This window comes from Peromyscus eremicus, chromosome X, assembly GCF_949786415.1.
Source record: "Peromyscus eremicus chromosome X, PerEre_H2_v1, whole genome shotgun sequence".
Lineage (NCBI taxonomy): Eukaryota > Metazoa > Chordata > Mammalia > Rodentia > Cricetidae > Peromyscus > Peromyscus eremicus.
The window spans coordinates 86,522,143-86,583,090 of NC_081439.1; the positions used below are offsets into that span (position 1 = coordinate 86,522,143).

The following is a 60,948-nucleotide window of genomic DNA, read 5'->3' on the forward strand; positions in this document are numbered from 1 at the left end:
ACTACATTTACCTGTGTGTATGTGGATAAATATTTTAGAATGTAGTTAGAAATTATGCTGATTGTAGATTCTCCTCCACGATCCATGACCTCACTAGTCCTGAGTAGTTGGCTAGATTTCTAGTAGAAATCATTATTGTTGTAGTTCATAGACATCATAGCTAGGTAGGATTATTGATTTTGTCCCTCCAGAGGAAGTCTACATGGCAGCTTCTGGCATTGTGAAGGCTAGTCCTCGGGTATCAAGCTTTCAGGTCAGAACCAGATTGGATTCTCTGGGTCCTGTGTCCAAAGTACATGATGTCTTCAAAAATAGGGACTTTCTTTTAACTTGTGGGAGGCAACTGAGGGCAACATCAATAGTGTATAATGTTTTGTCAGTCTCTTGTATTCCGCTGACCAACAACCCATAAGGAGACTTCTCATGCTTGATATTGTTTTTTTGTTTTTGTTTCGTTTTGTTTTAAGATAGTCTATGGTTCTTATGGGGATCACTGCCAGCCCAGATGGAGAAATTTAAAATATGTGTGTATGCATAGTCTTATATGTATTATATGTAATTTTAAATAATTACATAATATGGTCCCCTATGACTTTTTCAGACATCTTTACAGTTAATTACTTTCCTCCTTCCTTCTATATTGATTTCCCTCCTTCCTCCATAATTAAAGCCTCCACCGCCTGTATTTCCCATTTCCTCCTAAGGTAACTTGTACCCTGCTGTTTCTCCTCACTATTATTCCCTTGTCCCCAATGGTCCCTTTTTACATTCCTAGTTTCTCTTCTTACTCCATGTAATATACTCAGATCTAAAGATTTGGAGCTAAGATTGTCAGATGGGAGAGAATATGTGACATTTGTCTTTCTGTCTCTGGGTCACCTCAGTCAGTATAATCTATTCTAGTTCTACCCATTGACCTACAAATTTATGATTTCATTTCTCTTTAAAATTGAATAGTACTTCATAGTGTATATGTGTCATATTTTCATTATCTATCCATCAGTTGAAGGACATTTAGTTTGCCGTTTTGTTTTTTCCATTTCCTACATATTGTGAATAGAGTGGCAATGAAGATGGCTGAGTATCTGTGGAGTAGGATGTCGAGTCCTTTGGGAATTTGCCGAGGAGTAGTCTATCTACGTCATATGGATGATTTACTTTTAGTTTCCTGAGGATTCCCCACATTGATTTCCAGAGTTGTTGAACCAGGTTGCAATCCCACCAACAGTGAACGAGAGCTTCCTTTCCCCAACATCCTCTCCAGAATTTGTTGCTGGTTGTTTTATTGATCTTTGCCAATCTGACTGAGGTAAGATGAAATCTCAAAGTTGTTTTGATTTTCATTTTCCTAATTGCTAAGGATCATGAATACTTTTTTAGACATTTCTTAGATAATGGAAGATAATTTCTTACACATTTTTAATTCTCTATTCAGAAACCAAGACCATTTTTGGTATGGGTCATATTTGGTTTTGTTATTACTGTTTTCTTTTGTTTTGGGTTTGACTATTTGTTCTTGATATAGTCTGGATATTAATCCTCTGTCAGATATATAGCTGGCAAAGATTCTCTCACATTCTGTAGGCTTTCTCTTGACTCAATTGTTTTTTTGTTTGTTTTTTCTTTCCTTTTGGTTTTTGTTTTGTTTTGTTTTCTACTCAGAAGCTTTTCAGACTTATGAAGTGCCAGTTGTCAATAGTTGGCCTTAATTTTGGAACAAATGGAGACTTTTCAAAAAAAATCTATTCATACCCCAATATCACACAGGGTACTGCCTCTGATTTCTTCTAGTAGTTTCAGTGTTTCAAGTTTCACATTGAGGTCTTTGATCCATTTTGTAGTTGATTTTTGTGGAAGACAATATAGATAAACAGTTTTAATTTCCTTCTTAACATATGTGTACATCCAGTTTTTCTTTGTTGAAGATGCTGTTTTTTTTTCTCCAGTGCATGTTTTTGGTATCTTTCTCAATATTAGAAGACTTTAGTTTGTATGCTCATGCTTGAATCTTCTGTTTTGTTACAGTGGTCTATGTGTCTGTTTTGTGCCAGTACCATATTGTTTTCATTACCATGGCTCTATAATGTATATTAAGATGGAATGGTGATCCTCCAGCATTGTTTTTTTGGCTCTGGCTTGTTTTAGCTATCCAGAGTCTTTGGTTCCATATGAAATTTAGAATAGTTTTCTTTTTTCCTATTTCTGTAAAGAATGCACTGGAAATTTTGATTGGGATTACATTGAATCAGTAAACGGCTTTGCTGTGTGACAAGACCATTTCTAGGAAGATGCAACATACATGCCTACTCACCCCAGATAGGGATCCTACAAAAGACCAAAGTATGGATTCCACCAAAGCCCAACTTGGTGAACTATGAATTGTATTGGAGTTACTTACAGGAATATAGACGAAGGGCTGCTTATAGGAGCAGAAACGGCAACACCAGCTGCATCACCAAAGCCCACCCAGCAAGGATGACTGCACAAAAGCTATAAACCTACAGCACTATCAGAACCCTGCCAGGAGCTCAGCAGGTTGGAGAGTGTCCCTTCCAAGTGACTTAGTTGCTCTAAACCTCTTGCAGGCAGCTTGGCTTGTGTCTGCTTCTTCCAGGCAGCCTGCCTGGTCTCAGCATCTTCTTTGCAGCTCTGCTTTCTAAGACTTACAAACTCAGCAGCTTGTTTAGTCTTGGGAAGGGCGGGGCCTAGAGAATCTGGTAGGTATTTGGGAATCTCTTATGAACAATACCATATCATCTGAAAATGGGTATAGTTTGACTTCTTTGTCTATTTGTATTCCTTTCATTTCCCATTACTCACTGTAGAACTATTTGAGAGAAGAAAGCTCAAGGTGAGAAGAAACTGTAAAAAGCCAAAATGTGTGTTCAAGTTTTTGAATCTGCCTATAGATGTTTAGTGAGTGATTCACATATTGTCCACGGCATAATAGCTCAAATGAGAAACATAAATTCAGTATATCAGAATCTCTCCCAACGTTTGTTAATCTGAATTTATAGTTTGTTGCTTTAGGAGTGCTTTATTTAAATTCGCTGACAACCCTTAGGTGGTCCAAAGACACATAGGTTAAGCATGTATTAGCAGAGATAACACGCTCTCAGAGTTGTACACATTTCAGCACAGGAGCAACTTGACATAAGAAAAAAAGCAGAGATGAAGTGGAATTCTTTGAAACCTTGTCTTTTGTCAGATGAGCCTTTGAAAAGGGTGGTTTGAATTTTTGAGGTGCACATACATCTTTTTCTCACTGAAATGCCACAAGCAGGTACAATTTGAAAGAAGTTGACAGGGAGTGAGAAGTAGGGAGAGCTGCCTAAAGCATTAATGAGTTGGAAGAAGGTCAACAACCTATTTCGAGCTCATTAAATCTATTATCTGGGTTCAGAGTGGTCCCAGATGGAACTTGTGCTGACATACCCAGAATTTTCTCTCTAGTCCAGAGGAATGGGAAAAAAGAAGGTGGTGGTATCAAAACCATCCCTTCCTGCTAAACAGAATGAGGGGAGATTTCCGATTCCCTGGGTGGGTGGAATAGTTTAACTACGTACATAATCAATATAAATTGTGCTTAAGAGGCGAAAGTTTTATTTGGTTAAAAAAAAGTACACACAGGGGTTGGAGAGCTGTCTCAGCAGTTAAGAGGACTTGTTGCTCTTACAAAAGATCCAGATTCCTGTCCCAGCATCCACATGGCAGCTTAAAACCCATTGTATCTGATATGTCCTCTTCTGGCATCCAGAGGCGCTAAGCATGTGCATGATACACATACATACATGAAGATAAAACACTCATACTCATAAAACAAATACTGTAAAAAAAACACACAAATTGAAAAGTATTCCTATCTAGTCATTTCAAATCAACTGTGAGAGCCTGTGGAAATGGTTCAACAAGTAAAGGCACTTTGAGCCAAGCCTGATAACCGGAGTACCTGAGTTCAATATCCAGGGCCCACATCGTAGAAAGACAGAACTAAGTAGTCTCTGACCTTTATGGTGAGTGCATGCCCACTCCAAAATAAATACATGTTAAAAATCCAATGCATCTGTCTCCTCAAAATTCTGTGTGCATCAGACATTCTTGAAGAAATTATATTGGCTTCAGTGTGCCTTCACATACCAGATGATCTGAGTTTTGGCCCAGGGATCTTCAGGACTAGTGCCACAAAAACAGAGAGTAGTTGTAGATGAAATTCTAAACGGTCTTATTAAATAGGAAACACAGAGCCAAATGCAGAGTTAAAAGCCCAGAGATCAGAGCAGTAGCCAAGAGCTAAAACCGCCTTATCTTACCACTCAACTGCCATCCTTCCCCTGAGAGAGAGACCTACTTCCTGTGTCCTGTCTTTTTATTGCCTTTCTGTTCTGCTTTCTCATTGGTTCTAAACCCAACCACATGACTTCCATGTCACTGCCTGTCTATACAGACCCCCAGGTCTCTCTGGTTAGTACTGGTATTAAAGGCATGTGTCACCATGCTGGCTGTGTCCTTGAACACACAGAGACTTTGCCTGCCATGTGATTGGATTAAGGGCATGGGCTACCACTACCAGACTTCTGCTTAATGGCTTGCTCTTAGCTCTGATCCCCAGGCAACTTTATTTATTAACATACAAATAAAATATCACATTTCATCACAAATAAAATATTACCATAAGTAGTGATAATAGAGAAACTACTTTTTAAGTCATCAAAGATGTTTCATATTTATTTACTAATGTTTTTAGTAGGAGCTAATTTAAGAACAATATGGTCTTATATTTTAAAGAACTTTTGATAAGACCTGACATGACTAGGGTGGAGCCCTTGTCTATCATGTGAAGTCATGGATTTCCTCCCCAAAATATTAAAAACAAACATCAAAAACCCCAGATAAACCTCTGACTGAATCTTAGACCAAACTGACATTATTTTTGCTTTCTTTAAAACAAAACTCACCATCACATCATTCATTGAAGTATATAATTAAAGACTTAAGATAGTGAATTGTTTTCCTCATTATCAATAAGCACTCTTTATTTCACATATATAATTATTTTATAAGTTAAATATAAAAGTTTCTCCAAAGTTAAAATGAGTAGAATAAGTGCCACAATGACCAATGAACTAGAAAAAGCAAGAATATATGGTTTCTGAATGCCAATGCTGCATTTTGCCAGGCAGTGCTGTTTTTAAAATGCATGGAAGACTTTAGCAATTGATATATGAGCCACAGATACGGAAATGTTTGTTTCCTTCCCCTGCTCTGGCAATTTTTACCTCATTACCCTTGGATCCTACCACATCTCTCCTACATTCAATCTGAAGTCCCCTCCCATCCATTGATACTTTGTTTTGTTACTTGAAATCTTTGGGAAGTCAGAACATTGTTCTTTAATGATATGAAGCTGTGCTGATCCCCACTTGAAATCAGATCTCTCCCTGAGTCTTGATGAAAACGGTTTTATCACATCATTTTGTTGCCAGTGTGTGAATTGTCCCAAAGGTGTATGCTGAGAATGCATCCCAGAATACTATTCAATAATTAAAGATTCCAGTTGATTTCACAAAGTCAGCCCTCCTCAGTCATTTTACATATGTCACATCTAGGAATGGCACCCCAGGTGCTGAAGTCATTGAGTAGAGCATCTCATTGAAAGTATACTTTCTCTGTTCAGACAGCCACATGTCAACAGAATTCCTTTAATTTGAGGAGTTTGCATCTGAAGATGGAAGGGATGGGGTGAGGTAGAGATAGGAGGAAATATTCTACATGCTTTGTGTGTATTTTGCTCTTTTTGAAAAGAGTTCTGCAGGCTTTCCTGCATTGGTGCTATGTTGTACTGGGCTTGTACTCATTTCAAACAAGAAAACACTTGGCTTGATTACTGTAACTCAACAGAGAGATTAATTCACAAACCTTTTATAAAATAGTGTGCGTCATGACAGTCATGTGGATATAAAATGAACAAATGATAAATATTTTAATTAAATCACTGCTGAGAAAGCTTATACTGTATTACAACCAGTTAAAGGGAGAACTCCAAAACAAGAAATATTAGAAATGCATGTAAAAACAGAGCTAAAACTGATCTTGGATGTTGAAAGGGAGACTGAGCATTTATGTTGAAAATATTTTGCATAGCTCTGTTTTCTGCAGTTTGCAGAGTTGTTAAATGACTGAAAGGCTGGAATCAGCCAGTTTCAGATAAGCTAGAATGGTATGCTCTCAACAGCTTATAGTTTTCCACTAACAAAGAATTCTCCTCTAAGTTGACTTTGTGAAAAGTAGCCCAGGCTTTGGCAAGAGTTACCAGTGGGCTAGAAGCCATAAGCTCCCTGCTGCCAGGTCTTCTTGATCCTTATATGCTTCAACTGGCCAACATACCAAAACATGTCTTGAACCTCGTTTTAGGATGCCTTCAGTCTGCTTTTGGACTCATTTTTCCTCTTTGTTCCTTCAAAATGGTCCCATTTAATCATGTGACAATTAGAATGTTATGACAAGGAAATAGGAGACTAGCTCCTTTACAGAAAAAAAAAAATCACAAACTAAAAGGTCAACAGGATCCCATTCAATTTCCACTGCAGATTTCCTTCACCTAAAGGTAAAGAAGAATTCCATGTGTTACTCTCACCTGTAACATCAAGCCCACAAACCCAGGCTGCCATATCAGCTTGCTTTTGTCGTGGTGAGTTTGTTTTCATTCTTTTTTGTCACAGTTTCTACTTTTGTTTTTTTACATTTAATTCACTGAGAATATGTGAAAGGGACCTACTACACACACACACACACACACACACACATCCTACATGTAGTATATTTCTGGACTATGTTTTTTAGTGGTTAAAATCAGAATACCTGGGGATGGAGAGACATCTAGGTGGCTAAGAGAACAGACTGATGATTCCCAGCACCCACGCAGCAGCTCACAACCGTCAGTGACTCCAGTTCTAGGAAAACCAGCACCCTGTTCTGGCCTCCTCAGGAACCAGGCATGTGTGTGGTGTACAGACATACATGCAGACCATACACCCAAACACATAAACAAATAAAAATTAATAAATAGATAAAATCAGATTGAGTTATATGAGTAAACATTGGATTTTTTAAGTACTGAAAAGGAACTTAAATATTCAAGAAGTATGGTCCTACCACTGATGATTTTTGGCCAAGATGTAGTCCTTTTACCCTAGAAAATGAATGAATTTACACAAGTGATCCCTGCAGTGTGTTTCAGTTCCACAGTTTCAGAATACTCTAGGTAGTGACATTCAGCCAATAACAAAACAAAAGGCAATCTTAATTAAGATATCAAATTACTTTGCTTCTTTTCTGTGACCTCCATTTTGATAAGTACACCACTCTCAATTTCAAGTATTTATTCACACCTTCATTCAGTAATATGAATGGCCCCATTGCATTTGAATGTGTATTAATACAGGCACCATATTATTACAATTATCAGAAACCTATCCATTATATACTGTTAATCCCATTTTATGCATGTAGGAATGAGGCTCCAATATGACAAATTACTTACTGAAGGACACATACTTCTTAAGTGTTAGTGCTAAAAGGAAACCCAAGTTTGTCTTGCTTTGCATTCAGATCTCTTTTTCACTAAAATACATTTTTTTCTCATATACTTGTCAGCATTATATACAAACTGTGAAAGACACTATGGAGAACAAAATGTTATATAAGACTCAACTATTGCACTTTAAGGTTTTAACAAAAATGGAAAACTTATTGTTCATTTGGGTTTCAGCAAAAAGTGAAAACCACGCAGAAAGTGAACACTGAGAGAATTACATATCAATAAATTGAGAAATAAAATTCAGAAGAATAATTTTCAGAGTTAGGAAAAAATAGACACTAAATCTAAAGCATCTAATGATCCTTTTGCCCCCACCCCCCAACCTGTGTTCTGGTCAGACATCCCAATTCAGCAATAAATTTGCATCTGAATTTGGACAACACCTCTCTTTTCCTCTCTGAATATTAGGGTTTTTTTTATTTGTTAAATGATGAGAATAGCTAAAATATTTCTCAACCCATCCCTGGGATTCTGTGATTATATGATAACTTAGAGTTTTTTGCTTAGAACGTCAGGAATTTAAGAGTGGAGACTGAAACGGATGATTTCCTGACAAGGAATTTATCCACGTGTGCAGTAGGAATTATTTAAAGAAATTGTGTATCTCTGACAAAGTAGCCATAGAAACACTACCAAAAATCTGACTATAGAAAAACTGGTGCATACCGTGAATATATTTTGAAATATGTCCATAGCATCTTTTAAAATGGAACGTATTTGTATGTTAGGTAAAGTGCTCAGGAAAAATGGAGATGCCAAAGAAGTGAAGATAGATTTAGTCAGTGCATCTGCTACATCTGGTTGAAATGAATAGCCCAGCCAAAGGGTTAAAGCTGAATAGCCCTGATTGCCGAGAATTCAGATTAGACATATTCAATAGTTTTATAAACAACACCAACCATCCATCATTCTGTCTGATTCTGCTTTGCAACAAATGGAGAGGGATGATGAGGGCATGATGCCCTGACATGGGCTCTAATTTCCTGAGAACATAGCCTCTCTCCTCCATGTAGTATCCGGAATCCAATTTTAGAAATGAATAAACAAACAAACTCAGGCTTGTTTCTGCAAGGGACAGTATAGTAGTCCAGTCACCTTTTGACTGGAAAAATATAGCCTTTCTGGAAGAGGGAAGATGGCTGAGTACAAGTCAAGCCTTGATGTTTTATAAAATAAGAAGTCACACTTCGCCGGGCGGTGGTGGCTCGCGCCTTTAATCCCAGCACTCGGGAGGCAGAGCCAGGTGAATCTCTGTGAGTTCGAGGCCAGCCTGGACTACCAAGTGAGTTCCAGGAAAGGCGCAAAACTACACAGAGAAACCCTGTCTCGAAAAAATAAATAAATAAATAAATAAATAAAAAGAAGAAGTCACACTTCACTCTCAGTGCAAGGTTTGGGACTTCCAAGGCCTGGATGCTGTGATTGATAGGCAGGTAAATGAATTAAAGCATAAAAACACCTTACTTTGAGAATTCTTTCAACTGCCTTCAGCTTGAAACCACAGTAAAACCAACTGTGGATCCTGGCTCCTGCTTTGAATAATCCAACAATTTCTAAGTCAGGGTGGACACTGATTAAATAGGGAAAACAGCATGAAGTTGAGTCCCACAAAGTGGTCATCTTTCTCTGTAACTAATGTTCCCTCGCCCCTTTTACTCCTGTATTGCTATTGTTACATAAGTTTTTCATTGCCTTTTCCTACTCTTTCCTTGCTTTTCATTTTCTGTCTTGGCCTTAAGCCTTTCTAGACTCACTCTGGCTTAACTCTGCTGTTAGCTACACAGAATTAAAGAAGTTACTCTTAACCATTAGCTTTTTCAGATGTGTGTTCATTAACTGACTTAGAATGATACCTTATACTTTTGTATTCCCCGCTGGATCTAAGGCTGGACCAGTGTGAATTATCAATCCCCCATTTTAGTTCAATATAATGGGTGAAGTGTTCCTGCAGGTCTCCATGTTACTGCAAATAAGACACTTGAGCTTTCAACAGATGATGGACTTTGAAATTGACACAAGGGCTCAAATTTTGGCCTGCTTGAAGGACCATGGTTTGTTAATGTTCCCACTCTGTCAGTATTGAGTGTGACTTGTTAACAGCCTCAGAGGAGAGTCAAAGTTGTCAGTTTCTATTGAAGGGACAAGGAATTGGATGGACTTCTTTGTAGCAGTTCTTGGCAGCAACCACTCTTCTGTTCTGCCTCCAAAAAGACATCCAACTTTTAGGAAATGATTCCAAATCTTAAGGAAGATAATGTAACATATCAGAATTCTTAGATTTCCAAGTTGGGGAAAGCCCTAGCCCCAGACTAATCTCATCATGCCAGCTTTCACCACAGAAAGTTTTCAGCATACCCAATAGTGCAAGTTGTACACAAAACCCAGCTTCTCTTCCTTACTGTCTGGACAAATAGGAATTGACACAGAACGTTGTGTTCGTGCTCAAATGTGAAGGTGCATCATCACTGCACTCAATCATTCCATTCTTCCCTCAGCCTGGGCAAACTTCCTTTCTCTTTCCTTGAAAAGGAAAAAAAAAAAAAAAGGAACCCCAGGAAGAAGCTGAGCATGAAGATATACTGGGTGGATTGAGAGTCAAGATGCTGCTTCTCTGAACCCATTTTCATTATTTCATTTCCTCTTTAACATTAATTTAATATCATATTGACACTTAAGACTAAGAGACCTTGTAGATATGGGAACAGTCAAGAGCAAAGTTAGCTAGACCTGTATGCAGCATGTCATGGCTATTGAAAAGAAGTACATTCGTGAGGCTTTCTTAAGGTATTTTTGGTAACTGCTCCTCACTTCATTTCTTTTTTTCTAAGGAAGATATAATAAGCCCAAGGTGATACTTCGTTATAATCTTAGCTGAGACTATCCAATTGCAAACCACCTCCAAGTCCCCTTGTTTATTATATTTTCAGAGAGTAAAATCACAAGGACAACTATCTGAGTCTTGAAATTTGAAAATCGATGCCAAAAAGTAATTGTTTCTTTGTGGAGCCTTATACCAAATTGAAAGCAACTTTTTGGCCATGGAAAAACTGTATTATATGTAGGCAAAGCAGACAATCTATGAATTATAGATTAAAGAGTCCTAGGAATGCTTCTGCATCCTGCATAACAACCTATTGGCTAGTATAAAAAGCCTATCCACCAAAATCATTTCTTTTTAGGCTTCATTTTTACTTCATTCTTTAAAGTGTATTTATGGCTGTCTAGATGGCTCAGTGAGGAAAGCTGCTTGCTCCACAAACCAAATGAACTGAATTCGATCCCAGGAACCCACAGTGGAAGGATAGAACCAATTCCCCAAGTTGTCCTTTGACATTCATGTGCACCTATCCAATAATAATAGTAATAAGTTTAATTTTTAAATATATATATATATAATGAAGCTCCTTAAGCTGTCCTCAGCAAACTAATTCCTGAGTGTCAGTGACTAAGAGATCATTGTTTTTAGATTTGAATCTAGTAAGAAAATATTTAGTACCTACAACTGAAAGCGTATCCAGCCTTTTAACAATGTAACACGTCATCTATGAAGTTCACACTCAATAACAACCCAATGGAGTTGCACAAAAATATCTTGAGAAAATTATTATAATGTTTGAATTAAGTTTGTGATTTTTTTAATTGGGCCATATTCAAAAATATCCTGGGTCACAGGAACAGAAGGGGTCACATCAAAGATAGCAAGTATATATACAAATGAAAATGTTTCTTCCATGATTTTGTCTAGTGTTCATTATAACAATGCTCGTACTGAGGCTCATTTTTACTATTAGAGCTTTTGTTTACTTTTGTTCACCTTTTAGTGTTCTCTCTGACAGCTCAGTAAGAAGACAGTGAGTTATCTGAGTTCTTTTTAAGTTCAAGAGTGTGTCTTCTATTAGATCGTTTCTAGTGTCTAAGGCTTCATGAGCAAAATAAACCGATGAATCATATTGCTTACATTCATTGTTCACAATGAGAATTGTAAGTTTTAGTATCTAGAAGGAGTGCACAAACAAAAGACAAGTTTTGCCCTCCTAATTACTAGACCTACCAATTTTGCTATTGACTCAAATAACAAGGCCCCGGACTACACAATACCAAAGTAAATAATTTGTTGTGAGACACTAACCAAAGAATCTGTTTGAAATTAGAGAAAAATCTTGAAATGAAAAATATTTACATTCTTATAATTATCACTGTTGCTACTTTTGGAAGTAAACAAAAGAAGAGGGAATAAAGAAAAAATATCAAAAGTTTGAAAATCAGAATTTAGTTAAATTCAATTCAACAAGAACAAACTGAACCACTACATAATAATTTAAGAAAAAATTGTTTATCTAATAGAAGAGACTAATGAAGTGTCAACCCATGTGTGATTAGATAATTTTAATAAATTTTTATTAAGATGAATCTACAAAAAAGGCAGAATTTAATTGTTCTGGAGTCCAAGGTGAAAAAGAAATGAGATCGAATACATGTCACACCTTGTGAGTACTTTTTCAATTTTTGATTTGATATTTATATCAAATGAATTCTTTTTTTTTTTTTTTTGGTTTTTCAAGATAGGGTTTCTCTGTGTAGCTTTGGTGTTGTCCTGGAACTGGCTTTGTAGACCAGGCTGGCCTCGAACTCACAGAGATCCGCCTGCCTCTGCCTCCCGAGTGCTGGGATTAAAAACGTGCGCCACCACCGCCCGGCTCAAATGAATTCTTAATCAATTAGAGATAGTGATTGCTCTCATGTTCTGAAATGGAAAAGTGGAACTAAGAGATTTAGTAACTGTCCCACAAACACACAGCTGGAAAGTGGAAGAGCTAGACTTAGTCCAGAGCCTTTGTCTACAGCAAAGATTGCACATGTAAGAGATTACACTCCAAATGGTATGTGAGGAATGGGTTGAATTTTCATCTGAAAGGAAAGAAAGAGACACCAATACACTCAGAACACTGGAGGCAACAGAGCAAACAGTGGTCTCTGAAGACCAGAGTGAAATCTGTCTAGTGACCAAAGAACCAAGTCAAAATGAACGCCACTTTAGAAGGAAGGAAATGCAGGTGACTGTCAACACGCAATGGCTTCCCTTTAAATTACAGATCCTTATTTCCAGCCTCATTGAAAAAGAACAATATAAAAGCTAACATCTGAATCCTAGGACAGGCCCATGGTGCTGGGGAAGGCAGAGGAAGTTATCAGTTCTTCGGGAGGCGACAGAGCAGTTAGAATGGTAGGTGGAACCCCAAAGCTAAGAATATCATTAGTGTTTGTGGCACCAGAACAATGTATACAAACTCTAGTGTCAACATCTGTAAAAGTTGAACAGAATCCAGATTTATAGGAGGCTAAATTTCTACCACTCATTGATCAGATTCTGAGTTCCAGGGATTTCCCATTTAATCCTCAGAATTACTTGTAAGGTAGACTATGATTTTGCCAATTTTATTTTTAGGGTTTTTATTTTTATTTTTTATTTTTTGGTTTTTCGAGACAGGGTTTCTCTGTGTAGCTTTGTGCCTTTCCTGGAATTCATCTGTAGCCCAGACTGGCCTCGACCGCACAGAGATCCGCCTGCCTCTGCCTCCCAAGTGCAGTGATTAAAGGCATGCGCCACCACCGCCTGGCCTATTTTTAGGTTTTTAAAAAATATTTATTTCTATTATTTTCATGTTTATGTTGGAGGTATATGTATGTGAATGCAGGTGCTTGTGGAGGCCAGAGGCAAGTTTGAGTCCCCCTGGGGCTGGGATACAGATGGCTTTGAGCCTCCTGGTATGGAGGCTGGTATGCAGGAAATCAAACTTAGGTCCTTACAAGAGCAGCATGTGCTGTTAACCACTGAGCCAGTTCTTACTGCCCAGATCTTGCCCATTTTAAATGCAAGAAAATGGAGTGTACAGGTTAATAAACAATTAAGTCTGAATAGCTAGTTAAAAGGCACAGACTAGCATTAACTCAAAATCTGTTGATTCCTGAGTCCTGTGCTTTTAATCTCTGAGATCGATTACCATTGAATTTATTGACCAGGGGGTTACCCTTGAGAGAAAGTTGCAGCTGAGAACTAAATGCAGAAGTCACATAGTAAAAAGTGACTGGACAGATGTAAAAGTGATTGCAAAACAAATGGGTAGTGAGACAGCAATGGCTATGGGTATCTACAATTCAGAAGGGTTGACAAAGAAAGTAAACAGTGGGGGTGAGCAGCCTGAGAGGATAGAAGAAGATTCCAAGCAAGTTTCTTTAAGGATGGGAAAGCACTGAGCAGATGGTCAGAGCTGGTGGAGAAAGACATAATTTATAGATTAGGAATGTGGTACTGAAAGGAGGAATATGATTAAAAAGACAAGGGGAAAGGTTCAGATTAGAGAGAAAAAGACATTTATTAAGCAACCAATTTTCTTAACCTCTTTTCTTCCTTATCTCAAACTGTGACATCATTTCTGTATTTGATTCACTGAGCACCTTACTCAAATACATATATTACTTATTGTAATTGGTATACATTGTATGAACCCTTGTTGATGAAAATGCAGTGGTTAAGATGTTAGAAAGCTGTAAAACATTAAATATAGTAAATTGGAATTATAGGTAATTAAAGGTATCAGGGCATTAGTGACATAGTATGTGATCACACTATGATAGTTCACTTTACAAAAGTAGAGGGAATTTCACATATATCTCCAGCTGACACTGAGCTTGGAAAGATGTTAATGTAAACGTGTCGATTATTCAGCATTTATTTTTCTATTTTCTGTACTGTGCATTGAGGAAAACAAAGATAATAGCAGACAGAATTCATATTTCCAAATATTCCAAAAACTAACAAGAGTTATATGAACATAATATAATGCATCAAGATCAACACTCTAATATAGGTTTAAAAACAAGCATGGACTATTGGTACACTGGGTAAGGAGACACTGGGTGGGGTACAGAACAGACTTCTCAAAGGAGGTGATATTTGAGATGAGTCTTGACCCTGTACTGTTGCTTTTATAGGAACCTACACTAAAGGCCAGGCATTCCCCTAAAGTGTCCCATTACAGGCAACAGCTGCAACTCACTACCAAGGCTTCATCCTCAGTGTGTGACATCAAGGATGCTAAAATGAAATCCTAAGGGGGAGGGTGGTATTCAATGGCTCTAAATCTAGCTTCTGGGCCAATGGGTCATAGGAAAAGGTAAAAGTTACACTCTCCAAATGGGAATCTAGATTAACAGCCTCTCCTTTTCTAGGACTGAGGAGAGGCTACTAGAAAGAGGGAAGGAACAACTAACTTCCTTGATGTTCATTTTTTTTTTTTAATGGAGAAGAAAACTTCCTCTCTAAACATAAACTACTCTTCTGGTTTTGTTTCAGTCTTCATTTTTACAGCCCTTTGCCACATTGAAAGGGCATCAAATATATCTCACCCCAGTGTAGAGATGTTTAAAATGAAAAATATCCTCAACCAGGGTCTAGTTTTTCTTTCTTTCAAGATGGAATAGTGCTTGCGGGTCAGCTCCTATTTTGTATGAATGACTTGGCCCATCTGGAATAGTTCCTCCAGGAAATTGAAAATGAAATTTAAATTTGGGAAGGAAGAAATTCTGAAATGACTCCTTCCATCTGATTAGACACACCCCTCTGTCCTCTTGTGATGCTGAGACTCTGAAGAAACCAAAAAGCAAAAGTCTGTTCTTGGCATTAAATGTCTTCCAAATTGAAGGATTTCAGGCTTGGGGAGAAGATTTTTGTACAGGTGTAAAGCATCATACATGGTGCAGCTCAAATTCACTGACATATTTTTTCTTATTTGTCCTAAATCATCTACAAGTAATTTCTTGTGGGAAAAATTATAGAGAAAAATATCACCTTAATAATCAAATCAGTATTTCATTTTAAAGTCTGAATTAGCATATAAAATGTTAAATATTTGCAACATATTTTAAGTAGAATTCTAAGTACTGTTTGGGTAGGAATTTTTTCATTCCCCCTCAGTTACTATTGAATTTTATTCAGTTTTCCAATCCCAGGCTTTGGGTGGTTGATATGAAAGGGTCATGATTTCAAGGCCATCTTGGATTATATAACAGATTTCTGACTAGCCTAAACTACATAGTAAGAATGTATCTCAAAATATCCAGGACTGGGGATGCAGCTTAGTGGTAGAGTGCTTGCCTAGCATGCACATGTCCCTGGGCTTAACCCTTATACATCCTAAAGCAGATGGTCTCTGTGCTTAGAACTAGAGAATGAGGGCCCTAAAATTAACAAACCCTTGGACCCAGGTATTCTCTGCACAAAGATTTTATTTTACAGGTTTCATTTCGAGCAACAATAACCACTCCTCTATTGTTGGCTGACGAATGTCATCTTATCTGAAAACTTTTCTTTCCTCCTTGCCTCTTTAACTAAAGAAAATATACAGGATAAAAGGAAGAACAACAGCAACACCACACACACACACACACACACACACACACACAGAGAGAGAGAGAGAGGGGGGGGGTGTTTAAATACTCAAGGCCTGAAGCCTATTGATAGAAATGACAGCTGCAGCACACTATTTTTCATGAGCCTCTTTGTGGTCATTAGTTTCTCATTACAGTGAGCCAAGTCATATCAAAGTTAGAGTCTGTCTTTTACCATAACGTACATCTCAGTATTCCAAAGATATTATATGAAAATCTTCAATCCTTCCTCCATCCCACCCGCCTTCCCTCCCTTCCGTCTTTCCTCCTTCTGGTATTTTCTGTTTATCTGTAAACTATAGGAATGACATGTTTTTGAAAGGTACACAAGGAACGTTAATAGTTGTTAGTGTTGTTATAACTCATATCCAGACTCATTCAGCTTTGTGTTAGGGATTTGAATTAGGACTAGTAACTCACTTGAAAAGTTGAATTTTCAGCAAACTTTTACTTGCCTGGATACTCTGGCATGCCTACAGTCAGTATGGACCAGTTACTTGGTGGAGACACCTCCCCAAGACCTTCACTGTATCAGCCACAGCAGGAATCTTTCTTGCTGTCTCAGCCTAATTTTCTTGTGGCTGACTACAAACAATCCTAAAACAGGCTCATGACACAAACATCCATTGAGGCCCAGTTAGGAGCCATCTTTTTGTGTTTGAAGATTAAAATGTTTGCTTTCATTCACCCACATAGAAGTGACCAAAAAGGCGAGGGTGGACAACCTGCTTCCCTATAAACCCCAAACTATTTCGAAAGGTTTACAAAAAATAATGCATGGATTGCTCACTGGAGTAGGCAAAGTCTTTGCAACTACAATTTACACTAAGGTAGGCAAACGAGTTTGACCATTTGTGGTTTTTATTCCTGTCTTAAGCCTGTGTTTTCCACTAATATGTCAATGGCTAGACCTCATTGGCAGGTGTGACAGTGCTGGTGAGGAGCACTATGGGAGTCTTAATTAGTAGCTCTTTATGAGGACATCTGAAGGCCTGTAAATATAATGTTGAAGATAGGTGGCATTTTAAAATACGCTGGGAAAAAAAATAAGGGAGAAAAACTTTATTTGGGCTTAGAGTTCCATTCAGATATAGTTCATCATGACTGGGAAGACATGACATTGGACCAGGAAGGCCCAGGGACCAGAGCAGTGAGCAGGGTTCTTGCCTTTCATCCATCTGTAGGGAACAAAGAGAGAGTAGGAAGTAGGGCTGGAATATAAAACTCCAAGAGCTGTTCCTAGAGGAACACTTTCTCCAGCAAGGCTCCACATCCTAAAGGGTCCATAACATTCCTAGACAACACCATCAGCTGTGGAGCAAGTGTTTAAACATGTGAGCCTATGGAGGACATTTCACATTCAGACTACAACAGGTGGAAAAAGAGTTGGACTAGGTTCTGCACATATGTGATCCCAGGACTTGGGGAGCTGAGGCAGAAGAATCAACAAGTTCAAAGCTGGACTGGGTGATAGAGTGAATTCCATGCCAGCTTGAGAAAAAAAGTGACACCCTGTCTGAACATAAAACAAAATGAAATAATACATAATTTAAATAAAAAGAAAAAAGATGGTAAACTCATTAAAATTAGTCACAGAGTACTATACTTAGGCTCAGAAAGATTAAGCTTGATAGATAGCAGGCTAAGTCTGTTTCTGCCATTTATTCAGCATATAAAAATATAGGACCACTGGGAAATATACTTAAATACATATTTAAAAGTTAAAATGATTTAACATGTAAGTAATTACACATTAATTATAAATTAGTATATTTAATTATGACATTTTCATATAAGTGTACAATTCCCTACCCCAAGTAGGTTACTCTTCTATCTCCATGGTTTTGAATTTAAAAATCAAGATTCCATGATACCTGAGGAAAGGACTCAGTGGTTAAAGGATCAGGCCTGGAGTTTAGATCCCAAGAATCTATTAAGTTTCATGTGAGTGTAGCCAGCCTCCAAAGGCAGACATAGGGCATCCACAGAGCAAGCTGGACAGTGGGACTCACTGAATCAGAGTTTTTCATTTCAATGAGAGACCCTGCCTCAATGAGTAAGGTGGAAAACTCATACAGGCTAATTAACAATGTCAACCATGGAGTGCTATATGAATATGTACACACACACACACACACACACACACACACACACACTCACACACATATACACACACACATACACACACACACACATACACACACAAATGGGAAAAAGTAAAAAGAAATAGTAAACAATTTTTAATTGAAATTCTACAAATGAAAGAAAACTTACATTTGTTTTTCTGAGTTTTGCTTATTTTATCTAATATGATTGTTACCAGTTCCATCAAGGGAAACTATATTCTCTTTTTGATATATGTAGCACAGAAATCTTTAATTTATAATTAAAAAAATTTTGCTAGTTAAAATATAGTAATTCAACAAGTTTTAAAAGAAAATTACTGAGTACTTTAGTTCATTCATTTCACAAGCACCAACTTGCGCACTAACTCTCTGTCACATACTTTTCTAGGTAGGGGTTACAGAAAAAAATAAGGCAAAGTACCTGTCTGCAGCATTAATAATCCAGTAGAGACTAGAGAAGTAACTAGACAATGTTGATGCAGAAGTCTACAATTGAGCTAAGGAGAAGATGCTATGAGAACACTGTGAAATTATACCTCATCTGTTGGGAGGGTGGCCTAGGAGTTAAAGATGATCTTTGAGAATATGATTCTTGTTTTTTGTTTGTTTGTTTGTTTGTTTGTTTTTTTCGAGACAGGGTTTCTCTGTGTAGCTTTGCGCCTCTCCTGGAACTCACTTGGTAGCCCAGGCTGGCCTTGAACTCACAGAGATCCGCCTGGCTCTGCCTCCCGAGTGCTGGGATTAAAGGCGTGCGCCACCACCGCCCGGCGAGAATATGATTCTTTTGTTGAGTCCTAAAGGGTAAGCTATTTGCTAGATGGAAATAGGTAATGGAGGGAGTCGGCATATTCAAAGGCACATGTACATAGCAGTATTATAAGATCTGGGAAAGTAAAGAGTATGATGAAAGTGAGATGAAAGGGAACATGCAAGACTATGATGGAAGACAAGAGGAGAGTGACCAATCATGCTTCATAAGTCATATGATAGAGCTTGAGGTTTGTACTATAGGCAGTTTCAGAACAATCCTCAAATAATGAGAATTACATCTCTGTTAAGTTAGCAACATTGTGAGAAATCTGATAGAGTTACCATGGGGCTGGATACAGGCAAATTGATTAGAAGGATGGTTCAGTAATCCAAATAGCAAGATTGATTTGAACTAAAGAAGTTAAACATAAACCAAGTAAAAGATACTAGAATTAATTTTAAAAGTGACCATGAATGGTGATACACACCAGTAATCCTGTCACTCAAGAAGTGAAGGCAAGAAATTCAAATAATCCTCAGCTATATAGTGAGTTTGAAGCCAGCATGGGATCCATGAGACACTGCCTCAAAACAATCAAAGAATCTAAGACCTCAGAGATATAGGTGGGAAGATATGAGAACAAGCAAAGATTCTAGAACTTCTGTTTCTCACTTGCATGACAAAGGAACTAGAACATGGTCACATCAGTCAGGATTGAGTATACAGAAAGAGTACCTTTCCTGATACCCCTCTTACCTTCTGTTACCTTCTGTTCTGATCCTGTTTTGTTTTACAGGTACTGGCTGGGACACACTGAAATAGCTGTTCAATAGATACTTGAATAGAAATGTATGTCCTTTTGTTCTCTGGCATTTCTGTATATTCTCTTTTGAAATTTATGAGGTTGGTTTAAGATTATAATGTCCTTGCAATATGCACTGACTAGCTAGGGATCCCTGCAAGGAAAGGACATAATCTGTTGCCGGGAATTGACTCTTGAATAATAGTCATGGTCGTTTTCTCCATACATTCACACAGTTATCCTCATTCCCCTATTCTACATCCCATTCCCTCAGTGACCTACTGGGTTGTAGAGTAAACAGTAGAAAAAGTTAGTGGTCAAAAATAACCAGTTCTGTCTTTCCACTTTATACTTTCCTAGTAAAGTACAGGCACAAGGGCTTGGGAAACACAAGTCCATTGGTATTATGGTAAGGTGGTCATTTAGCAATAATTGAGTTCCTACAGTGTTCTTCAGATACCACCACCAAAACACCATTAGACAAATATTTATCTAATATATTCCAGCAATTTAATAACTATGTTTTTAGACTTGTAATCCACCAGACATCTTTATTTCAAGTAAATTACCCCTTACTGATTGTATGTTCCTCTCCCTGGCCTACAAAGTAAAACTGGCATTCAACTCCTGATACTTCTTATTGAGCTTTGCAATTTATTGCTTTTATTTCCCAACAGTAAAGCTGCCTCATTGATAATCAAGCTTCAGGCCATCCATAAAGACTCATTTCTACCCTCTCCACTACTGATTGCCTATTAAGCAATCAATTAGTACTAGGAGAAGAGAAATGGACTTGACCCTTAAAGGTCATTTAACCCAATATTTTCTTAGTAGATCAGAAATCCAAAGCACAGAGAGGGGACATGGACTGACCCAAGCTCACATAATTCTCCATGGTTTATTACAGCTGGAATTTAGGTCTCTTGGTAACTAGGCCAGTTCTCTTTGTACTACATCACAACTGCCTCTGTGGGCATGCTGCCATCACCTGCTTTGCTTTAAACACAGCCTCCTTTCACACCTTCACTTTAATTATCTTGACTGACAAGGTTCTGTCTCCCATAATTACCCTTTGGGCCCTTAGTAGCCTGAGCACGCAACCAAATACAACCTTTGAATTTTTCACACTGCTTTTTCAATAGCGAAATATTCCTCTATGCCAGGTGTCCCATCTCTTGTCTTGGCAAAGATTCCCAGTAAGCTGACATAACTCTTGTGGGACATTACAGAGCTGGGGTGGGCAGCAGGACTATCTCTTGCTTATAGCTGCAGGTGTTTATGATGCTAATACCCTGTACAAAGTTGAAAACTACAAATTCTATACAGAGAGCTGAGGTGAAAGCCACAAATTCTGTACAGAGAGCTGAGGTAAATAAACCAGAGAAAAAAGTCCTCATAGACTGCCAAAGTGAAGAGTATCTAACTCAAGCCTTAGCAGCCAGGGTTTAGATTAAAAAGGGTCTGAGATCAGCAACAGGGCACTCATTAAGATAAACATATGTGAGAGGAGAAGTAGGGAGACCTGAGGCCAAACACATTGGCCAAACCTTGAGCTTTTGCATCTGTATTAGCATGGTACAGAGGATCTGGATTAACTTAGTGGAACTGAAACAGGAACTCAAACAATCACACAAATCGATATAAAACAGGTCAAATGTGTATCTTCTTTGGGTGACAAGTCTTAGTTTTTGCTTTTTCATAAAAATAAAGAAAGAAATAAGTAAATTCAATCTGACAGTGTCAGGGTTTAACCTACTCTGGCTCACAAGAATGCCTCACATCTGGACCAAGTTTTACAGAGTCAGCAGCTGGGCAAGCTCCTTATCGTCGCTGTCCATCTGCCACCTTTCATGCGTAGTCAGCCGTTGGCATCCTGACTGACACTGCTCAAGAGGGGGTCATTATGTGCTGATGATTTGATCCCACCCAGTGGTGATATTTTCTGATGATGATGCCTCTGACTCATACTGACAGTTTTGCCTCATGGCATGATAATTTGTATTTAAATAAGCTTTGAAACAACCGAACAACACAAGTTCTAAAGCCTAAAGTCTTCATCTTGGAGTGGTCTTTTTCCAGGCAGCAAATCCTGTGTCATTTAGTCTTCTGACACAGGAGCAAATTTCTGTCTTAAATACCTAATCATGCCATACTTCCTTCAGGCTTTGCTTGTGTGTTGTTAGGGTTGCTACATCGGTAGAAGGGTTTGTTTGAGGGATGCAGCCTAGTCTCTAAGCTGCGGTCATGATTTCCTTCTCCTAGTATGCTTTTTTTTCTTTAATTCTGGATTGGTTTTTAATCTTGTGTTTGGTTTGAGGGTTTCATGTGCCTTCTCCAGTCAGATGGTAAAATCCATAGTGGTTGATAGCAGGGACCATCTCTAATCTTAGCTACACACTGAAAAATCAAACACAAAATAGATAAACTGTTTGTGCTGGCTAATCTGATGTTAATTTGACACACAAATTAAGAGATATCTGAAAGGAAGCAACCTCAACTGAGAAATTGCTCCCATAAGATCCAGCTGTAAGACATTTTCTTAATTAGTAATTGATGGGGACGGTCCAGGCCACTGTTGGTAGTGCCATCCCTGGGCTGCTGGTCCTGGGTTCTATAAGAAAGCAGGCTGAGCAAGCCATGTGAGCAAGACAGTAAGCAGCATCCCTCCATGACCTCTACATCAGTTCCTGTCTCCAGGTTCCTGCCCTTTTTGAGTTCCTGTCCTGATTTACTTTGATGATGAAGCTGTGAGCAAAATAACTCTTTTCCTCCCCAACTTGCTTTTTGGTCATAGTGTTTCATCACAGCAATAGTAACCCTAACTAAGATTTGCTGTGGATATCGCTATATGTAAATAAACTCTGATTGGCCAATAGCCAGACAGGAAGTATAGGCGGGACTAACAGAGAAGAGAATTGAGAGAACAGGAAGGGAAGAGGGAGACTGCCTGGAGCCGCCGCCAGGAGAAGGAAGATGAAAGGTACCAGTAAGCCATGAGCCATGTGGCAAAGTAAAGATTAATAGAAATGGGCTAAATATAAGAGTAAGAGCTAGACAGTGACAGGCCTGAGCTAATGGCCAAGCAGTTTAAATAATGTAAGAGTTTGTGTGTTTATTTTATAAGTGGGCTCTGGGACTGGCGGGACTTGGTGGCGGGAGCTGGAGAGAAATTCTCCAGCTACAAATGGCGTCCAACGTGGTGGCAAGAGTTTCCACCTAAAAACTTAGAAAAAAGATTCTAAAACGGACCTAAAAACAGCTTCCTAATTGTCTCTCTCAAATAAGCGGCAGCTGCCGGTTTGAGCTACTGGCGGGTTCCTGGTGTGCTCGCTCGACCTGCAGTATGGTGGGAATGAGGCCTCTGCAAGTAGCACATTAAACTGTGTGGTGGATTTAGCCTTTGCTAGTACAAAACAAAAAAAAGAGGTTTCTGGGCTACACGCTACTTTGGTAAAAGTGTAGACCCACTATTTCTGAGAGTTATGGCTCCCAGAGCTGGCAGAAAGCCGACCACTGCCATGTTGGGAAGCTGAAGTGGGCGGAGCCAGCAGCCACAGCGCCATTTCAGGCTTAGAAGGCTGCAGTTTAAAGCAATAGGCTCAAGCTAATATAAAAAAATAAGCCACGTAAAGATGGCTACCACACAGAGAATCTGGATTATGTTCTCTTTGATATTCGTAACTGAAGAAAAACATTTGATTACAAAAGCTGTTGAGTTATGCCAAAATGTATATTTTAAAGGTACCTTGACTTCAAAATTTGGATGTAAGGATATGTTGCTTTGGAAAGGAGGCTCTGATTTTGTTTCCACAGAAAGCCAGAGGCTATGGATTTGTTCCAGATTAAGATACATCAGGTTTGACCAGCCAAGACCCCCTGAAAGGTCTCCAATGACACCATGGCCCAGATGATTCAACATCCAGAATGGTTTCAAGTCAACTGGCTCAGATATACAGCCTCACGGACTACTCCATGATCCTAAAATTTTCTTTCTGTCTCCAGAAGATACAGCGCCCCCCTCCAGCAGGAAGTAGTAAGAGAAGCTACGCCCAAATTCCCAAATATACCAAGCTGGCTTTAGAGATGGAATTGGCTCACTCCCCCTCTAAACCCAGACATATTGCTCAAAAAAAAAATGGTTAAGAGATTCTTGTGTCCCAAATCAGAAGAGCCCTCTGGTGTGGGACAGAGAAAAAACAATATTTTTATTTAAATCAGGTTGATTATAAATACAATCTCTTTCTAAAACAAAAAGGGGGATAGTTTAGATATGATAGGATGAAAGGGTAGATTAATGAACCTACTTTTAAAGAGTAACAACTTGTTTAAAATGTTTTACATTGCTATAGATTTTAGTTTATTGATACAAATTTAAACTTAATTTTGTTATACTGTATATATATTTCTATTCTTGTTTGAGGTATTTATTATGTTTATGTAACTCATTTAAAATTGTAATGGATAATTAAAAAATAGATTAATAGTTAGTCATCTATGATAATATTTGTAGCCATGTTAGTTAAGTCTTCTAGGTATACATAGATATATTTCAGATAGATAGGTAGTCTTCAAACACTTCAAAGACCTACAGAATATGGCATTTAAAATGTTTTAAAAGTTTAGACCTTTTGGACAGTGAGACATGTCTGCTCCTGACAGCACCGATTTACTTCAGAGAGGAGGATGGGCATCGAAGACACTCCATATGGAGTTTATCTTCACCTTGACAAAAATAGCCATTTGGGCAAGAAACTGTTCTTGCCTGGACTGCTTGATCAACTGGACATGCAGGACCCATAGAAAGATGACCACTGAACTTTGCTTGACAAAACGGTCCTTCAGGTTCCTGCTTTGCAGAGAAAACTGCCAGACATTCTACAAGACACAGAAAAAAGTGAATAAGAGACTCTAGGCCTGTGGGCTGAAGACAGATGCCCCAACTTTACAAGAAAACTTTGCATGACTGTCCAGGCTCAGCTGTCTCTGTCTACCCTGCAAGACTCCCAAAAGTTGCTTGCATCCTTCTCCCATTTCTCAGGCAGTGTTATATCCTTCTGAGGTCTTTGATGTGGTTAAAGACTAGATACTTACAATTTTCCTTAGTTATAATAAAAGATAAGTTAGATATAAAACCTTAAACTCACAAATATAAGATAGATAGGATCTCTTCTTTAATATTGTATCTGTAATTCTTGCTTGATAATTGTTTTGTTATATGTAATTTTACTATGTTAAAGTTAAAACCTTCCTTTTTTAAAAAAAAGAAAAGGGGAAGTGCTGTGGATATCGCTATATGTAAATAAACTCTGATTGGCCAATAGCCAGACAGGAAGTATAGGCGGGACTAACAGAGAAGAGAATTGAGAGAACAGGAAGGGAAGAGGGAGACTGCCTGGAGCCGCCGCCAGGAGAAGGAAGATGAAAGGTACCAGTAAGCCATGAGCCATGTGGCAAAGTAAAGATTAATAGAAATGGGCTAAATATAAGAGTAAGAGCTAGACAGTGACAGGCCTGAGCTAATGGCCAAGCAGTTTAAATAATGTAAGAGTTTGTGTGTTTATTTTATAAGTGGGCTCTGGGACTGGCGGGACTTGGTGGCGGGAGCTGGAGAGAAATTCTCCAGCTACAAAGATTCCCTTCCCATTCACAATTCTCTCTTACTAAGTCACATCTGCTACTGAGCTGCAGTGGTCATGGTTTCATTTTTGTTACTGTGCTTTTCAGTTCTAGAAGTTGTTTTCCTCCTGTGTCTTTTTTTGACACAGGTTCTGTTTATGTAGTCTATGATGGCCTCCAAATCTGGTCCCCTGCCTCAGCCTCTCAAATACTGAGATTATTGGTGTATTACAGCAATATTTAAATGTTCTACACCAATAAATATTCCAGCTCTTCCCCAGGTGCTTGCTCTGTGAGTGTGTCTTAGAATGCTTTCTGCGGTCGGTCAGGGAGTTGACAGCTCTGGTTCAGCCCATAGTTTCTTTTTGTTTGAATTCTAGTCATGACTTCCTTCAATACTGAACAGCAATATTGAAGTCTAAGCCTAATAGACATTTTCCTCCCCAACTTGCTTTTTGGTCATGGTGTTTCTTTGCAGCAATAGAAACTCTAAGACAATGTTCCTAGACAATATATGTAAATGAGCTATTTGAATAGTCTTTATAGGTAAAGGAGCAAAATCATACAGATAGTACCTGATGGAACCAGGTTCGCATTTGAGTTCCGGCATGTACTAGTTCTGTGACCTTCATTAAGTCATTTCATCTAAAAATGGGTTGTATCAGCAGCTACTTCACAGGCTTTATTAAAACCTTTTTTTAAGTAACAGACATAAAGTACTCTGTGCATTGCCTGATATGTAATGAATATTCAATGCATAGTACCTGTAATTGTACTTGGTGTCTATTCCAGCTAATTGCCTAGACCATTGAGCTCTTAGGCCCACTGTCACTGTCACTGGCATGGATAACCTGTTTTCTTCATCTGTTTCCTCATCCCTAGATCATAATTGGAGATGTCCTTCTAATTAAGAGTTCAAGGATGCTTTACTGTGTGGTCACAGCTGTTTTGTAATCTTTAGTGAAGGCAAGACTGAATGGCATAAAGTTGAAATTAATTGACATTAGTGTGTGTTCGGCCAAGAATGTGTGTTTATATGTATATGTTTATGTTTATATGTATTTTCACATATATATTTATATGTATATATATTTATATGTGTGTATTTATATATATTTATATGTATATGTTTATTTTGGTTTATGTATATTGATTGATACAATAGTTTTATGAGGCTTTTTCCTATTCTTCAAATATTCAGGATTTTCTTTATGAAAGGGGACTTGGCTGAGAAAGGCACAGGATTATAGTAACTGTTCTTATTATTTTAAAAATTCATCACTTTTCTTATCATGTGTGTATAATTTGTGTAAGTATGATCACACATATGCCATGGCATATGTATGTCAGAGAAAAGATTTTGGGAGTAGATTTTCTCTTTCCACTGTGCATCCTGGAGGTCAAACTCAGGTCATGAGACTTGCAAGGCAAGCTCTTTCATTGAACAAACTACCTTACTGGCCCATGGATGATCTTGGTCCTAATGATGTAAAACTAGTTGTATTTTCCATCTATGCATTTTTAGGGCTATCTGTAAACAAACTTTCTCATTGTGGGACCACCAGCTCACAAATAATGACAAGGAGACTTAATTTAATTATGAAAACTTGTCCTTAGCTTAGGCTTATTTCTAACTAGCTCTTATTATCTTTTAATCTATATTCTTTTACGTGTCTTGGTTACCTTTACTCTGTACTGCCCATCCTGCTTCCCCCAATCTAGCTGGTTACTCCTTCTTTCTTCTTCCCAGAGCTCTCTGTTACCAGAATTCCCACCTCACCTCTTCCTGCCTAGCTAATAGACATTCAACTCTTTATTAAAACATTCACATTGACACATCTTCACAGAGTGTAAAGTAATATTCCACATCATTTCCCCCTTTTTGTCTAAATAAAAAAGAAAGATTTTTAACTCTAACATAATAAAACTATAAACAATGAGAACAATTACCAGGAAAGAATTAGATTCACAATGTCCAGTCCATTTGCATTTTGCATATTCAGAGAAAATACTCTATTATCTATCTTATCTTGATGAATTAAAAGTTTTATACCTAAACTATCTTTTATCATAACTAGTATTGTCATCTCAAACCTATCTTTTTTAAAAGATTTATTTATTTATTATGTATACAGTGTTCTGCCTGCACATATGCCTGCAGGCCAGAAGAGGGCACCAGATGGTTGTGAGCCATCGTGTGGTTGCTGGAAATTGAACTCAGGACCTTTAGAAGAACAGCCAGTTCTCTTAACTGCTAAGCCATCTCTCCAGTCCTTAAAATTATCTTTAGATCTCAAAATACTTTTTAGATAAACAATTTAAGTTTTTATATCTCTCTACCATATACATTTTATATCTCTTTTGCGGGTTTCTTTTTTAAATTTGGTAACAAAGAAAACTGTAATTATAACTATCTCATCTTCACCTCTGTCAGAAACCCAAGAAGGATATAATATTACTGAGTAAACAGTAAATGCAGAGCAGACAACTTCCAAAACTATGAGAAATGACAGAAACAGCTGGGTGTCTGAACAATCACCCGAGATTCCCCTATAACATTGGGGCATTCATCTTTGTCAAATAGGCCTAAAATATCTGACAGACTTTTCTGTGAAACAGGAATTTGGAAGGACTGTCCCACCTTGTCTTGGCAAAGTTAGGCAGTTTCCTTCTTTTGTGTCCTGTTTGTCCAATTTGGACAGCATATTGTCAGCAGTTGAGACAAAGGCAGTTATGTTTGAGCAAGTAAAATATATGTCACCTGTCTTATAGTTTTTCTAGGTTTATTTATTTATGTCTGCAGCCAGGGTCTCCCCTGATCAAACCTGATCCTCTTTAACTTTGAACAAATCAACAGCCTTTGGTTTTCTGTGGAAATAAAAGCATAATCTCTTCCCCAAAGCAATACATTTTCTGACTTCCATTTTAAAGTTAAGGCATACCTAAAGTATCTAGGCTAGTTTAAGTCAGCAGTCCCTTCCACAATCCAATGTCTTTCAGCAGCTGTCATTCTCTGTTCATTAGAATTCAAAAAATCCAAAATCAAGAAGACACCATATAGGATCCAACTCTCTGTGTATTTTCCATCTTTATGTGACTTATCATTTTTATATTAGTCTCTCTTTAAAGACTTTATCTTATTATTTATAAACTGTTTTTTCTATGACACCCATTTTCTTTTTTTAAGACTATGCACATTTTTTAAAACATATTTTACCGTTTTAGAGGTTTTCGGTGTCTGGATCTGTCTTTACTAATGATCTGTAGCATTTTCAGATTGTATGAGAAAAATCTTTAACTGTTATATCATTCTGTAGCAGGACTCAGCTTAGCACATGGTGCTGGTACAGGGCACTGGCAGCTGGCTCCAGCCCACAGTCGGTAGCTGATAACCACATCTGTATGTTACCAAGCCTACCTGAGAGACTGTGATCAACAGGAAGCCGTGTTTGACTCCATGTTCTAATTTTTTTTAGCTTTCTCAGACCTTATGTGGATATATGTGGCCTGTTGTTGGCCACCATATGTAAATGAACTTTCTTATCAGGACTGCTAGTTCACAAGTAATGAAATCTTGGCCTTAGCTTAGGCTTGTTTCTAACTAGCTCTAATAACTTAAATTAACCCATATCTTTTAATCTATGTTATTTTACATGGCTCAGTTACCTTTACTCTGTACTGCCCATCCTGCTCCTCTCCATCTGGCTGGTGACTCCTCCTTTCTTCTTCCCAGAGCTTTCTGTCCCCAGAAGTCTTGCTTCACCTCTTCCTTCCTAGCTTCCACCATTCCGTTCTTTATTAAACCAAATGGAGTGACACATCTTCATACATTGTAAAGGAATAGTCCACAACAGATATCTACATTAGGAGTCATTTAAGAATATTATCATCTCATTTTTGCGAAGTATCATATCATTTGTATTACTTTATAAGAAGGCAGATTGATGCTGGCTAAGTCATGCTATTGAGGTCAATCACTGAACACCTATCTTGTGCCTAAACATGTGTTAAGAATTATAAACAAGCCGGGCGGTGGTGGCGCACGCCTTTAATCCCAGCACTCGGGAGGCAGAGCCAGGCGGATCTCTGTGAGTTCGAGGCCGGCCTGGGCTACCAAGTGAGTTCCAGGAAAGGCACAAAGCTACACAGAGAAACCCTGTCTCGGAAACCCCCCCCCAAAAAAAAAAAAGAATTATAAACAAACCGGGCAGTGGTGACACACACCTTTATTCCTGGCACTGGGGAGGCAGAGGTATCAGTCCCGCCCAACCTGTTGAAAAGTCCTGAATAGGGGAGTGAGGATTTAGGAAAAACAGAAACATAAAAGAAAAGATAGAGATACAAGATAGCTTCAGGAGGGCTCTGAGTCAATATCGCAGCAGCCGAGTTTATTTCTCACAGCCCTTTTATACCCAAAGCAAGGAGGGCAAAAGACCACTTTACCATGGTTCAAGGAAGAAACAAGTATAAACACCTCCTTAATTCTCAAAACATCTAGTAACCACGACTTTGGCCAACCATCCTGTTATCCAGCCTTAAGGAGCAAAGACAAGCTTGAACTCTCTGACCTTGAGTCAAGATGGAATCAAGCCACATACTGAAGTCACTGTGGGATCCCAAAGAGGCAGGCAGATCTCTGTGAGTTTAAGGACATCCTGGTCTACAGAGTTAGTTCCAGGACAGCCAGGACTACACAGAGAATTGAAAAACCAACCAACCAACCAAACAAACAAACAAAAAACAAAACAACAACAAAAAACATAAATAATTAAAACAGGGTATAGTTATTTGTACAATGTGACTTAATGAACCTTCCTAGTTAGGCTAAAGGCCTCCATTGAGCCTCGAATCAAGGTCACCCTGTACCCCCATAGCAACAATTAAACTGTCTTCTTGTTCTACCATGAGGAGCAAAATTGATAGTTACAGCTACTGTGCTCTGAATCTTTCTTAAACTGAGGCCCACTTTTCTTACAGGTTGATAATAACTGAGCATGCCACTGGCACTAGAGCATCTCATCCCTGAGAAATAAAGGGCAACTTTGATATCTAGCTTCATTACAGAACTCCCAACTGGCTTTACCCTAAGATTTTTAGAATTTCTCTGTGACTTAAGACTGGTTAGCTGGGCAGTGGCGGCACACGCCTTTAATCTCAACACTCAGGAGGCAGAGGCAGGCAGATATCTGTGAGTTTGAGGCCAGCCTGGTCTACAGACCGAGTTCCAGGACATCCAGAGCTACACAGACAAACCCTGTCTTGAAAAACCAGGGGAAAAAGCCTCTGATTAACTAACCTTCTTTCCTTGCCCTTAGGTAAATTGCAACTGTACCACAGTTGTCTTTCCCAACTTCATTTGTCTCTCTTCCACTTTTTTTTTTCTCTTTTTATCAAGTCTTCAGTAAGTTTCTTATATGTCTTGTCCTGCCATGGCATCTGTTTCTTAGAGGACTTGACCAACACATTCTGTAACTCTGCCAGCTGCCTTATCAATATTTATTGATCACAAGTTACACATGATAAGGCAGTATAGAGACTCAGCATCCCTAGAAAAGACATCAAATAATTTAAGTGTAAGAAAAGAAATATATAATTCTCAATTTCAGTTCTCTGAGATTTGTGTCACATTGATAAAATGGAGTTTCTAATCCTACTTTATATTGTAGACAGGAAGAATCGTGCTAATACAGGCAAAATCCCCTTAACGTGGTAAGCACTTGATACTTTTATTCACATTAAGGCAAAAATAACTTTCTTAGAACAGTAGATCTTATAATGAAGGGTTGAAAATGAATGATGACATTTTTATTAATAAAATATGTAAGCTGCAAAGAACAATCAGTACTGTTTCGACCGCTTGTAATTGTTCTTTACTGGCACAAATGATGAACAATAGAAAAGTTTCAGTGCATAAGTCTAGGCTCCTGGGAACGCCTGTGTTTTAACATACTATGAACATATCCTACTTGCTTAGTTCAGATTGTCTGAGGCTGTTAAGAAAACAGACCATAAATAAATAAAATGTAATAAAAAAATTTAAAAAGGATTTTTTGAAGCAAACAAAAATAAATAAATAAAGATAAGGAAATGAAAAACAGAAAAATGAATTTCTGAAGTGCAAATTAATCATCAGATTGGGAGATGTGGCTTTTTAACTATACTCTGCTTCATCAGGTCTGGAATGTTGCAGAGAGTGTGCAGAGCAAAATCCTCTGCAGAAACAGTAACATAAGGAAATGATGAATGTGTACTCTCCTAGGACTGCATCTCTATGACATTGAGGAATTCTTCACTAAGGGAGAGGCTGTTAGGTGTTCAACTTACTTGGCCCAGAGTGACAGTAGTGTTTTCCATTTTCCAAGGCAACAAAACAAAACTGTGATTCTTCCTTTGGCAAAAGACAATGACAAGCTGGCCACCAAACTTGTGTAATTGCCTGAGTGTGGAGAAATTTATTAAGGTACCAAAGGTGTCAGGGAAGTAGTAACAGGGTAAAGTTCCCACTGCCATTGATCCCGAACTGCCAGTGCCATCTCAGGGCCACCAGTCAACCTGGTGGCAGCAGTGGATTAGGGAAGTCATCAGGCTATTTAAAACTTGATATAGAGGCTTTTAGACTGTTAAAGTAGCATTTCCTGAGTAGTTTATACATGAGAGTTAGATTTAATATGCAGCAAAGGGTACTATACCACATTTAGGTCTTTGATTATTGTGTTTTATGATTCTAGATTTTAAAAAAGTGTAAAGTTGTCAGCAAGTGATTTCCACAACAAAGTTACTTCTATGATCTTGCTTTCATAAACCAATACTATTCACTCAGGATATGAGTCTCTTACCTAGAATTCTTGGATTGAACTGATTCCTCCACCCAACCTCAGTTGAGCAAAAGAAGACAATGTGTGAGGAACTTCTAGAAATTACCTTAAACCAATAAAAGATCACAATGAACTGTTAAAATATACAGTTAAAGATTGAATGAACTCTACTACAATTTTAATGTTTAATTATTTCCTTTATTTCTAATTTCTTGTATGACCCTGTTATGGTGGCTCTGCTGATTCTCCGTTGGAAAAAAAAATTAGGTCAATCAGGATAACTCATATTCCTTTCAATAATCAATAATAGTCTATAAGAACTTTAAAACATGTTAGGATCAAATAACAAAGTAGAAATCACCCCAATGCGTACTTTATTTAAATGCATACGTAAGCTACAGAGGTAGAAGTCAAAGTTACAAAGTACAGGGACTCAACCTGAGGGTAAAAATGTAAGAGTTCAAGGGGTGGGTCAACTTGTCTGTGACAGATCATCCAGGCCATTTCAGTGCATTTCCTTTTATGTAGCTTTTCTGAACTTCCTCACAAGAATCGTGACTGAAAACATGCAGCAAGAAGCATGAAGCCCTTAGGGTACAGTTTGTCACAGTCCTCCCAGGAAAAAGAGAAAAGGTATCTGAAGTGTTCTCAGGATTCCATCTTTCAAAAAATATAAGAGGAGTGGGGGCTAGGAAGATGGTTTCATAGGATAAGCTCTTGCCACATTACCATTGGAATCTATATTTGACTCATAGAATCTACAATAAAAATTTCGGATTTGGGCACATATTTGTAATCTCAGCACAAGAGAGGCAGATATAGGATGATAACTGGGGCTTACCTGGCCAGCTAAGCTTAGACAAATTGACAAGCTTCCGGCCAATGAGAGACTCTCTCAAAAGCCAAGGAAGACACCTAACATTGACCTCTGGCCTCTACATGCACCCACAAACATGTGCAACTCTGCATTAAAAAAAAAAAACCATAAATGTTCATGCATTCGTTTTTAAATAAAATTAAAATTATAATGAGGAGTAGGAGGCAAAAGGTAGCAGAACCAAACTTAGAGCATATTTGCAGAAGAGCAGCATCCCAGGTAAGGCAGACTGTGATACAGAGGTGAGAAAGAACTCTCCTCCTCTACATAGTGGTATTATTCTGGGAGCACTTTTTATGCTAGATGAAGACTTGTGGGTTTTTTGTGGTTATTTTGTTTTTACATTTCTAATTAAAATATAATTATGTCATTTCTCCACTTCCCATTCTTCCTTCCATCCCTTCCCATATTCCCTCCCCCAACCCTTCTCATGTCCCTTGTATTATTTACTTTTCTATTGCTGTGATCAAACACCATGACTAAGGCAACTTATTTTTAAAAAGTGACTAATTGGGCCAACCTCTTCCATAAACAACAGCACATTTGCATACTTCCTGATCCACGTTAAGAAGACATGAAATTGCCAGTGCCCACATCATAGAATGACGTTCTAAATGCTCTCCTGGGTTGAGAGTAGTATGGTGCTTAGGTCTAAATTCTAGTAGGGGCCCAGGTTATAAGTGAAGAGATGGTCTATCAATAAGCTGCAAAGGGCACAATATATAATTATGTAAATTAATTATATTCTCTTGGAGGCAACACATAAATCTTCCATCTAAATTGTTGGTTTGAAATTGCAGATTATAACTGACTTACCGTATTTAAGGAGTCCAATATTTCTAAACCTAATAGTCTAATAGTCTAAAATTGGTGATCACTTTCTCAACCCTGGGACAGTCTTTTTCTCTGAGGTTTTGGAAAGTGTTACTTTATAACTTGAAGGCCTAGGATATTTCCCTCTATCATTTGTTATATCTCAATTATAGAAAATAACTAAAAAAAGGTGAGTTCAGAGTTCAGGAACATAACCTTTGCCTGAGGCTATGTAAGTCAGCAAAATTTCCTATGTCCATGGTGCTTTGAGTAACTTCTCTTTATGTAACTACATAATTTACCCATGAAAATCAAGGGGGAAAGGTTGATATCTGCCTACACCAGAAATAAAACTTGTACACAGCTCAATTCCTTAGAGAAATGCTGTTTTTTAGGTTAAGTAAGAATTTCCACTGTTATTTATCATCAAGAAAAGGAGGCTAGTTTTAAGAAAATATTCTTGGCCTGAGGAGTTAGGCAGATGTATGCTCTTTTTTTGTTAATTGGGGCTTTAATTGTATGACAGTTTGGCATGAAAGACAGCAAGAGTGTTTTTCTTATTATGAAGCGATCCCAGAACAGAGATGATAAACAACAGGAAAATAACTTGAAGAAGGGAACCGAGGGGAATTGAGACTGTTCATTCCATAGAAGAGCTGGCTAAGAGGTGACTTAGTAATGATCTTTGAGGACCTGAAGGACAATCATTAGGACCAGATGCTCCCCATCTGCAGAGAGGGTGGAGACACAGGAAATGACAATATAGCAAAAGAAAGTTTAAGAAGAATTTTCTGGCAGTGAAGGCTGTCAAACATCAGAATATATTACTTCAGAGGTTGTGAAATTACCTCTGGGCTGTTTTACATTTGGGTTTCAAACAGGAGAGATTCTTGTGTGAGATGGCTGAGGTAAAGTTTTGCATGAAGATCAGGGAAAAGGACACATGCTATTTAAGACTTTTCATTGCTCTGTGATTCTATGAAGTCTGTATCTTTATGTCCCCTAAGGTGCTCATTTTATAGTATGCAATTTCTATTCTACTTCTCCTTAATGAAATTTCAATTTCTCTGTTACTTTTAGTTATGGAAGTTTACTATGTGACTGTTTTTTTTTTTTAAATCTTCTTGGATTATTAGAAATCGTAGCTCTGCCTCCCTGCCCTTCCTTTCCTTACAAACTTTTTCTCTTAATTTTATTACTTTTCAATTTTCCTTCATCTCCTGCAAAGACTTGAGATAGTGCGCAGACTTTATATAGCACTTAGCACATTGCATGTTTTAGACCAATCTAATAGCTAATTGCTATTTTAGACTTTAAGAACATCATAAAATATGAGAGACTGTAATCCCATGTGATGACAACCCAGCATTCTGTTTCCCCTTGACCTTGACTGGGTATATGTCTTTACAGCCACATTTGCTGTGTCTGTCAAAACGCCATTTGCTTCAGCTATTTTAAGGTATGGACTAAGAGCTTGAATCTAGAAAGAGAAAATATCCAACCACTTCATAAGTAACTTTAGATTAAAATGATCTTTTCATTGTCTGTATCTTTGTTCAGGACAGTGTCCGTCAAATTCAAGTACATGATATGCCCGTGTTCGTGGAAATACTTACAGAGCCATAAGATTGAAGCAAAAGTCAATCGGATACCAATGGGTCTTCACTGTATATAGAAAAACAACTCTTAATTTATAAGGTTGATACTCAAGACCCCCTCAATCTTACATGGAACTTGCACTCTGTTCTTTTTGGTCTTCTATTTTAACTATTCTTCCTTTACAACATGTTTGTTGTAAATTCTGCACTGTCCTCGGGTTCATTCTACAGTTTGAATATTGCCAGGCTTACTAGCTGATCAATCCCCCTTTTCCTCATTTGCCCTCATGTTTTTCATAGTAGGTGCTTTTGGTTGATTGCTTACTTTGCTCAAGGCACTATTTGATAGCTTCAAATTCGTTAGCACTCTTAGTACTTGTAAGGATAGTATTAAGAGTTAAATATTTTTAAAGTTAGTTTCAACTAGCTTCTCTTCCAAGACACTCCCTTTAACCAGGTGAACTCCACTAATACTACCTTCTCTGAATTCAGAATGCCTATTATTTTTACCTTCTATCAAGACATTAGGAGACCAATGAGATGGTTCAGCAAGTAAAAGCATTTGCCTCACAAGCCTAACAACCAAGTGTGGTTCTTTAACTCACAATGGAAGGAGAGAAATGACTACCAAAAGCTATCTTCTGAACTCCACATAACCCACTCTCCTTCTCGTCCTCCTCCTCCTTCTCCTTCTTCATTGTCTTCTTCTTTTCTCCTACTTCTCTTCTTTCTCTCTCTCACACATAATAATAATTATAATAATAATAATCATCCTTCATATTCTCTCATTAATATCCTCATGATGAAACTACAACTTTCCAAGAGAAGAACTGTAGCTTCCACTACTATTGATACCAGCACAAATGTAAAGTACACAGTATGCTCACAATCAAGATAGTACTCTATGGTGGGCTGCAGAGATAGGAGGGTGTGGTTAGAACCAGTTAAACTTGTATCTTTTGGTACCAATAATATTTTATCATTTTATTTACAACCATTTATTGAGCATCTATTATACATCAAGTTCTGTGATCTATGAGGATAAAAGAGAAAGGAAAAATAATGCCCCTGTCTACAATATAGAGAGAGTTCTAAATGTACGATAATTGAGGGAAATAGAACAAAGGTATTCAAATGAAGCAAATGTTGAATGAAACAAAAGCACCAACACCAACCAAGTATTGCACTGATTATTATTATTATTTAATTCTAGACTAGGGAAAGGATGTCTTTGGAATTCATGAAAAGTGCCCTCCTTTTGGATTTTGAATACAGTGTAGTTTATAAATATTTCATCCAATAATTTGGTGAGAAACTAGTCCTGGAAGTTTTTTCACCTGTGGTGAAAAAATAGTACTATTTACTTATTTTGAGTTAGAATGTTCTTTATTAAATAATTAAAGGCCTTCCCTTGTACTCCTTCATTTTTTGTGTAAAAACATCTGTTCCCACACACATGAAAAACTTAAAATGCATTAAAAGGCATGTTTCTGCCATTGATTGCCTTTCACTTTTGTTGCTCAGAACACACTACTGTGGTTCAAAAAACACAACATTTTTTTTTATCAACAGAATTTAGGCTAAATGAATTTTGATAAGTCTTGAGATTTGGGTTCTTCCTATCCTAACTGGAGTCCTGAGAGTGAGGGGGGCTAAACTCCAAGGAAATGTGGAACTTTCAGGAACTTTTAGAATTGATTGAGATGATGAATAAATCTTCATGGTGCTCTGAAACAAAAGTCTCTTTGGTACACATGGACAGACTGTTTGCTTTCCTTCTGACACTTTGGAATCATATTTGAATGCTTCTTTCTGTCATAAACACAGCCTAAGGAATATAACATTAGGCTAAATCGATATCACAAAAGGCCAACAATTCTGTTCCTAAAAGAGTCTAAAGTATCACTTTTCTTTACTAAAGGCAAGCATGTATCTTAGACTGTGAGTTAGAACTTATGAATCAAGCAGTAATCTCAGTCGGGGACAGTGGAAATCATGAAGCACCTCATATCTCCCCCTATACTACATCTCACCCCAACTTGTCCCAACCTGTACCATTCTGTATATGGGATATACTTGCTTCAATTATAAAATAAGCATTTCTCTAAGTCTGAAATTGTTTTCTATGTTGCCAATTATTTTGTGACATTTAGCTTGTTGAGCTTTATGATACTGTCCAGACAATATGTTGCTCTTAGGTTCCAATGGATTTGTTTGGCTGCAAAAAAAAAATATTATGAACAGAGTGAATGTATTTGCAGCAATCTGTGTCCCTTCAGTGTCAGAGAACAAAATGTAACACATTTTTAATGGAAAGAATCCATTTAACATTTCATCCGTTAAACATGAATCCTTTGAACAGTGATACTTGACTGATTAAATTAGATCACTGCTGTCAACTTGGTACAAATGAGAGAAACTTTTCTTTACCGTTCCAAAGACATATTTTCTGTCCACACTGAAATGTTGTTAAATTAGTCTGTGACTTTTAATTTTTTATTACTCATTTTAAAAATCATATCATTTGGGATGGAAACAATTAGGGGGAAGTGAATGTTATACACAAATGCCTGAACCCTGCTATTATTATTGCTTCATTACAAATAAACGGAGTCACTACATCTTAATAGCAAGTGTTCATATGACAGTATGCCTATTTTTTTCAAGCAAGCCACAAATGTTTTAATAGAATTTGACTTTTCTTTAAATTGTCTTTTCTCTAGTTAAAAAATCAAATAATTTTAAAACCACTTAATAAAGTTACGCTTTATCACTTACACACTTAAAATACACACTTAATAGACCACTTACACACTTAAAAAGTTAAGACACCAGTCTGGTAATAAAATCCATATTATGAAATCAATATATTCTAAATTTCAAAGACATGACAAGTTCTGCAGAATATCTTTCATCAGAAAATGGAAGCTTTCAATTTGCATGATCTTCTGTCAGGTAGGATTAGGGTTTCATTCACTGTTTTGTAGTCAAATTCATTTGAAGACATGTCTTATGGCACAGTAATTAATGATGAGATGATAAAGTCTGTTCCTACACACTGAGTATTAAGCCTGCAGTGTTTCGGATGGTAGAAGGGACATTCCATTTTCTTACAAGTTGGGAAGTAACAGAAGAGCTGCCCATTTAGAAGATGGTACTGGTGATGAAACTTGTGTGGGAATTTTACTCATATGAGTGAAGGGCAATCTGGTTTCCTACACATAAATACACAATATTTAGAATTCAGATGCACAAATAAACATTTTCCAGCAAATTTACAATGGGGGAAGGCTTTGAAAGGTCAAAGTGATCTACATACTCATCCTCAGTTTTGCAAGCAAGGCAGTACTTGCTGTGCTCCAAAGTTTTTCTGGTTTCTCTGCCACACTCAGGTAGTCAAGCTATCTGAACATCAGCTGCACCACTATGGGGGGAGGAGACGGCTGAGTCCCTCATTTGAGGCTGCAGTTTGGTGTACCTGTTTCATTCAAAGCACATCTCTTCTTGATCTGACATGTATCCTGGTGGGCTGGGGACACCATCCAGTGTCACTATAAACTTGGGACTTGTAGCTTTATCTGATTGTACAAGATTTTGTGTCTGCATAAGGTGTCCTGAAAGATACCCAAAGGGTATCTACAAATTTTATCCCAAACTCATGTTTGGTATTACTACTATTTCCTCAGACAGCTTTGACTTCTTTAGAATAAAGATCTTTGGTCTGCATGGACCATGGATTCCATGTCCTAGTAATTTTGATTCACCTCTGTTTCTTCCTTGTTAAGATTACAATTGCCTGTATTGAGTTTCTTCCTTTTTTCTGTACTATCTCCCTTTGCTTCCTGGACTATTTCTGCTAGTAATTTTTCTTGAAAAGAAGTTCTGGGAGCAACCGGCAATGTCTATTTCTGTGGAACTCAGGCTTTGCTGGTTCAGACATGTTACTGGACATGCTTCCTGTTTAGAAGACATACCCAGTATCTTCCTCCTCTCTTCCATCATGACTGATTTTTTTGTCTTTGTTGTTTTACTTTAACAACTAAGCTTATAGCAGGCAACGTTCTTTCCTGAGAATTTTTGTCCTCAATACTAATTTATCTAAGTTGCTTTTGAAGAAGGGACTGTAAGTTTCTTCTATGCTGCTAAGCACTTCTGGCTCACACAAATGTGTAGTTTGTATCTGGTTCACACAAATGTCCAGTTTGTATCTGGCTCACACTAATGTCAGTTTGTATCTGATCCACACAAATGTCCAGTTTGTATCTGCTCCACATGAATTCCAGTTTGTATCTGGTTCACGCAAATGTCCAGTTTGTATCTAGTCCACATAAATGTCCAGTTTATACTGGTCCACATGAATGTCCAGTTTGTATCAGGTCCACATGAATGTCCAGTTTGTATCTACTCTACATGAATGTCCAGTTTGTATCTGGTCCACATAAATGTTCAGTTTGTATCTGCTCCACACAAATGTCCAGTTTGTACATTGGCTCTTCTGTAATCCAGTTGCTTCTCTGTGAAACCTGTTTAGCAACTGCTGAAGTCATAGCTTCTTTAAATGAATACCTGTATCTGCATTTCTACTTGCAGATGGTTGATAAATCTCAGTAGAAGGATGAGAAGAACCGTATGTATGTGTCACTGTAGGCTTCTGCTAAGATAAGGAATTTTCTTGCACAGAACCGAGGTCTTCATCGATGAAATCATCTGGTTCTGGCTTGATAGGAATCACATCTTCAAAGGGTGCTGGTTCCCTGAGAGGTTTCCCTGTTGACGTTAGCTGGATTTGAAGCTCTGGAATCATAAGTCTGTCTGATTCCTGCTCCTGTGAACGTGTAGAAACTCTGGAATCCTTTTTTTTTCCAGTCTAGAGTTCGAAAGGGCAAGGGGAGGGACTGCAGCTTCATGCCCTATCTCATCTTCCAGACTAAAACCCGTCTGGTTTGGAGGCATGTTACTATCAAAGATATTGGTATCAGAAGACTTTTGACTAGAAGGCTCAGTTGTAACAGATTGAAATTTATCTAATACACCATGAAGCCCATATAAGCTCCTAATTCTTGCAATTTCCCCTTAATAGCACTCCAGCTCTTGCAACTGATCTCAGTGTCAATTGATGTGGCTCAGTGACAGGTAGTCAGGACAACACTACACTGTACTTTGGTTACCTGGAGCCCACAAGCTGCTGCCCAGAAGCCTGCCCACGGCTGCAGTTTTACCCCTGCTCTTCACTGTGGATGTGATGTTTTAAGTTTCTGCTTTGACCTCCCTGCAATAATGGACTGTAACCTAGAATTGTAAGCCATATAACCCCTTCATTCCCCTATGTTTTTTTGTTTTTTGCTTTTTTGTTTTTTGTAAGAGGATTTGTTGGAACAACAAAAGTGAAAGTAGAATACACAGTAAAGAACCAGGGCCTCCTACTAATGGCCATGTAAGTGAGCCATCTTTAAATGTATCCTGAAACTTCAGTCAAAAGTTTAAATGGCTACTGTGCTGGTTAATTTAAATTGCCAATCTGATTGGATTAAGAATCGCCTAAGGCATAAATGAGTGACAACTTTGGGTTTCCAGAGAAGATGAAAGATCCCTACTGCACACCCTAGTATGCATCCTGATCCATTTAAATGTGGGCAAGTTGAGCCACACCCACCAACACATCTTTCCTGCCATGATGGACTATTCTCTTAAACCATGAGCCGAAATCAACCCTCTATACTTCTTGTTGCTTCTTGTTAGGTGTTCAGTCACAGTCACAGTGATGAAAAATTACTATCAGAGCTGCTATGTCAGTAAGTATCTTAACTGACAATTCCTGAGAGATACTGAGCCAGAAGCATCCAACTAAGCCATTGAAATTCCCATCCAGAGCCAGGCGGTGGTGGTGCATGCCTTTAATCTCAGCACGCGGGAGGCAGAGACAGGCAGATCTCAGTGTGTTCAAGGCCAGCCTGGTCTACAGAGCGAGTTCCAGTATAGGACTACACAGAGAAAACTTGTCTCAAAAAAAAGAAAGAGAGAGAGAGAGAGAGAGAGAGAGAGAGAGAGGAAGGAAGGAAGGAAGGAAGGAAGGAAGGAAGGAAGGAAGGAAGGAAAGAAGGAAGGAATTCTCATCCAACCAAAGGTGAATGATAAATTTTTGTTACTTTAAACCACTAATGTTTAGAGTATTTTGTTACAACAGAACTAATAATAATAAAACCAATAAAAACTGCCAGGCCTAAACAATTAGACTATCACTACTCTGAAACACCTATAAAGATATTTTTTTTCTGTGTACATACCTACAACAGATAAACAACAATTTAAACTATTATGTAAAAAGGATTTTCATGTTTTATGTAGTTGTCCTGATAACTCATAATCTAAACAGTTAAGTCTCACATGAGAGGAAATGACCCTTGCAGTTCTTTGTGTGGGGTTGAGGCTTTGTGAACATTCCCCTGTCCACTTTGACACATCTAATGGAGTCTGGGCACTATAGGCAACTGGGGAATACTGAGAGCACACCAACTCGTGGTCCAGCACCAAATGGTCAGCCCTGAAAACATGAACACAAGTAACATTATACAGGCTAAGCTGGATATATTTAGGAGTATGTTTTATACACATATATGCGTGCAATGACAATGAAAAACAGGATATACATTTGAAAAGGAGAAGTCTATGGAAGTGTTTTGAGGGAGAAAGGGAAAGAGAGAAATATTGTAATCATAATCTCAAAAATAAAAAAATGACTCTATGAGCATGTGACCTTGTTATGTTTCCCCTCCCTCTCTCTTTCTTTGTGTTTGTGTGTGTGTGTTCTTTTATCCATTTTAATAAAGCAGCATGTTGTATTGTTTTTCCTCCTATCATTTGGGAGAATAAAGATAAACTAAGAAAAACTGTTACTTTTTTATGGATGGACTTTTAAAACACTTGACCTTTAAAAAAGCTATATCCACCATAATATCATTTAACAATACTTGTTTTATGAAAAGGACAAATAATAAGATGTTTTATTTCATTTTGAAAGATTATATAAGATTAAATTACATTATGAATTATTTATTGAGTGACTGAAATAAAAATATTGATTTGCCATCTTGTCATATGTTTACTGAACTTAATGTAGTTTTATCAAATCTTGGTAGTTTTCTCAAAATGAGTTTTTCTTTCTCTGACAAAGCATGAACTAAAGAAATATAGAAATAGTACTAACTTGCCACAATCTCAATGCTAATACATACACACATACACACACACACACACACACACACACACACACACACACACACACACTTAAGTTGGTTATGACTAGTCCAGGGTGCATAGAAAGACACTAACAAAAATAAAAATCAAACAAATGATTAACATTTCATTTTAAAAATAATTTCAAGCAGCTTCAACATTGCTAGAATTATTTTGATAGCAAATAACAGCTCACGGTAGGTTTTTTCTTTTCTGTAATGCTTTCAACACAAATATCTATTTTTATAAAGATTCCAACAGATCTTTACATTAAAAATATAGAGATTCTTATTCTTGATAAACAAATAAGCCAAAAAAGATTTCTCATGTTGAAAAATTTTTCTTCAGTCCTCTTTTAGAATACCATTGGCTCAAGTGCTAGCACTTTCCTGAAAACATATTAATTAGTTCCAAATTACAGAAAAGAGAAAGCATTATATATCAATTAGATATATACAGAAGCCTAGCTTGTGTCATCCAGAAATCAACTACAGTTCCCCAAGGCCAAGTATATAAGGTCATTTCATGTCTTGAAAGAAAAAAAACAAGCATCATAATGTTCTTGTATTGCTGCTTTATTTTCATTTTTTATATGCAAATAAACTTTTCTAATTAATCTTTCTTATTGAGACAATTATACAATCACATTTATTCAAGTGTAAGAAATAATGCATGAAGGATAGGCAGGATGGCTCATTAAGTAAAAGTGCTGGCTGAGCAAGCCTGACAATCTGAGTACAGTTCTTGGAGCTCAGGGTAGAAGGACAGAACTGACTCAGAAAGACAGATGAGCTCTGACTTCTACATGTGCACCCTGGCTTGCACAGTGGGGCACACATATGCCCACACTTACGTATATACATTAAACACAAGTACACCTATACAATAATAATAAATAAATAAAATGTAACAATAAGTAGATTTATATTTCTTAATAAAGAGAAAACTATTGCTACTGAAGGATATTATGTACTTTCTACTCAGATTCCTGTAGAGGCAAACCTTTTCCTGTACTATCTCACCTAGCATACTAATACTGATGCATTATCATGACACAAGCAGGGTTTTACTGATAAAGATCATTCATGTTCCTTTTTATAGCAACAGCCAGGTTCTTTCGATCCCATCTCCTGGAAACCACTAAATTTCAATCTATTTCTGTAATTATATCATATTGACAGTGTTAACAATGTTTAATCTTTGGGACTAGCTTACATTCATCCTACTTCCCTGGTGAGTCATCCCAGTTACATTACCCATTAATCAGCAGCTTGTTCTTTTGTTGTTAGTGTTTAGTATCATTTATGTACCAATGCTTATTTAAGCATTATCAGTTGATAGCTATCTGGGATGTTTCCAGATTTGGGTCACTATGAATAAAACCTATATAAGCATACATGATCAAATATTTATGTATGACAATATAGTTTTTCATGAGAATATTCCTAGGTATAGGCTCAGGGGTATCATTGCTGAGTCACATAGTTTATGTTCTTGGAGAATTTTTTTTATATATATATGCAGTGGAATATGATCCTATCCCCCCCCATTCTCTAACTCCCCATGGCTTATTCAACATGTCCTCCTCCTAGCTCCTTTTTTATTTATGATAACTCAATAACTCTAGTTAGTGCTGACCTTATATTTATGGATATAGATGCCCTCTACTGAAGTATAAAAAAACCTACAAATGGCCACACCTCCAAAGAAGGTTTTTACTTTCAGGTCACAGTACTGGTTTGTTCTCTGGCCCATTGCTTACTTTCTGACCTCTATGGGTGTTCAAAATGGAACACACATATCAAAACTAATATATAAAAATGTGACAAAATATATAACATTTGTCTTTCTGAATCTAAGTTGCCTTACTCAGAGTGATTATTTCCAGCTCCATTCATTTACCTGCATGAATTATTATTTTTCTTAACAGTTAAATAATAATGACTTGTATAATGTGCCTCATTTTCATTATCCATTCATCAGTTGATGGGCATCTATGTCATTTCCATTTCCTAAATATTGTGAATAGAAAAACAATAAACATGAATGAGTAGATATCTCTACAGCAGGGTAAAGAGTCCTTTGTATAGATGTACAAGAGTGGTGTCCTGGTTTTTTGTTTTTGTTTTTGTTTTTATCAGCATGACATAAGCTATAGTTATCTGGGAATAGGCATTTCAATTTGAAAAAATGACTTTATCTAGATTGCCTGTAGGCAAGTCTATAGGACATTTTCTTGATTAACGCTTGATGTAGAAGTGCCTGGCCCACTATGGGTAGTACCATTCTTGGCCAGGTTATCCTAGAGTATAGAAGGAAGTAAAATGAGCAAGCCAGTCATCAGTGTTCCTCTATGGCTTCTGCTTCAGTTCCTGTCTCCAGTTTCCTGCTTTGTGTTCCTGCTTTGACTTCCCTCAGTGATGGAGTGTGAATTGAGAGTTGTAAGACAAAAATCAAACCTTTTTTTCTCCAAGTTGCTTTTGGTCATGATGTTTTATCACAGCAATAGAAAAATCTAAGACAAATGAGATTGATGAAGCGTGTAGTAGCTCTATTTCTAGCTTTCTTTTTTTTTTTGTTTTTTGTTTTGTTTTGTTTTGTTTTTGTTTTTCGAGACAGGGTTTCTCTGTGTAGCTTTGCGCCTTTGCTGGAACTCGCTTTGGAGACCAGGCTGGCCTTAAACTCACAGATATCCACCTGCCTCTGCCTCCCGAGTGCTGGGATTAAAGGCGTGCGCCACCAACGCCTGGCTTATTTCTATCTTTCTAACAAAACTTCACACTGATTTTCATAGTGGCTACATCAATTTGCACTCCTGCCGACAGTGAATATGTGTTGTTCTCTCCCCACATCTGTGCCAGCATTTGTTATTTGTTTTTGTTGTCCCTGTTTTGTTTATTTTATCTTAGCCATTCTGGTTGGAGTAATAAAGAATCTCAAGCAAGCTTTAATTTTCATTTCCCATGTAACTAAGTTTATTAAACAGTGTTAAAAAGTTTACCAACCATTTGTATATTGTCTTTTGAGAACTCTCTGTTTAGCTCCATGCTCCATTTTTAATTACATTGTTTGTTTTCTTAATGTTTATTTTTTTGTGTTCTTTGTACGTTCTGATACTAACCTTCTGTCATGTGTATAGTGAGTAAAGATTTTTTTTCCCATTCTATAGGCTGCCTCTTCACCTGAATTATTCTATCCTTCTTTTTTAATGTAAGCAATTAGTGCTATAAACTTTCCTGTTAGGACCATCTTCATTGTGCCCTATAGATTTTGATGTGCTGTTTTCATTTTCATTCACTTCCAAGATTTTGTTTTTATTTCCTTCTAGATTTTTTCAATGATTCAATTATCATTCAGTAGTTTGTTGATTAGTCTTCAAGAACTGGTGCACTTTCTCTAGTTTTTAATTGATGTTTATATCCAGCTTTATTTCATTGTGGTGAGATAGAACACTGGATGTCATTTCAATTTTCCTGTGTTTTTGAGACTTTCTTTACACCCTACATGTAGACCACTTTGAGGAATGTTTCACAGCTGCTGAGAAGAGTGTATATTCTTTTGTATTTGTTTGGGGTTTTTCTGTAGACATCTGTTAGGTCCATTTTATTTGTGTCATTTAACTACAGGGTTTCTCTAGTTTATTTGCTGAGAGTGAGGTACTGAAATAACTTACTATCACTGTCCTTGTGCCAATATGTAATTTTAGATTGAATAATGTTTCTTTTATAAAACTGAGTGAGTACCCTTGTGTTTGTTACATATATGTTTATGACTATCCTGTGGGTGAATTTTTTCATTTAATGAGTGTAAAATGCACTTCCTTGTCTTTTCTGACTGGTTTTGATATGAGGTGTATTTGGTTATATATTAGATTAGCTACACCTGCTTTTTTCTCGGTTCAATTTTCTTAGGATCCTCTTATACATCTTTTCACCCTGAGGTGGTATCTATTTTTGATAGTGTGTTGGTGTTTGATGGTGTGTTTCTTAGAAGCAGCAAAAAATCGATCTTGTTAAATAGTCTAGTCTGCTAATCTGTATCTTTTTATTGGTGGATTGAGACCATTAATATTCAGGAATTATTGAAAGATGTATACTTATTCCTGTGATTTTGTTGGTTTTGTAGTGTTTTCTCAAACCTCTTTTGACTACTTAGCCTGGAAATATTTACTTGTTCCTATGACATCTTGGATGTGTTCATCCTTCTCTTCAGATTTAAGTATTCCTCCCAGTATCCTGATTTTAGTCATAAATTCTTTAATCTGTTTTTATCGTGTGTGGTTATATTTTATTTGTGCTGAAATGTGGTGATGTTTTATTTGTGCTTTAATAAATAAAGCTTCCCTGGACAATAGAGGAAAAAGCCAGCCACAACACAGAAGTCATGCAATGTTAGCACATTCCTTTAATCCTATCACTTGGCAGGCAGGATCTCTGTGTGTTCAAGGCCACACTGGAAATAAAGGCAGGTGTGGTGGCACACGCCTTAAATTCCAAAAGTAGTTAACCTTGGAGGTCTGGAGGTCTGTACAGACAGACAGGAAGTGACACAGCTGTGTAGGAAGAGGAAGTGATATAGCTGAATAGAGAGAGCAAATCAGATGGCAGAACAGCAAAGCATACAGACAGGAAGTAACCGGCATTTGGAAGCTGCAGAGTTGATGAGGTAAAGTTGGCTGTTGGCTTTCCCTATTTCCCTGATCTCTCTAAGGCTTTCACCCCTATATTTGGTTCCATGTTTTTTATCTAATAAGACCATTTAGAAATTCATCTACAATTGTGGAAAGTTTTAATTTCTCCTTTAATTTTAATAATTAGTTATTTGGGGTATAATAGTATAGTTAGGGTCTTTCAGGACTTTCAGGACTTTCAATGACATTCTGGCTTTAAATGTTCTTGTTGAATAATCAGTAGTTAATCTAGTAAGCCTGCCTTTGTAAGTGTCATGACTTTTCTCACTTGAAGCTTTCAATATCCTTTCTTTACTCTGTAATTTTAATGTTTTAACTGTAATAATATCATGGAGAAATTCTCTTGTCCTTTCAGTGTTCTATAGGCCTCTTGTACCTAGATAGGCAACTATTTCTCTAGGTTTGGGAAATTTTATTTTTTGATTTTACTGAAGATGCGTCCACTGTAATTTTCTTCTCTTTTGTCCACAATTCAGAGGTTAGGTCTTTTCATGGTATTCCAAACGTCACTCTTACTCATGTTCTGTTCATTTATATTTCTCATTGACTTTTCCTGCCAATCATTCTACCTTGTCTTTCATTCCTGAATCTGTGTTTTCAACATCTATTTAGTTGTTCATGCTTTCCACCAAGTTATTGAGTTTTTAATCTCCAGCATATTTTACTTTGGAATTTCTGAAAACTTCAATCTCTATTTTCATATTTTCAGTTGACTTTCTTATTTCATTCATTGCTTTTTCTTCTTTGAGTTTTTATTTTAAGCCTTGTTAAAATAATTCTTTTGAATTCTTTGTCTTAAAGTTCTTTCATGTCATTCTCATTAGGGGCCAATACTATGGAACTTGAGTTTTTTTGAGGTGGAATAATCTTTGGGGTTTTATATTATTTTATTTATGTATTGAGATTTGTGTGCATCTGGGTGTAGCTAGAGTTTTCCTGCCTTGCCCACAGTCAGGACAAATCTTTGTCACCTGCCAGTCCCACAGCCGCTCAGACCCAACCAAGTAAACACAGAGACTTATATTGCTTACAAACTGTATGGCCGTGGCAGGCTTCTTGCTAACTGTTCTTATAGCTTAAATTAATCCATTTCCATAAATCTATACCTTGCCACGTGGCTCATGGCTTACTGCCATCTTCATATGCTGCTTGTCCTGGCGGCAGCTGGCAGTGACTCCTTCTGCCTTCCTGTTCTTTCTTTTCTCCTCTCTGTTAGTCCCGCCTATACTTCCTGCCTAGCTACTGGCCAATCAGTGTTTTATTTATTGACCAATCAGAGCAATTTGACATACAGACCATCCCACAGCATCTGGGGGTATTTTGTTGGATGAGTTTTTCTGGGTTTTTTTTTTTTGTTGTTGTTTGTTTGTTTTGTACAAGTCACATTACTTCTTTCAGTAGAAATGCTTACAGTGTTCAGTAAGGGGCTAATTCATAGCAATGTTATGATCACAATTTCCCTTCATTATCTTATATTTTGGGATATAGTCTCTGTCTCAGGTCTTCTGTTTCTCTGCTACAGTCTAATGCCTTCAACCATTCCATAAAGGAATCTGCAACACATTTCTCCTGACATTGTGTGCTGGTCCTGGGTCTCAAGACCAGATAGTGCAACTAGATAGTCCCAGTCCAGCAGCTGACAGGACTCAGGACTCTGGGTCACTTGTAATTACTGCAGAGTCCCTGGTGAGGATCTGGAAAATCCCAGAGGGGGGAAATGGACCAAGAGTGGTATCTGTCCTTAACAAGCAGCCCCAGGATTTGGGTAACCCTAATGAAGGGGGCAGTGAAGGAGAATAAAAGTTTACATCACCTGTGATGGCTACAGGGTCCCAGCCAAGGAGCCTTCTGGGATCAGGCAAATTTTAAAGTGGGGGAGATAGACTAAGAGGAAGTGACAGTCTCTGGTAAGCAGCCTTGAACTTAGGGAACCCAAATTTACATCCTCTAATGTTTTTCTCAGACTTTCTAAGACTTCCTATTAGTTTATTAAGGCCTCCAAGTTTTTCATTGTAACAGCTACATTTTGGAATCGGTATCTGTTGGTACTCTGATTTTATTTAATTTGAGATATTCCTATTTTGGGTTTGACTAGAAAATTTCCAATAAAACTTGGACATTTTTACTTAAACCTCCTGTCTTGACTGGCTTCATCTAAAAGCACTCTTATCAAGGGAAGGGAGAAAATTACCTCATTGATTTTTAGGTGGAGATATAAGTCTGGAATTCATACTCAGCTTCCACTGTCACTCAAAGTGAGCGTCAGGTACCCTATACTGGGCAAGTGTGGATTCCTGGTTCTTCCCCATTTCTATTAGCATCGTGATGTGAATGGCCTCATTATCACCTGGCAGTGGTGAAGGGCCTCGTATAATAAAAACCCAGTGGAAAAATAGAGAGATGCCTCTCTCTCTAGAAGTCCATAATCCTGCTATGGTCTCCAATGACACTTCAAATATTTTAGGACAAGGGAGTGTATTTATTATTAATAACTGGAAGGATGAAAATCTTGGCTTCTTATTTGGCTGCTTCTAATACCATGCTAATATTTTTGTAATACCTTACATAGTACTTTAAGAGTGACTGTCTAGGCTCTCCATTTGGCATCATTTGCTAATATAGGCAGGTAAGAGTACTATTTTTTCTGTGATATTTGGGATATTAGGATAAATAATGACTTCTTCTATCTTGTTATATTGTCCCTTTCATTACAGTTTACCTAGAGAAAGCAGGCATATTGTAGACTTTCCTGTCTATTCCTACTGACATTTCCTAGTTTCTATGTTTCATAACTCTTGAATATATGAGGCATGAAGTGAACCAGTACCATGACATATTATGACCTAAGTGTCTTTCATCTTTTCTTTACTTTTCATAGTCTGCTCAAGTATTTTATACAAAATAGCCAGATATCTTCGCTGTAATTAGTGGGAGAAATAGGGGAAAGTATATCTGCTCCATATTTCTAGAAGAAGGCTTCATAAACTATGATTTTATTTTATTTTAGGTTTGTAGATAATGGGTTTCTTTATGACATTTTCATACATGTACACAGTTGTACTTTGCCCATATTTCTTCTCTACCTTATCTAGCACTTCCTGCTTCTTCCTACTGATTCCCTTTTTCCACTAAATAGTAACCCCTCTGCCTTCATGATTTCTATGTAATATATACATTATATATATATATGTGTGTGTGTGTGTGTGTGTGTGTGTGTGTGTGTGTGTATGTATGTGCATGGATGGATGCCTAGGCATATGAATTTAAATAGTATTTTTCTTTTCTATACATTATTTCTTTCTTTTTTTTTCTGAGCTGAGGATCGAACCCAGGGCCTTGCACTTGCTAGGCAAGCACTCTACCATTGAGCTCATATAGTCCACTTATAGTTTCATATATATATGTATATATATATACATATATATATATATACACATATCTATATTTTTAAAATCAAGATTCCACATATGAAAGGAAAACTGCCAAAATGTATGTCTCTAAGTTTGGTTTAAAAACAGAAATTGCCTACAATTAAGTTTTTGTCCCATTGGCAGCAAGTAATGAGCTCCTTCAAGATTACCAAAATATCACAGACAATACTAAAACTCATTCATACTAGTTTCAATTTCATGATAGTTTGAAACAGGATGCTGGTGGTGGCAAATAGTCTCTCAAACACAATTTGTCTTTTATTGGTGGTTGATGCATTAGTTATTTTCTGTTGCCATGAGAAACCACCACCAAACAAAGTGACTTATGGAAGATTTGATTTTGGTTTGCAGTTCTATGAGGATTAGGGGTCCTTCTCAGTGGAGAAACACAACAGCAAGCAGCCAGCAGGATAGCAGGGACAGGAAATTGAGAAATATGTACTTTACTACAAGGAAGAAGCAGAGAGAGCAAGCTGGAAGTAGGGTGAGGGTCTAGAATATCAAACTCCCAGTGGTGTAGTACATTCTCTATTAAAGCTGCACTTCCTAAACACCTTCAAAAAGCACCAATTGGTAGGGACTAAGTGTTCAGATACTCAAGGCTATGGGGCATTTCTTACACAAACCACTGCAGCTGCAAAACAGGAGAGCTTTCCATTTTCTCCTGGGTGATCAGAGTTCATTAAGAGGAGTCTACAAAATATTTGTCATTTTCTTAATGGCATCAAACTCATAAGATTTCACTTAAAGACTTCTCAGAGGCAAGCACAATGGGGTTAACCTAAGAAATATGGGAAAGCATATTCTCTTTTACCTAATGATCTCTTTAGCCAAATGGAATCTCTATCACTTGAACATCTGTTTCTCTGGAGGGACCTTATTAAGATTATTGCTATAAATCTTGAGAAATTGCTTCAACATTAGACTCTGCTTGGCATGACATTGTAGGGCTACTCTACTCAAATTGCAGGAAATGTAAGATGAATATCCTTTTCAATAATTGTATAGCAACAAGTAATGTGTAACTACAATGCTTGTAAAAACCAGAATATAATTTCATATTTTTCATTTTCTTTCACTAGTATCAATATAACAGAGAAACAGCAAAGTACCTAGACATAATGCCTTAGTGACCACATATTTATTACTAACAACCAGGCAGTACATAAATTTTTTCTTAAATAGTATTTAGTAAGTTATAAAGTAATTTCATTATTTTTGCTATATATTATGTGAGGCACACATTCCATTAAAAAATCAAATACTTTTTAGGTTGTTACGGTTGTTTATTTGGTTATTAACATTTATTATCAACTTTTTATTAACATTTATATCATACTAAAGAGTCGTTTTCTTGTATAAAGGAAAAATGTAAAAGAAAAATTTCCTTTCTCTTTTTTCCAGATCTATGCTTTGAAAATTCTAAAGGTGGTCATTTATATTAAAACGGAAAATTGTCACCAAAATTTCTGTATTAAGGAAAATGTCACTAAGAATTTCAGATAAGTTTTCCTCCTTTTCATTAAAGTAAATATTGAATCCCACAGGATATGTAAACCTGGCCTGAATTTTGTATTAAAAAAGGTTTTTTCCACACAATATATTTTGATCAGATTTCCCTTCCTCCAACTCCTCCCAGCTCCTCCCCAGCTTCCTACCCACCAACTTTATGTTCTTTCCTCTTTCTCTTTAAAATAAATAAATCACAAAAACAAAAATCAAAACAAACAAAAAACCACTAAGACAAAAAATGCCAGAATAAAACAGAAATAAACAAAAAGCCCACACGCACGCGCGCGCGCGCGCGCGCGCGCGCACGCATACACACACACACACACACACACACACACACACATAAAATGAAGTTTAATTTGAGTTGGCCAACTACTTCCTATGCATGGGACCTGCCCTGGTGTGGTTGTTATATCCATTGAGATTCTGTTGTAGAAAACTGATACTGCCTTTGCCAGCAAGTCTCAATTGCTAATAGCTCCTTTGTTAGGCTTAGTACATCCTACTCTCAGTGATGGGACCCCATCTGGTATAAACCAGTACAGGTCTTATGTGTAGTGCTACCATCTCTGTAAGCTCATATATACATCTGTCCTGTAGAGTCTGGAAGACACTGTTTCTGTGAAATCATCCATAACCTCTGGTTCTTATATTCTCTCTGCTTCCTCTTCTGCATAGATCCCTGAACCCTGAGAAGAAAGGTTTGATGAAGACATCCCATTTAGGGCTGAGAGCTCCAAAGCCTTTCACTCTCTGTACACTGTCCATTTGTGGGTCTCTGTGTTAATTCCCATCTATTATAAAAAGAAGTTTCTTTGATTAGAATTGAGAGAGGCACTGATTTACGAGTACAGCAATATATTTTTAAGAGTTAATTTATTTCTAAGTCCCTTTAGCAGAATAATAGTACTAGATTTTCCCCTCGTTCCATCACTGATCTCATCTCAGATTCTTGGCCACTTTAGCAGTGTCAGGTACGGATGGGTTCCATGTCATACAGTAGTCCTTAAATCCAATTTAAAAGTAGTTTGTTTTCCCATAACATTTGTGCCACTATTGCATCAGTGAGTATATCTTATAGGCAGGTTGTTAATATAGATCACAAGGTTTGTACCTGGATTAGATTGAGGATTACCTTTCACTTAAATAAATGCCTGTGATGATCAACTAGGAAAGAGATGAAGTTTCATTTGATTCATGGTTATTTATACCCCAGCACATTATCACACAGACCTAAAGTTTGTATGATAATGTGAACTAAACCTGTATTCTGGTATGTGGGCAGAGGCCATCATGTCACAGTGAAACAAATATAAGACACAAAAGAGAAAGAAATTGGGAGATCCCACAATTATCTTCATGAGCAGGTACTTCAGTGACCTAAAATTTCAAACTAACCTCTACTTCTTAATGGTTCTCTAACCTTTCAATAGCATGAAGGAAGAAGCAAGCATTTAACAATGGACCTTTGGGAGACAAATAAAATCCAAACCAGAACAATTCTGTAGAATGATTTTACTCACTAAGCATTGCAAGGGATGCCATACATCCAAAGGCTGAACTACTATGCGTATTCTATATTATTTGAAAGTCTGTAGTGCCACCCCTTCACCACTACACTCTAGAGAAGAAGAAAAGACCTATGTTATCAGTAATCTGACTCTACCAAAGTCAAAGCAGTGCTTTGACAGCCCTTATTTCAAATGGGGTACTTCGTATTAGTTACATGCATGGTTATTACACAGACTAAGATTTTATACATCAGCATTTTGACATTTAGGACCTGAAAGGTTATTTGGCGAAGGGACCATCTTGTGCTGTTGAATGATTCCATCTACCTCCACCAGCCAAATCCTTCAAACACTCCCCATCAGCTGTGACAACCCAAAATGCCTCAAGGCTTTGATAAATGTCCCCTGGGGGAGCAAAGTTTCCCCTAGCATTCTGTTCCTATGAATACAACATGAAAAAATTAAATGCAGTTTCAAAATAACATTCTCATCAATCTTGCAGTATATTCAAATACTTCTGCATATCATAGCCTATTTGCCAACTGAATCTCTTCCAAAAGAAAACTTCTTATAAGGAATGCTGTACTATCTGGCCTTTTGTAAAGAACAAATGCTTCCTCTTGAGACTATTCAGTGTTGTCCTTATGTTCATGTGTTTACAGCTATTTGGGATCATGGAACTCATCTCTGGTGAGAATTGATTCTCTCCTCTTCAGGAGCCATTGAGTGCCTATAACTCTTCAGCTGTGGGTGATGTCTTCTGAAATGTCCTCATGTGTTTGTTTGTGTATGTGTCACAATAATTATAGTAGAAGATGTAACATGAATCTTAAAAGGTCTTATTAATAAAAACACATTTCCCCTTTTTGTCTAAAATTAAAAAAAACATAACTAATACAAGAAAAACTATATCCAATAAGTATATACAATATATGCAGTCAAGAATTACATTAAAAATGTCCAGTCCATTAACATTTGACTAATTCAGACAAAAAATTTCATTACTTATCCTATTTAAAACAAGTAGTTCCTTTTTAAAAGTAGATTCAATAATCTCCCTTTTATCTTATCATATCCATATTCTCTTTGAGTAGATAAAAAAAACTACCTTTTATCTTATCGTTTCTATATCTTTCCTTTTTTCAGAGTAGATTCAGTGATCTACCTTTTTCTATATCTTATTTTTTCTTTTTCTTTTTTTAAAACAAAAACCCTGCATCTAATGTCCTTTGTTTAGCTTTTTTTGACCATTAACAATTAACAACTTGTAACCAACCATCATAAACAATAACAATTATCCATAAGCCATTGAACGACCAAAAACACCCACCCCATCTCAGGGAATGTGGGCATCATTTTCTTAAAATTACTTTCTGCTTTCTGGGGGTGAAGACATCTTTAGGGGATCCTGAAAAGAAAATTTTGGGGTTAATTGTCAAGTCCTGGGAGAGGTAGCTGTATCATTTGTTGTCCAGTATCTGCATAATGGGAAAATGTAGGGCTTGTCTCAAGTCCTTGCTCGAGTTGTCTGTGAATCTGGATCATCTCAGCTAGCCATCTCGAAATTGTCCTGAGCAGTTTGTAGTCCAAAGCCGATCTTTCCATGGTGTTAACGGCTTTACTATAGTCCATGTGGAATCATTATTGTGGGGTCCTGTCATCCTTTTGAAGATTTGAAAGTTGCTGTTAGGCCTGGTCATGGTTCCCTGCAGATTTTTTTTTTTTTGCCTCCTCTGTGGTTTGAAGTAATCACAGTCTGATAAATGTCTGTCTCTTGGAACCACGAGCATTCTTCCCTAGAAGAGAATATCTTCACAGCAATTTCTTCTCAACACTTGCCTCACCAAACTTCTCCAAACTGACCTTTGCTGACGCTTTCTTGTAACACAGTAGTAGTCTTGGCAATTCTTCTCTGAACAAGCAGCAGTAAACCCTTCATCCCCGGTAGCACCATCACTGCTACCATCAACACAATGAGAAGCAGCTGGCAACTTGGAGCAGCAGTCGCTGCCTCCAGGGTCCCACCGCCACTGTTTGTAGCTCGGCCCAGCCACAGCTTCTCTTCAGCAAGCCTCCTATACTGGCCTCAAACTTGGGATCCTCCTGCCTCTGCTTCCTTCAGCAAATCCTACCAGTGTGCACTACCACAACTGGCAACATGTAGCTCAGGTCTGAGCTGGGGCCGCAAGGCCACAGGCAAGTGACTTTTTCGCGAATTCATACCACGAACATTGTGGGCCAGATGTAGCACGAATCTTAAAAGGTCTTATAAATAAAAACAAACCCAGAGCCAGGTATTGGGGTAAATGCTGAAAGGTCAAGAGAAACAGAACAAGCCACATCCAACCTCACCTTGCCAATTCCTCAGCTGGTTTTGTTTCCTCAGACTGAAAGCCTTTGAGTCCTCACTCAAATGGATTCAGCTGAACTGCTGCTAAAAGCCTAAAAGCTTAACCAGGCTCTAGTTACTGGTCCTCATGCCTTATATACCTTTCTGCTTCCTGCCATCACTTCCTAGGATTAAAGGCATGTGTCACCATGCCTGTATGTTTCCAGTGTGGCTTTGAACTCACAGAGATCCAGACAGATCTCTGCCTTTGGAATGCTAGGATTAAAGGTGTGTGTGCCACCATTTTCTGGCCTCTATGTCTATCTAGTGGCTGTTCTGTTCTTTGACCCCAGATAAATTTATTAGGGTGCACAATATATTGGAGGACACAATATCACTACAAGAAGAAATCATGAATTTGAGAGGATTTTAGAGGATACTGGAGGAATAGGAAGGACACAAACAATGTAAATGCAGTGTAGCAATGTATGAAATTCTTAGACTAAAAAATAAAATAAAACGAAGTAAAAATAAACTGTTTCCCCCAGAAATCCACAAAGATACCTCCACAATAGACTACTGGCAATGGTCGAAAGAAAGCCCAAACTGGCCTACTCTGGTGTTAGGTTGGCCAAACACCCTAATTGTCGTGCTAGAAATCTCATCCAATGACTGAGGGATCTGGATGCAGAGATCCATGGCTAGGCCCCAGGTGGAGCTCCAGGAGTCCATTTGGCGAGAAAGAGGACGGTTTGTATGAGCGAGAATTGTTGAGACCAAGATTGGAAAAAGCACAGGGACAAATAGCCAAACTAGTGGAAACACATGAACTATGAACCAATAGCTGAGGAGCCTCCAACTTGATCAGGCCCTCTGGATAACTGAGACAGTTGATTAGCTTGAACTGTTTAGGAGACCCCCAGGCAGTGGGACCAGGACCTGTCCTTAGTGCTTGAGCTGGCTGTTTAGAACCTGGGGCCTATGCAGGGACACATAGCTCAGCCTGGGAGGAGGGGACTGGACCTGCCTGGACTGAATCTGCCAGGTTGAGCTGAATCCCCAGGGGAGTCCTTGCCCTGTAGGAGATGGGAATGGGGGATGGGCTGGGGAGAGGGTGGGGGCGGGAGGAGGGAGGACAGGGGAACTGTGGCTGATATGTAAAATTAAATCAAATTATAAAATTAAAAACAAACAAAAAGCTCATGAGAATAAAGGATAGAGTGACTGGGTATTGACCCAGGGATCTCCCCCCCCAAAAAAAAAACCAAAATAAAATAAACAGTTTCTATTACACTCTGAAGATCAGATTCATGACCTGATATAAAAACTGATCACCCAATCAAAATTGTCGATTAATTTTTCTATGATTAATGACCTGTACCAGATGTCTATAAACACAAAAAAGAATAAACAGCAAAACATAAACCAACAAATACAAATACTACATTCATGTATAATCAGCTAACATTCAGTGCTAAAGCATAATATATGGATAATTGAATAATAAATTTAATATAAATAACAATAAATCTAAAATATATTGAAAAACCTCAAATTGGTAGCTGCTCTTCTTTTAGGCTATGGAACCTCTTGCCATTATTTTCCTTACCTTTTTATGTCTTCTAAATAGTTGATACCAGAGACACTAGGGTAAGAAGCATGGTAGAAAGATTTGAGAGAAGACTCTGATATCACAGACAGCACTTCCTCTCAGTGACTGTGGAGGAGCCTAAGGAGACACCCAAGTCTTGCAAAAGAGTATGTCCAAGAGTAGTTGGCCAATAGAAAATGGACTCCTTGTCTTTATGTGTATGCATGTGTGCTTTTTGTTTTGCTTAGGTGTTTGTTGTCTTACTGTGTTTGGTATTTTCTTTGACCTTTGTTTTGAGAGAGAGAGAGCACATGAAGTTGTGTGTGTAGGGAAGTGGGGAGGATTTAGGAGGAGTGGGGAGAGGGGAAAGAATATAAGCAAAGCGTTGTCCATTTCGTTTTGCATATATGTGTATGTGCTTAGGGCTGACCGTTTGGGATTGGATAACCTATCAGGGGCTCATTTCTGGTAAAAACTGATTCCATTGTTTTCAGCAGCTACTGACTCCCTCTAACTCTTCATCTATGAGTGAGGTCTCTAAAAAAAATATATGGAGTCTTTAAAGACTTCTTTATGCCAACTATAAGATAACAAAGACTAATATATATATGAAACAACTAAAATAAGTTGAATAATTCTCTCAGACAAGCAGAAACATTAATGTATTCTTGCACAAAAATGAAAAGAAAAGTAGAGTAGACATGAAAAGGTGAAGAAATTATTTATTTGGGGGATAAAATATATCCTTCAAATGTGTCAAACGATAACTTCTGGAAAAGTTCCTCATTTTTCTTAGCATGTGACACACAAAGTAATGTTTTAGTTACTCTACATAGCCTCTGATCTCCTATATATGTTTAATATATGGAACTATACTGAAAGATGGATCACAACAGAATATAACTCTAAATGACACTTGAGTCTCTCTAAGTTGTGATGTACATTATAGATCATGGCATGTGAAGCACTTTCATGCTTTGTTTTGAAATTTTTTAATCATAAACATCCTTGATAGTAAGAACACAACTCTGTTTCTGAGCCAAGGAAGGTAAGTAAAAACTAAACATACTGTCAAAAGATCATTTTCCAAATGTAGGAGATTTAAAATATGTTTCTTCTACTTTTCTAGGGTATTTGGCTAGGCTACAAATTAACTTGACATAATGCAGATTAATGAGAGGAAAAATTAATTCCATGTATCCACATGGGAATGCCACAAAATATAAAGACTCAAGGAAGGGTCAGATGACTGTAACTTATATTGCATCCTAGGCTACATAGGGAATAGGGCCCTTGGGATGCTAGAGGGATGAGGTGATGAGCTATGGAATGATGAAGGGAGGAAATATATGGGGAATAAAGTTGCTCTTGTTATGCAGATTAGGAGGTGCCCAGGTGATAAAAGTTGCCTAGGAACAGTTCTCAGAAGAAATAGTAATATGGCTATGGTATCAACCTCCAGTCTCCTCTCCTGTGATCGAAGTTAATTTTCTTTGATCTAAAAGGTTCCCAGGGAGGGAATTCATGACAATGCTGTTCCTTTTGGAAGATCCCTCTTTAGGCAACTGAGAGAAGCTCAGGAAAACTCTCTGCCTGCATTCTATTTTCCTCAAGTGCTCTCAGTTCAAATATGTCAGCATATTAAAGCATTTTGGGTATCATTTCTTGAAATACAAAAGGAAGCTAAATTCATGCTTTTATGCAAATATTACATATCATATGCACAAACAAGAAAAATGTTTTTAGAGACTAAATAAATATTGAAATTAACTGTGTATAGATACTGTTAGGAAGATAGAATCAATGTGATAAACATATAGGGGTATGAAAAGGATTTATTGCAGAAGTTGACTTATACAATGATGGCATCTGAGTAATCCCATGACAGCCTGAAAGCTGAAGACCCTGATATGCCAGTAATATACTCAGTCCACGTCTAGTCTGGAGGTCTCTGCTCCTAATTCCAATTCTTTATATATAAGTTTATTCCTCACCCCTCATCAAGGAAATTTCTCCTTGCAACAAATGGAGATCATTACAGAAAACCACAACCAATCAAAATGCAGAGGTGTGCAGCCCAGTCCCAGTGGATACATCTACAAAACACTCCTGCACCTAAGGTTCAAGGATCATTTCGCAAGAGGATGTGGAAAGATTGTAAGAGCCAGAAGAACTGGGAGTTTGCTATCAGATTGTATTTACTAGGGATGTCAGAAGCTATATCCATAAAGTCTCACCAACATGACTGCCCAAGCATGAGATAAACAGGGACAATAACAATAGACATGTTAAAGTGGATGTGGAAAGCCCGTGAAGCCTCAACTCTACACATTGAACTGTAGGCAAGAAAGGAATGCCAAGAGTAGAGAAATAGTCTTCCTCAGCAAAGAGCATACAAGTTGATTGTCCAATAAATACCAAATGGTCAGCCCTGAAAACATACATACAAATAACATTAAACAGAGCAAACAGGTTGTGTTTATGTATTTAGGAATACATGTGTGTGTCTGTGTGTGTCTGTGGGTGTGAGTGTGTGTGTGTGCGCGCGCGTGCGCATGCACGTAACCACAATTTGTCAGGAATTTGAAAGAAAACAAGGTGGGGTATATCGGAGGGTTTAGAGGGAGGAAAGGGAAGGGAAATGGTGTTATTATATTATGATCTCAAAAATGAAAGATTTTCAAAAAGTCTGGACACTTCTGAATTAAGATGACTAATAATTTAACTCAGTTATAATCTGTAGAATCCAAGAGCCTGAGAATTCAGGGCACCAGTGGTATACATTGTATAAGTCTTAGAATCCAAAGGCCAGAGTGGCTGGAATTCTGCTATTCCAGGAGGCAGAAGAATCTGTCCCAGATAAGAAAGAGAAGGGGTATCCAAATTCCCTTATTTTATCTATCTTGACCCTTCGGCGTTTGCATGATCACCTACACACTGTGTCCATGGAGATGCCCATCTAACCTCTTCTGCAAATATTCTTACTCCAGCAAGTGTCTAGTTATGACCAACTAACATCTAAAATTAGGAATCACAGAGCAAAAAAATCATCTTTCTAGGATGAGGTGAGGGAGTCAAATCTCTACCAAGAAGTTGCAAAATAGTTTACACAGTTAACAGACTTAGAATCAGACAAACCTGAAGGGTATGCTATAGATGTGTGGTATTCTATTGAGACAAACATTTTTTTTAAATCTCCCTTCTTTTA

General features: G+C 37.6%; 1 pseudogene; it reads right to left on the reverse strand.

The window, feature by feature from the left end:
• Window positions 1-38,453: 38,453 nt before the first annotated feature.
• Window positions 38,454-55,759, reverse strand: LOC131900120 (zinc finger CCCH domain-containing protein 14-like; annotated as a pseudogene).
• Between the last annotated feature and the right edge of the window lie 5,189 nt (window positions 55,760-60,948).